The sequence below is a fragment of the Propithecus coquereli genome, unplaced genomic scaffold, assembly GCF_000956105.1.
Source record: "Propithecus coquereli isolate 6110/MARCELLA unplaced genomic scaffold, Pcoq_1.0 Scaffold223, whole genome shotgun sequence".
Taxonomy (NCBI): Eukaryota; Metazoa; Chordata; class Mammalia; order Primates; family Indriidae; genus Propithecus; species Propithecus coquereli.
The window spans coordinates 2,268,895-2,324,935 of record NW_012147523.1 but is presented as its reverse complement, the minus strand read 5'-3'; the positions used below and the strand labels follow the sequence as shown (position 1 = coordinate 2,324,935).

General features: G+C 45.9%; 2 protein-coding genes across 5 annotated transcripts in view; one reads left to right on the top strand and one right to left on the bottom strand.

The window, feature by feature from the left end:
- Window positions 1–2,415: 2,415 nt before the first annotated feature.
- SLC5A11 (solute carrier family 5 (sodium/inositol cotransporter), member 11) lies at window positions 2,416–48,755 on the top strand. Of its 4 annotated transcripts, none has more exons than XM_012644948.1 (16): window positions 2,416–2,554; window positions 2,752–2,949; window positions 12,658–12,816; window positions 15,614–15,685; window positions 19,217–19,321; window positions 21,263–21,322; window positions 29,625–29,730; window positions 32,144–32,224; window positions 35,742–35,947; window positions 36,631–36,766; window positions 43,510–43,617; window positions 43,933–44,083; window positions 45,601–45,769; window positions 46,200–46,415; window positions 47,042–47,210; window positions 48,450–48,755. In XM_012644948.1, exons 3-16 carry the CDS (start codon window positions 12,682–12,684, stop codon window positions 48,653–48,655), a joined length of 1,920 nt encoding a protein of 639 aa, XP_012500402.1. In that variant the 5' UTR covers window positions 2,416–2,554; window positions 2,752–2,949; window positions 12,658–12,681; the 3' UTR covers window positions 48,656–48,755. The 4 variants fall into 4 exon arrangements, with proteins under 4 accessions (XP_012500402.1, XP_012500403.1, XP_012500404.1 ...); XM_012644949.1 differs by lacking the exon at window positions 12,658–12,816 and adding an exon at window positions 28,309–28,413 and having other exon boundaries at window positions 48,450–48,742; XM_012644947.1 differs by lacking the exon at window positions 2,416–2,554 and adding an exon at window positions 28,309–28,413 and having other exon boundaries at window positions 2,751–2,949; window positions 48,450–48,742.
- Window positions 48,756–52,551: 3,796 nt separating this feature from the next.
- Window positions 52,552–56,041, bottom strand: part of ARHGAP17 (Rho GTPase activating protein 17) — a 52,504-nt gene continuing 49,014 nt past the window's right edge. The window contains exon 20 of the mRNA XM_012645001.1: window positions 52,552–53,407. The gene's annotated coding sequence lies outside the window, so the exon portion shown is untranslated. The remainder of the gene's footprint in view (window positions 53,408–56,041) is intronic.

Sequence of the window (56,041 nt, the reverse complement as noted above, 5' to 3'; positions counted from 1 at the left end):
AAAAAAAAAAAAAAAAAAGAGAATGCATAAGCCTTGAAATTGTCTGTGGATACTAAGTGCACGGCAAGCAGTTCATGTTAACCTGGGAATTGCATTTCCCGAGAAGGAGAAAGCCAGCGTTTACCAAGCACCTACCACAGGAAAGGTGCTTCACCTGCGGCGTCTCCTTTAATCCTCATTTAATCTCCTGCAACGTGGACATTAGGAGCAGTTTGCAAGATGGGCATTGTGAGCACCTGGAATGCTCACAGAGGTGGCGTGACTTGCCCAGGGTCTCACAGTTACTAATCAAAACACGCAAGTTGTCTTACTCCAAAGCTGGGACTCTCTCCCACACTTGCCTGTTGGCTGGGAAGTTTATCTATTTCAGCATGGAGGGTTTACCGCTTTCAGTTGTTACAACAAATAGCAACATTAGGATTGAGGGGGGGCACGTGGGTGAATGGGTAAAGGTGTGTAGAAATTTTTGTAAAGGCTGTAGAAAATTCAAGAAGGAATCACATCCTCATGCAGAGCTCAGCCTGGACTTGCAGACTAGGAAAATGTGCGACTCAGGGACACAGGGCTACAAACCAAGAGCCAGGTGCATCCCTTGACGCACACAGCATTTGAACTATTTTTTGTTAATTTCGAATTACTTGCCAAACCGTAAATATCAGCAGAGTCCCTTTAAACACCTAGACTTCGGGATTTCTCTTGAAAAATCAGGCACTTTGGAGACATGAGATCTGCATTCTTCTGTGGTGACAAGAAGCTGGAACTAAATCCTGGGAGATGGAGGAGCAATAACTGCATTTGCTGAACTCATTGTCTGTACATTTGCTCCATTTCTTAAGGTGTAATTTACATAGAATAAAATGCATAAATCCTAACTGTTCAGTTCCATGGGTTTTAACAATTGCAGACACCCATGTAATTGCCACCCAATCCAGGATGATAGAAATTTCCATCACCTTCCTGTCTTCATCCTCTGACTTTGATAACCACAAATTCTTCTTTCCTGTTCTTGAACCGCATATAAATGGAATCATAGGGTTTGTACGCTTTTAGCATTGGCTTCTTTTGCTCAGCATCCTGTTTCTTAGATGCACCCATGCTGTGGCACGTGTCACTAGTCTTGTTCCTTTCCGGTGGCAGTTTTCCCTGGTGTGTGAATGCACTGTGGTTTGTTTACCCATTCAGCTGTTGCTAGACACTTGGGTTGTTTCACTTTAGGACAGTTATGAGTAACGTTTCAACGAACATGTGTGCACAAATCTTTCAGGAACGTATGTTTTCATTTCTCTTGGTAAGTACCTAAAAGTAGAATTTCTGGGTCATGGGGGAGGTATATGTTAACTTTATAAGAAACCTCCAGATAGTTCTCCAAAGGGCTTATAACATCATTCTCTCCTATTCTTTATAGCACCAAGAGTGAAAACTGGAAAGTTTAGCAGTCAGAGAAATTGTGATGGGCCAGTAGCCAAGTGGGCCACATCTGGCCCTCACAGATTAATAATCGTAAGACTCTGAAGAACTTTTCTTGAACAATCAGAAGTTCTGACCTCGTCGGGCCTGTCTTGCCCCAGTTGGAGCTGGGTCGTGGCTGTCCCCGTCTGCTGAAACGCATGCTCTCTGGTCGGCCACAGCCCCGCCTGCCCAGCCTCGTTCACTGATGTGCCTCCTCTTGTAGGCACCTGGAACATGCCCATGGTCCCCCAGATGCGCCCCAGGAAGTCAGGACTGGACCCCAGCCTGGTGAATGCACCTTCCATGACACCCCACTGCCTTTCCCCGTGCTGTGGCTTCTGGCTGCAGATCACAGGTCCCCGGCCTGTCTATCCCCTCCTCCAATGCCAGATGTTCTTTTTGTAAATCTGTCCCCCAGGACAGGTCCCTACCCTGCAGGCCCCATTTATGCTGGTGTCATTCCAATCACCAGGTCGCCCTCTGTCCAGCCGGACGCATCTCTAAGCCACCCCTGCTGCTCCTGCGGCGCTCCGGAACCAAACGACTGCATCAAGTCCTGGCTCTGCCACTTATTTGGGCCAGTTACGCACTTTCTCCACCTCTGTTTCCACATCAGTACGCTGGAGGTAATATTGGGACCTGTCTTAGAGGGTTATGGGGAGGCTATGGGGCCTCAGATTGTTCTAGAAAGGAAGGTAATCCAGAATTGTGTTTCAAGCCCTTCAGTTTGCAAACACTAGTCATTATTTCTAAAAGTTTTTGGATGCTCTGAGCATCTAGTGAAAGCCTGCACTGTGTCCCCTGGCTTTCCTGGTGTCCTGGGCCCATGCCCTGGCCATGGTGTGGCCACTCCTGAGAGTTTTTCAGGGCTCCAGATGCCTCAGCGTTGCCCTGCCCTGGTCCGCAGAGTGCGTGGAGCGGGGGTTGCCAAGCAGTGGTCACTGTTACTGCCACCGCCGTCTCCGTGGTGAGGGCTGTGACTGCAAGTTCCTCCTGGCACTTCGCCTTTATCCCGCATCCCTCGCCAACATCTCTCCTCCCCCTGCCTCCAGCTCGTCCCAAGCCCGCCTGTCCCCAGCGTGGAGGCGGGACCGGGTAAGAGTGGGTGAGTGAAGCAGGATGGTGCCCTGGGCTCAAGCGTCTCCCCCACCCCTCCCCTCCATGGGCTCCCCCCAGGTGAGGTCAGAGCGCAGGGCACGACACCTTCCCCTCAGGGGCCTGCTCAGGGTTCAAGGGGCCGGGGCTGGGCCTCTCCTCTGCCCCTGGGGAGATCATTCACGCTTCCTTTCCTCCCTGCTGCAGCAGAGGCTGGAGTTTGGAGTTTGACCTGCTCGGAGGCCCTCTCAGCAGTGGGCATATAGGACGGAGAGTCACCGCTGTCCTCTGAAGCGCGTGGCTGCAGAGGGAGAGGAGTCCCCTTCTCACGGCCATCTCTGCCTCCTCCTGCCTCAGAAGCCACCAGCAGCCCCCGGGGCAGGTGAGCCCTGTGTCTAGAATAAGGTAAGACACTCCCCTTTGCCGCAACAGATATCCCCTCTCCAAACTGGGAAGCCGGTCTGGGGACAGGGAGCCAGGGCTGGCAGAAGGACTCCACCTGGGGACCACTGGCCAGGTGAGGGGCTTTGAGTCCCTCTCTGCAGGGAAGGTTGTCACGTCTCAGGCAGACGGAGTATGTTTTGGGGGGAGGGACGGCAGCATGAAGCCGGCAGCCAGCAGCACTGGGCACAGGTCCAGCTCTTCCACTTAACCAAGTTCAAGGGCACTGAGCCAATCGTTTTGTCTCAGGGAGCCTCGGGTTCCTTCTCTGTCAAATGGAAATACAGACCTCAGCCTGGCCCAGCCCACAGGTGAGTGTAAGGACCCGAAGAGATAAGGAAGGTAAATATATCTACATAAACAACAAAAAGCTAGAGGGCTGTATTGCAGCAACTACAACTGCTATTACCTACAAGGCAAATGCAAGTTTTCACTGGTACTTGTTGGGCACTTGCAGAAAGCTTTACATCCGGACCTCATGTCAGGGACACAGTAACCCTGTCAGGTGGGGGCAGCCACCTCTAATTCACAGACAGAGCCAGTGAGCAACTTGCCCAAGGCCACACACGCAGTGAGTGACAGAGCTGAGATTCAGCCTCTGTGGCCATGAGCTCATCCACAGTATCAGTGGTTTTCAAATGGTGTCTGCTGAATGGTTCCAGGAATGGTTGATAGTGGGGTCTCCCCCAGGGACAGCCTGTGGATCTCACTTTGAAAAATGCTGCCCCTTTTCAGGAGGTCACAGTGTTCAAGACTCTAAAAACCCCACATTTGCTTATTCTACCAACGTGTATTGAGTTCCCGCTTGGGGGGGTGCAGTGTGAGTGAGACGGACAGGGTCTCTGCCTTTGTGGGGCTTACAGCGCAGTGGAGACACGTGGCAATGAGGAAACCATGCGAATCAAATGTCGTGCTTGATTAAACTCAGGTGACAAGTCATGTTTGCTATGAGAGCAAATAACTCCTGGACCCAGTTTTTAAGAAATTATGATGGGTACATAATAGTTGTGTATCTTTGCAGGGTACATGTGATGTTTGATACAGGCATGCAATGTGAATTCATCAAATGAGGGTGATTGGGGTGTCCAGCACCTCAGGCTTTTATCATTTCTTTGTGTTAGGAGCATTCCAATTCCACTCTTCTAGTTATTTTACAGTAAACCCTAACTTATTGTTGATTATAGTCACTTTGTTGTGCTAGCAAATATTGTTCATTCTATCTAACTAGCTAACTATGTTTTTGCACCATTAACCATCCTCACTTTATTCCTGCCCCCCTCCCTGCTACCCTTCCCAGCCTCTGGTAACCATCATTCTACTCTCTGTCTCCATGAGATCAATTGTTTCTAATATTTAGCTCTCAAGGACCCAAGTTAGATGGAGGCCAAGAGAGGGCTGCTGGGGGAGTGTACCATAGGCTGCCCCCCGAAGGACGAATAGGAGTTTGTTAAGCCTCGGGCAGAGCATCCCAGGCAGAGGGAACTGAATGGCAGAGAGGCTGGGGCCAGAAATAGTGTCCAAGGAATAACAAGAAGGCCAGTGTGCCGTGGGTCTGAGGGGCAGACAGAGCATCTCAGGGGGTGCTGAGATCTCCTGCACAGGAAAATGATCTGATCTGATTCCTGCTCCAAGATCTCTCTGGCTTCTGGGAGGGATGCATCAAAAGGAAGCAAGCATGGCCTCGGGGCAGCAAGACGGAGGTCTTGCTCTAACCTAGACAGCAGTGACGGTGGCTGAGACGAGGGGAATAGAAGTAAAGGTGAGGGAAAATGGGCAGATTCAAGTTATTTTTGAAGTAGAAGAGAACAGAATGAGGGTGAATAGATTTGGGGAGTTGAGAAAGAGATGCTATACATTCTTTGCTGGTACGTTTGCACGCCAGACATCCGTGGTGCTTAGACGCGGTGCCTGGCACGTAGAGATGTTCACAGACCACTTGCTGAATGAATGACGAATGAATGAATGAATGAATGAATGACTTAAGGATGAGTCTCGGGTTCTTGGCATGAGCAGCAGGGTGGAGAAAGTTGCCATTTAGTGAGATGGAGAAGACTGGAAGGAGCGTGCGTGCTGCTGAAGCGCTTGGTCTCTAACTTGCAGTGTTAACTCTGAGGTGTCTACTGGGCACACGAGAGATGCCACTTTGGCATCTGGATGGAGAAGTCTGGACTCAGTGGTGCTCTTGGTGACTTGTGTTCTCTCTAGCAATCTGAGACAAGGTCTCCCTGAAGGGGCGAGGTAGGTGGAGGAGAATGTCACCCGGGTCCCCTGCACTCTCTGGGCATATCTGTTCCCCTGCAGTGGACCACACAGGGAGAGATGCCCTGCCCCGTCACGCCTAGAATTTCTTTCCAAATCGCCGGAGCTCTTCCTAACTGACTAGGGATGATCCCGGCCTCTGCTTCAGCCCGAAGTCCTATAATCTGTCCCTTGGCTTTTTTCTAGAGACCTGTTTCTAATGAACCCCGTGGCATCAGCTGGTCGGGGAGGCCAGAGATGGTTGTTCAGCTCCTTCCTTCTGCAGTTCTAAGCAGAAGTTCTAGCTCGTGGCAGTTGGATGGGCAGTGACCTCCACTGCAGGTGGCCACAAAGGCGTGGTAGCAAAAGGTTTGCTATCAAACATTGTTCGTTCTATCTAACTAGCTAACTGGCTGCCGGCCTGGGAGGTATAGCCCATGCTGGTCTTTATTATCACATCTGGAATTTTCCCCACCAAGGTCCACATGTCTCCAAGTGGTTAGAAGCTTGAGATTAAACCTGAGCAGGAGCCCTGGTTCAGTCATTTACCAGGGGTGTGGCCTTGGACCTGGCCTCAGCCTTGTTTTTCCTCACCTTCTCAATGGGGTTAATCAGAGACCTGACCTCTTAGGGGTACTGCGTGTTCAAACTGCGATTCCTGCACGTAAGTGGCCAAGGTCTGCCTGATCACAAAGTTCATGCTCTTTTTTGAAAAAATGGTTTTAAAAGAAGGATGGGGACAGAACAAGTATTCTGTATATAATCACGTTACGTATAGGATGAACTTGCTTATTGCTTTTAACAAACCCATGACATACATCTGAGTATCATGCCCATTTTGTAGAAGGGAAACTGAACCTCAGGGAGGTGATTTGCCAAGATCATGAAGCTATAGGAGGCAGAGCTGGGATCTGAGCCTGGGTGGGGCAGTGCTAAAGACTTTATCATGACACAGTGATTTCCTGGAGCGTCTGCTGCTCATAGCTAATAGCTGTAATTAGATGGTCATTGTCATCTTTGGTCAGTGCAGGGAACTTCCCTTGTTTCTCTCTCTCTCTCCTCTCTCTCTCTCATTCTCTCCTCCCATTCCCTCCACCCCTTCTAACATGTTTGATATTTGTTGGCAAATACGCCTGCATCCTGGCAAAATACTTAATACTATTTTGTGTCTTTGAGTGTTTCTAATATACAGAGATAGCTTTATGCTGTAAATCTTGTTCTGTTTATTTCTCCCTTTTTGCTTTCATTGTGAAACGTCTTAGATGCACAAAACTTATAAAGAATAATGTTCCCCTCGGCAATGGGTGCACACCTAGCAGCCAGCCCAAGGCATGAATGCAGCAAATACGATCAAGCCCCCCCTTACTTGTGGCCTGTGTCCTGAGAACCTGTTTCCTGATCTTTTCCTTGCACGGCGGTGTGGAAAATTTTCACATCTGCTGGGGCGTGGAAAATTTTCCCATCTACCATAGCAAATTATGTCAGCGGCCAAAAGGAAGGGGTGAGAGAAGTCCCTGCTTAACTGAGCTTCCTTTTGTGCTTTGGCCAATGAGCAACCTCAAGGGTAGCTGTTCTACTTGCCAACAAAGGCTTTGTTATAACACAGGCTGCTGTGAACCCTCCCTTTGCACACAGGGAGGGTCTCTCACAAGAGGTGAAGCAGGAGCCCACCCCCAGCTCGTCCCTCCTAAGCAGGCTGGGCACAAAGATTCACGGTGCAAGGGGCAAAGCGTGCTTGGGGTCATGTCACCGAGTGGTCCTGGGTGCGCCCAGTGCTGCAAGGGGCTGGGATGAAAACCTGTGAGGATGGGGCCAGGTCTGCCTTTCTCATGCCTTTAGTCTTTGTACTGAGCACAGAACTTGGCACACAGCTGGTGCCTAGTAAATGTTTGTTCCACTGAGTCCCCAGGACCTAGCACAGGGCCTGGTACACAGTTGGTGCCTAATAAATGTCTTTGGAAAAGAAACAGAGACACAGGGAGGGAAGGAGAAAACGAAGAAGAGAAGGGCAGGAGGAAAGGAGGGCAGATCAGCCAATATGGGATAACACCATGAGCTCGGGCTCAGGCCCTGCGTTCGAATCCCACCTCTAGCACTGACTGTGCCCTAGATGTGAGTGGCACAGCTGGGGCCTGAGCTGGGCTGGCTTTCAGCTCTTCTTGCCTCCTTTTGCCACCTGTGAAGTGGAGGTGTAATAGTGATTGCCTCACAGGATGAAATAAGAGGACCCGTGTTAAGTGAGCTCCACGCCCGGCACTTAAATCGAAAGCGTGGTCCCCACACGTTAGGAAGACCGCTGTTACACCTGAAGCATGGATTTGTCGCAGAAGGGGCGCATCGAGGGCTCAGCCTGGGAGCCTGTGGCCCAGGCGGCAGCGCCCGGGGTCTGCAGGGCCCCACCACCCTGAGACTCAGGAAGAGCTTGGAATCGGTGCCAGCCTCCGGGCGGGCCCCACGGCGGTGATGAATAACTTGTTTATCTGCTCGAGCTGCTCCCACCGCTCGCGGTGCCTGGCAGGCAGCGGGCTGGAAGGGGCGGGCTGGGGGCGGGGAGGGCTCCCCAGGCGGCCGCCGCCCCTCCTCCCTCCGCCTCCGCCCCGCCCCCAATTCCTTGTCAATCTCCACCTTCACCTGCCTCCGGTGCGCCTGGTCCTCGTCTTCCCCAGTGTCCCCTGTTTTGGAAGCAGCAGGTTGGACTGTTTGCAAACGCAGGCTCTGAAACCAGACATGCTGGATGCGAGTCCTGGCTTTGTCACTCATCAGCCGTGTGGCTTTGCACACGACGCTAAGCCTCTCCCAGCCACGGCTTTCTCACCTGTAAAGTGCAATGAGAACATTTCCTGCCTAATGGGGGCTCACCCTTGAGCCAGCCGGTCATGGCTCCTGGCCACCTCCTCCCCCAGCCTCCAAAGTCTGCCTTTCCTGGTTGGAACTCAAAGGGGTCTCCACTCCAGGGCTCCTTCCCACTTTCACACGCGGAGACCTGAGGTCTCCAGTTCAGCTAGATTTGTCCTGAGCAGCTAATAGCCTTATCATCCCATCCTACAGATGACAGTGATCATAAAACCAAGACCTGACCGAGGCTCAAAGATGTAAGAGGTGACCTGGGTTGGAATTTTGGCTCCTGCTACTCACTCTTGCTTTAGAGTAGATAAGAGATCATAGAACTTGGGGTTGCCCGGGACCGGTGAGGCTGTCTGTCATCCCTTCTTCCTTCTTTCTTTGTCTCTTCCTTCCATCTTTCCTCTCATGGAGGTGTGGTTCAGTGGATCACAGATTTCGTGGATCTTCTCTTCCTTGGAGAGGGCCATCATGTCCCAGGTCTAAGAAGCTGTGAGCATCCTCTCAACAGACACAAGAGCAAGGTCCAGCCCTAGACGGAGAAATTCGAAGCTATACTTGGCATGAAAAGGGAACTTACAGATCACTGAGGCACCCTGCGACATCTTCTCCAAGTGAACATCCAGTCTCCTCTTTTATGCCTCTAAGGCAGTGGTTCTCAAGGGAGGTGGTTTTTGGCTGTCGTAACTGGGAGGAGGGTACTCCAGGCATCTAGTGGGTAACTAGTAGGGGTGCTGCTAGACACCCTACCATGCACAGAATGGCCCCCCTGTCCAAAATGTCAATAGCATTGAAGATGAGAAACCCTACTCCAAGGACAAGGAACATCCTGCCCAGACCACAAAGCCATTCTGTCTTTGGGCAGCTCTGATCAGAAGCAGGAAATTATTCCCCAATTCTCCCTCTTCCTCACTTACCCTGTCAACTAATCACCAAGTCCTATCGATTCTAACTCCAAATTATTTCTCAAATCTACTCCCTCCACTATGGTCTGAATGTATTTTCTCTCCACCCCACCCCCAATTCTAATGTTGAAATCTAAATCCCCAATGTAATAGTATTCAGAGGTAGGGCTTTTGGGAGGTGATTAGATCATGGGGGTTCTGCCCCATGTATGGGATTATTGCCCTTATAAAAGAGGTTTGAAGGCACCTGCTTGCCCCTTCTACTATGTAAGGACACAGCAAGAAGGTGTCATCTATGAGGAAGGGTCCCTGACCAAACACCAAATCTTCTGGCACCATGATCTTGGACTTCCCAGCCCCTAGAACTGTAGGCAATAAATTTATATTGTTCACAAATTACCCAGTCTGAGATATTTTGTTTTAGCAGCAGGAATGAATTAAGACATCCTCTTAGCCCTCCTTATATATCATCTTAAGTCTGACTCATTACCTCCAGAATAACCTTCCTTCCCATCTTCTTACTTCTAGCCAAGCCTCCCTCATCTGATCATACCTCTTTCTTTCTTTTTTTTTTTTTTGGAAAGAGAGTCTTGCTCTGTTGCCCAGGCGAGAGTGCCATGGCGTCAGCCTAGCTCACAGCAACCTCAAACTCCTGGGCTCAAGCGATCCTTTTGCCTCAGCCTCCCGGGTAGCTGGGACTACAGGCATGCGCCACTATGCCCGGCTAATTTTTTCTGTATATTTTTAGTTGTCCAGATAATTTATTTCTATTTTTTAGTAGAGACAGGATCTTGCTCTTGCTCAGACTGGTCTCGAACTCCTGACATCAAGCGATCCTCCTGCCTCAGCCTCCCAGAGTGCTAGGATTACAGGCATGAGCCACCGCACGCGACCCATACCACTTTCTTATTAAAAATTCTTCAGTGGCATCCTTTAACCTAGAGCAGAGGTGTGTGATGGAAGTGTTGCTGCATTTCAAGAGATGTTTTAAAATTTATGAGAGCATTTTTGGTTGTCACAATAATTTGGAGTGCTACTGGCATTCAGTGGGTGGAGGCCAGAGATACTAGACATCCTGAAATGTACTGAACTACCCCATACAATAAAGACTTTCAGACGTTCTACCAGACATTTATTTGGGCACAAAACACATTTATCACTACCCAAGTCTAGAACCTACCTCCAGTTTACATAAAACACAAAGTGTTAGGGTTTTATTACTTTAAGAATGTACCTGCTTTTTATGCTCACAGCATTATCTCAGACATTTTTTAGAGGACTCTCTCTTAAATTAAAAACATGGTTTATCATGGCACTTGCTTGGGTTTCTTCATAATGTTTAAAATCACAAAGCAGTTTTGCAAATTTAAAGATTTGGTGTGTATACTAGTTTCTATTCTGGTGTTTCCCTGTAGATTCACTCTTTAATTATCCTGTGCTTGTGGAATGGAATGGCTCGGATTTTCTTATTTCTCTTAAATGGAAAACTTATTCCGTATAACAGGTGAAAGCATAAGATTACCCCTTGGGTCTTCTAGTGGAATCATATAAAAGCATTTACGTGTTGAAGCATTCATTGTTTTATCATAAGTTGATTTCCTTTTATTTCACTTTTATACTATAGTTAGAACACTATACATTTTTTAAAAAATTATGTGTGAGGGTAGGTAACATTAATTATGAATTTCACTTTAGTGTTCAGTAAAAGGGGTGTTACAAAATATGTGTTATAAAAACAGGGGAGGATATCTGACAGGTTGAGGACTACCGACCTTCTAAAATCCTTCAAATGACATCAAAGGGCTGGTAGAATCTGTCTCCTTCCTATCTGACTAGCCTCAGCTCCTGTCCCCTGCCCCCAACCTCACTTAATGCTCATGCAAGAGTCTGGTGGTCCCTTAACCATGACATGTTCCTTCATACCTCAGTGTCTGCATTTGCCTGAAGTCCTTCCCATCCCCCTGTTTATCCACATAGGATCTGTACTCATTCTTCAAAACCTGGCTTGTATGCTACTTTCTGGATTCTTCCATATAAAATTAGGTGGTCCTTCCCTCACTACACCTTGTAGAAAATAGTAGTAATGGTGACAGTAGTAGCAATAGTGGCTACAATGTACTGAGCACCGTCTTTGTGCAAGGCACCATGCTCAACTCTTCATATGTACTAGCTCACAGCAATCCATGAAGCCTGAGCTTTCGTTGTCCCATTTCGTAGAGATGAAGGAACTTGTCCACATTCTCAGTGTTGGCAAATGGCAGATCCAGCTCTATGGCTCCCGAGCTGGAATTCCAAACAGATCTGTCTCTATGCACCTCCCCTCTGTGAAACATCGCATCATGGTGTTATTGACCACTGGCGCATTTGTCCCACCCCTGGGCTGTGCCTCACAGAGGGCAGGGATTGAATCTTTTCATTCCTGAACCCCTAGAGGCTGACACAGGAATAAGTGAGTGCCCTAATCACTTACGGTCAAAAATCGCCCTTGGGAATTTCGTTAGTTTCTGACTGTAACAAGTTACCACAACTTAGTGGCTAAGATGACATAATTTTATCATCTTACAATTCTAGAAGTCAAAAGTTCGAAATGGGTCTTACTGGACTAAAATCAAGGTGTCAGCAGGGCTAAATTCCCTCTGGATGCCCTATGGGAGAATCTGTTAATTTGCCTTTTCCAGCTTCTAGAAGCTGCCCCCATTCCTGGGCTCATGGCCCCATTACCTCATCTTCAAAGCCAGCAACAATTGAGCCAAATCCTTCTCATGCTGTCCTCTCTCTGTTTATCTCTTCTGATTCTGTCTTCCCTTGTGTTTAACATTCCCTAATGTGTGACATTAGGCTGCCCAGTTGATCCAGGCATCTCCCTGTTTTAAGGTCAGCTGACTAGCAACCTTAATTCTATCTGCAAACTTAATTGTCCTTTGCCATGTAACAGCCTATTCATAGGGTCTGGGGATTAGATATAAACATCTTTGAAGGGCCATTACTCTGCCTACCACAGGAATCCCTTAAATTACCCAGGGAAGTGCAGAATATTGAGGATAGTAGTTCAAAGCATGGATTCTTGAGCAAGATTATTTACGTTCAAATCCCAGCTTCACCACTTGAGCTGTATTACCTTGGGCAAGTTACCTAACTTCTCTGTGCCTCAATGTCACCATCTGTAAAATAGGGATGATAACAATGGTACCCATTTTGCAGCTTTGTAAACCCTCAGAATGATGCCTGGCATATAGCAGATGCTATATAGGTGTTTATTAAATACATACAGTTTTATAGGCATATCAAGTATTGAAACAGGATTGTAGTATCTGGCTAAGCCTCAGACAAAATTGTTGGCTTCACCCTCACCAGGCTGTGAGGTGCCTTGGAAATGGGGTTCAGGTGTCCCACTTTCCTCTCACTCGGAAACATGTGCTTACTAGTGGAAGAGGATTCCGAAACCATCTGTCTATTTAAATTGTTTATTATTCTTTATATTTTGCCAAGCAAATGGTTGAATTGGTAAGAATCAACTATGGATTTGATGTGACTTCATTGTTTGTTGAACGAGTGAGTGGATGGATGGATCTGTCTCCACCACACATCTCTCCACATGGGTCCTCTTTCTCAGGTGCCCCAGGGAAGAAGCTACAGAAAGGGGGAGAGGAGTGAAGCTGGCATCTCACACGCATTTTCACTTCCCCAGGATCGAGAGGGCTCGTTCAGGACCATGGAGAGCAGTCCCAGCAGCCCTCGGCCTCCCCAGTCGGATCCCCTGGAGGCGTTTCCCCAGAAGAGCCTGGAGCCAGGTGACATTGCAGTGCTGGTTCTGTACTTCATCTTTGTCCTGGCTGTGGGACTATGGGTAAGCCAGGCCGGGGTGGGGGCGGGGTGTGTGTGTGTCAGGGGATGGGGAGAGAAGGAAATGTCTGGCCAGAGACCCAGGTTAACCCCATCCTTTTGGAGATATGATACTGACTGAAAGAGGAAGATATTGTTAATAGCTCAAGGTCACAGAGTAATCAGAACTTTACAATTTAAAAAGTGCACTGGGCATTGACTATGTGTCAGACACTGTGTTAAGCATTTTCACTTATGTTATCGCATGTCATTTGCACAGGCCCCTGTGAGGAAGATACTATTACTATACTCATTTTACAGATAAGGAAATTAAGGCTCAAAGAATTAAAGGTCCTTATTCTGTTAGTAAGTTGGGGAGCTGGGGTTATAGGCCCTATGTCCCTTATTTTAGAGCTCATGCTCTTTTTTGTTATTTATTTAAAGAAAATTTTTTGAAGGTGATACAGTCACATGTTTCAAAGATAAAAACAACTTATGACATACACTGAAAAGTCCAACTATTACCCTTCCCTTCACAGGTAACCACTATTATTAGCTTGTTAGTACATTAGTGTATTCTCCCAGTTTTTTTATGCAAATCCAAGCAAATATTAATATGTCTATTTTCCTCTTTCTTAAACAGAAGGTACCTTATTATAATACTATTTTTAACTTGTTGATTTTCACTTATGAGTATCTTTCAGATATCTTTTCATATCAGTACATAGAATATTCCTTATCTTCTTAAAAGTCACACAGTATCTTATTAGATGATTGCACTGTAATTTATTTAACCAGTATTCTATTGAGGGTCATTTGAATTGTTTCCCATCTCTTACCAAAACAAAGTATGCCGTAATAAACAAACCTTGTACGCTCATTACTTTGGACTGTAGATGTAACAGCGGATAAATTCCCTGTAGTAGAATTATCAGATAATTATGCCAGTTTGTGTCAAATTTCCCTCCTGAGGTGTACACATCAGTAATGTATGAGAAAATCTGTTTTATCACATCCTCTCCAACAGTGTATTGTGAAACGTTTTCATTTTTGTCAAACTGAAAGGTAAAAATAATATCTCAATGTATTGTTAATACACATTTAGCTTATCCTGAATGAGGCTGGGTACCCTTACATATGTTTAAAGACCACTTATATTTCCTTTATGTGAACTGTGGTTTCATATCTCTTGCCTATTTTTATTAGATTCTTGCTCTTTTTCTTATCAATTTCTAGGAGCTCTTTATATATCAAGGATATTAGTAACTTTGAGATAAGATGGTACAGAGGTGTTGCTGTGTGATTTTCGGGTCACTTGGTACGAGGGGTACTGTACCCACTGAGGTGTACCCACTTTGGTCTGATTATTTATAGATCATTACTCTCACCCCCTAGCTTTCTCTTCTCTGGGCCAAGAAGGGAAGAAAAGGGCTCGACATCCCAAAGACCATGGATCTGACTTTTCTCTGCTTCCCCTACTTTGGTAGGACAGACAGAGATGGATGAGATGTTAAGAATAAGGGCTTTGAGCCAGACAGACTTAGGATCAGGGTTGGGGGTAGAGTTCGAGTTAGGGTGAGGGTTAGAGGCCCTGGGGATCTGAGTTTTCACAAGAGAACCAGGCAACTCTGATGTATCTCTGGTCCAGGAAGCCCTGGATTTAGAAGATCCTCTTCATATTCCTTTCAGCACAAGGAAATTTTTATTCTTAGAAAACAGTCTTCTGTCAGGGTTTAGCAGGAAGGAGCCCCAGAGGCTGTTTTCTATAATTAGATTATTTGCAGGTCTGAAAAGGTACCATTTTGTGCCATCTTCCATCCAGAGTAAGAATTCCCTCAACAAAAGAGAAGTTAACAACTTATCCAAGATCACACAAGCTACTTAGTGGTGAAAATGTCTCTATTAAAACACTTTCAATAACAGAAAGCCCACTCCTTCTAAAGATGGTTTTGTCAACCAGCTAAGAACATGGGCTCCAAAAATCAAGCTGTCCTGGGTTTGAATTCCTAGCCCCTCCACTATTTAGGAATGTGACACTAGGCAAGTGACTTAACTTCTGAGCTGCTATGGCCTGAATGTGTCCCCCAAAATTCATATGTGGAAACTTAATCACCAATGTGATAGTATTAAGAAGTTGGGCTTTTAGGAGGTGATTACGTTATGAGGCCAGAGCCCTTGAAAATGGAATCAAGCCCTTATAATAGAAGCATGAGGGAACTACATAACTCCTTTTTGCCATTTCATTGTTCCGCCATGTGAGGACGTGGAAGAGGTATATTAAATAATACTTTCTATGAGGAACAGTCCCTCACCAACTGGCTGGTAACTTGCTCTTGGACTTCCCAGCCTCCATAACTGTGAGAAATAAATTTCTATTGTTTATAAATCGCCCAGTCTCTGCTATTTTGTTATAGCAGCACCACTGTACTAAGACATGAGCGTCAGTTTCTTCATCTATCAGATTGGCTTAATGAGATCGACTTCATAGGGGTTAGTAAGGATTAAATTAGAGAGTGCTTGTAAAATGCTTGGCATAGTGTCTGGCACATAGCTAACCTCACAGACAAGCCGTGAGTCTAAAACTCAAATGTCTAGGGGGACGAAGTAGGTTATCATGTGTATAGCAGGAGGCTGTGTTAAGAGTTTGTTTCCTCTAAAGACATTCAAATTCAAATTTTCTTAAAAACTATGGATAAAACAAAATATATTTGATATCTGAGTCTAGCCTACTGGACCCCCACTTCGCACCCCCCGGCTTAGGCCATTTTGGGGTGCTCTGATTGCTAACATTTTCCCTCCCCCTCCCCTCTTCTTTGTTTCAGTCCACATTGAAGACCAAAAGAGACACAGTAAAAGGCTATTTCCTGGCTGGAGGGGACATGTTGTGGTGGCCAGTAAGTGGTTTTGGTTCAATTAAAGTCACTTCTTAAAGAATCTTCATTCAAGTGCTGGTATTCTGTCCAGCTTTGCTCTCTCGGGACTCTTTGGTTCCATGTTGTCTGGGAGTGATAGCTTCAACTAGAGAAGACTTCTCTCCAACTCAGATTTGTTTTAAAAAGAGAGAGAGAGAATTCATGAGCTCATCTAAGAGAAAAATCTGGGGTTGGGCTGGTTTCAGGTGTGGCTGAATGTAGAGGCTCAAGTGATATCACTGGGACCCGGTTTCTCCATCTATTTATTCTCTTTCTCCGTCCCCCACCCCGCCCCCACCTATCTATCTATCTACCACCTACTATCACTATCAGCTTCTGTTTTCTGAATGGGCTCTATTCACAAACAGGCTCAACTTGATGGCCACAAGATGGCAGACACTGCTCCAGACCTTTCATCCTCTCAGGTTCCATGGAAAGAGCACCTGCCTCCATGGCACTATTCCTAGAAAACATTTCATCTCTGATTACATTCCATGCCCATCGTGGGCCAATCACTGTGGTCAGGATGCTTTGATATGCTAATTGGCTCAACCTGGCTCATATGCTCAGCACCTGAGCAGGGGAGGCTCCCGAGCATGGAGGCCTATGTGATGAGAAGTGAGAGGGGCTGGAGTCTGAAGGAAAATTGCAGGCAATTACTGGGACAAGGTGGAATTGATGTTGAGGACACAGGTAACAAATACAACAGCCTAAAGAGTATTTTCTTTTCAGGTGGATCTAAGGACATTGCCAAATACACACACATGCACGCGCACACACACACACACATAAACATACACATGGGCCTCTACTTCATGGGTCCTGGGTAGGAGATCAGGGATAATTAATTTTACTTACGAGCTCCTAAAGTCAAAAGTTTGTTCTTAAAAAGATCAACAAAATTGACCAACTTCCAACTAGACTGACCAAGAAAAAAGAAGAAAAGATGCAAATTATTATTAGCTGGGCGTTTTGGCATGTACTCATAGTCCCAGCTACTCTGGAGGCTGAAGCAGGAGGATCACTTGAGCCCAAGAGTTTGAAGTTGCAGTGAGCTATGATCAAAGTGAGAACCTGTCTAAAAAAAAAAAAAAGATGCAAATTATTAAAATTAGGAATGCAAAAGGAGACATTACAACCAATCATTACAGAAATAAAAAGTAATTATGAGGAAATACTATGAACGATTGTATGCCAAAAATAGATAAGCTAGATGAAATGAACTAATTCCTAGAAAGACACAAAGTACCAAAACTAGGTACCAAAGCTATTTTAAAGTAGAAATAGAAAACCCAAATTATACCTGTAAAAAGTAAAGACATTGAATCAGTAACCATAAAACTTCCCACAAAGAAAAGCCAAGAACTAGATGGCTTCACTGGTGAATTCTTCCAAATGTTTATAGAATTAACACCAATATTTTACAAATTTTTCTAAAAAAAAAAATAAACGAAAAAATGAAAACATGCCCTACCTCATTCAATAAGGCCAGTATTACCCTGATACCAAAACCAAAGAGATATCACCAGAAAAAAAACTATGGATAAATAATATTTCTTATGAATATAGACTCAAAAGCTCTCAGCAAACCAAATCTAACAACATACAAAAATGAATTTACACCATGACCAAGTGAGATTTATTCTAAGAATGAAAGTTTGGTTCAATACACAAAAAGGTCAATCAATGTTAATACACCATGCTATAGAATAAAGGGTAAAAACACATAGCATTTCAATGGACGCAGAAAAGGCCTAAAGATCTAAAACTCTTTCATGGTAAAACATTCAGTGAACTAGGAATAGAAAAAAACTTTAATTTGGCAAAGGGCATCTGTGAAAACACCACAGCTGACATACTTAGGGGTGAAAAGTGGAAGACTGAAAGCTTTCCCCTTAGAATCAAGAACAAGACAAGGACGTTCTCTCTCACCACTTGTGTTCAACATTTTGCTAGAGGTTCTAGCCAAGAAAATTAACAAGAAAAGGAAGTAAAACATATCCAGATTGAAAAGGAAGAAACAAAACTATCTCAATTTACATATGATATAATCTTATACACAGAAACTTCTAAATAACCCACAAAATATTGCTAGAAGTTATAAATGAGTTTAGTAAGGTAGCAGGATATAAAATCAATATAAAAATAATTATATTTTCATCTACTAGAAATGAACAATCTGAAAATGAAATTAAGAGAATAATTCCACTCACAATAGCATCAAAAAATAAAATACTTAGGAATAAATTTGACCAAAGTAGTACAAAACTTACACACCAAAAACATTGGAAAAACATAAAGAAGAACTAACTAATTAGAAAGACATCCTGAGTTCTTGGATTCAAAGATTTAATACTGCTAGAGTGGCAAGACTCTCCAAATCAACCTACAGATTCAATGCAATCCCTATCAAAATCTCAGATCTTTTTTTCTTTTTTGCAGAAATTGACACACTGATCTTAAAATTCACATGCAAATAAATGTGAGGGACCCAGAATAGCCAAAACAATCTTTGAAAAAGAAGAGCAAAGTTGAGGGACTCACACTTCCCAATTTCAAAACTTACTACAAAGCTACAGTAATCAAGAGAGTGTGATAAAGGCAGAAAGATAGACATATAGATCAATGGAACAGAATTCAATGAGAACCAGAGACTAGAAAGTCAATAGGAGGCACAACAGCCCTCTAACAGTTCTCTCCTCTTCCTCCTCCCTTCTTCCTCATCCCCATCTCTCCCTCCCCTCCTCCTCGTCCTCTTCTTTTTCTCCTCTCTCTCATTCCCCACCCTCTCTCCTCACTTGATCTGCCTCTCTGTGCCTGTCTCCATTCTCCTGGCTCTCAGCAGAACGGCAGTGATGAGCTCATGGCCAAACACACCTCTGCGCCACTCCTCTGCCCACCCCATCCCACTCCACACACCCTCGTTTACATATATCCCCAGTTCAAGGGACCAGCAGAGACTGTACCCGCTTCCAAATTCCCAGGAAAGAGAATAAAATCACCCAGCTTGGGCCAGGTGCCAGGCCTGTCCAGTCCAATCAACTGAGACCAGGGATTGCAGTCATCGTGTACAGTCTTGGCCACTTAGCGTCCTACCTGAAGGAAGGCTGTCCACTTCGCTAAGTTAGAGGCAGAGCAGGGGAGTAACAGGCTCCCTGATTCTCATCATGAATCACTTTCTGTAATACCTGTCTTCCTTCCCTCCAGGAATGCTGTATACAGTTATTTGAGCTATGCATTGCATAACTCTAGGGGGCGTGATCCGCATTTTAGGCACTGTAGGTATGAATATTTATTATACCAATTTCTGACAGGTGGACTGACCCAGTAAGAGTCTTGGGGAAGGAGAATACTTTTCTAATTTAAACAAAAATGCCAGATAGGCTAGGGATGGCCCCGCCTCCTCACTTCTCCTTCTCTCTTGGTCTATTTGGAACTTGGCAAGAATTAGGGGGTGGGGAGCAGGCACCCCAGACCTTGATCCCCAAATCTGACCTGTCCCTCTCCCTGCAGGTGGGTGCATCCTTGTTTGCCAGCAATGTTGGAAGTGGACACTTTGTTGGCCTGGCAGGGTCAGGTGCTGCCACGGGCATTTCTGTAGCTGCTTATGAGCTTCATGTAAGTATTTTACTCAGAACGTAGATATCTCACCTCCATCTAATAGGTAGATCTTGGGGGAAAATTGTGTGAATGTCCTGCACTTTAAAAATAGGATAGTACTTTTTGAAAAAAACAAAACAAAACAAAACAAACAGGAGGCTTCAAGGGTGCCTCTGGTCAACAAAAATCAGTTTGGTCTGTAAGTCTCAAACCTCCCTGTGTTTTCCTGATGGGGCCCCATAAGGCCACGACCACAATACATAGGGGCATGGAGAAGAGAGGGCTCAGAATCCCTCCTTTGTAGATGCAGAAGAAGGAAGGTATCATGGAACTGGAGGGTATTTCTGTGTATTTTAGACATCAATTGGCCATCACAAAAATCATATGGCTCAGTGATTTTTGACATTTTTGCTACCCCAGAGATACCCAAGAGATAGTGTTAGTGTCCTCTGAGTGGAGGTTTTCCCAGGTTCTTAGTGATCGTTGGGAGAAAAGAATTTCAGGATGCACCACATAAGCCAAGCAAGCAGCTTTTTATTGAAAGACTGAAAGCGAAAGTACACTCTCAAGAGAGAGAGGAGCAGGCTCCAAAAGAGCAGCTGCACCCGGACGATGTGGTTTTGGGTCTTTTGAAGTCTTACTAATTGAGGGGAGGAATATTCAAGACTAAGGGTTTGGCTTTTACTAAGAATTTGGGTAGTAATTTCTAGAATTGGGTTTCCTCCCATTTTCATACTTTATATGGTTGTCTTGGAACTGTCACTGTGATTTCAAGGGTGGAGAAATTTTAAAACCACAATGTAAATGATACTGTAATTAGCTGAAGTTTGTGTAAGGTGGCAGCAATAGCTGACAAGCCTGGTGAAGCTGGTTCTTGCTTGTGGTTATCAGTCCCTCTAGGGACCTTCTGCTGGAGGGTTGTTTACTTTAACACCTGCACCCACTCTGCAAGCCCCAGCTTCCCATCTCAGCCCTGTTTCCTAGTCTCCTACTCTAACAATAGGGCACACTCTCCTTCATAGCAGGGATATGAACTTGAACTCCTGACCTCAAGCAATCCTCCTGCCTTGGCCTCCCAAAGTATTAGGATTACAGGCATAAGCCATGATGCCTGGTCAGCAGGGCCATGAATAATGAGGATATGATTTTTACTGGGGAAGAATGAGGGGGTTGCAATTATTAATAATGACATCCATCTTCATAATGACTAACGTTTTTTAGGTGCTCACTCTAGGCCAGGAAGAGACTTAAGGCTGTTGCATACACTATCATATTATGGGGTTCAATTACAGATTAGAACCAGACTGTCTGGGTTCACAGCCTGGCTGCAACACTTACAAGCTGTGTGACTTTGGGCAAGTTACTTAACCTTTCTGAGCCTCATGTATAGAATAGGGGTATTAATGGCACGTGCCATGTAAAGTTATTGTGAGGATTAAGTGAATTAATGCTTGTAAAGGATGCAGAGGAGTGCCTGGCGTATATTAAGTCCTCAAGAAATATCATGTCACTACTTTCCTTGCAACAACATAGGAAGGCATTGGTATGCCCATTTTACAGGCAAGAAAAATGAGTCTCACAGACCTGTGTTAACTCTCCCAACATCACCAGCTACTCATGAGTGTGGCCAGTCTTTGAGCCCAGGCCTGCCTAACCTCACAGCCTTGTTTTCACCACTTCCAAAGAGGGGAGGAAGCACAACTGGATGAAGGGATGACATGAAGTTTAGGAGACACATAACAAGGAGGCATTGCAAAAAGCTTCTCTTCCCTGCCTAATTCCTTTCTTTGCATTTTAAACACGGAAATATGAAGCCCAGGGAAGGTGAGGCACTCAGTAAGTAGGAGAATAAACCAGAGGTGGAGTTCAGGCCAGGTTTCCTCAGGGTGCAGAAGGAAATCCAAATTGGCACCTTATTGTGAACTGGGAGCCGAGTCCTGATTGTGTTTTCTTGGACAGGGCTTGTTCTCTGTGCTGATGTTGGCCTGGATCTTCCTCCCCATCTACGTCGCTGGTCAGGTGAGTCTGTGGGGAGTCAGGTGCTATGCAACTGGGAGACCCTTTGGGAAGGTCAACCCTGCATTCCCTCCTTTACTCCACCACCCATTCCCCCACCCATGGGCATCCACCAGGCAGGCACTATGGGGTCCCAGCACTGGGAAGGGTTGATGCCTGGATGAGATCACTAAGAAGTCCATCCTTAGCTGTTCCCACTAAGTGACCAACGTCCAAGGTACACAGAGGACATTCAGAGGCCAGAAAAAACATGAACTCAAAAAAAATTTGTAATACCAAAACACAAATGTAAAACTCACAATCTCTTACAAATGTTAATTCCATAACATGTTACTGCTTTTAACTAAAAAAAATTTTATCTATTAATATCTCTGTATATGGTTCAGTGATTTTATTTCTTCCTTTGCACACAAAACTATAATAATTGTGCTATTTCTGACTGGTGTGAAATGTCAACATTTTTGTTACAAAATAATGCTGCTTTAGACTCTTCGAGAAGCAGTTTTAAAAATCATTCACGATCTCATTGACAGCTTTGTGTCACTCACACTCTCTAGATTTAATTCCACTTTAGATGTTCTGCATGGCAAGATCATGTGATATTACAGTGCTGTTGATAAACAAATAACCAATTTTAACTTTTTATTATGGAAATTTAAACATATATACAAACTGGAAAGAGTTTAAGGATCAGAAATCATGTTAGAAATCACTTCGTATCAGCAGTGCAGTCCTGTGTAAAGGGCAGTGATGCAGGCAGACATGACTCCCTTTGGAAATAAGACCCCGAGTCTAAAAGCGAGGCTTTTGGGGGCCTGGGTCTGCTCATGCCCACCTGAGACTCGCTCCTGCATAGACTAAATATTTGGGGTGTAATGACACTGGATTGGGAGAGCAGACCTCTTGGCCAAAGCATCAATAAGTTTTTACCGAATGCCTGCTATGGGGAGGAGTAAGGGAGGGTGGGGATGCAGGTTAGCTCGTAGGTGGGGCTGCCAGATGCTCTCAGCTGATGGTTTCCATCTTCTCTGGCAAGTAGAAGATAATGTCATCTGCTGAGATGAGGAAGAAACTTGTGGGGCTGAAGGTTGAGAAGTGACACAAGGATTTCAGGGGCTGCTGTAGTTGTTTGTAATGACCACAATGCCCATCGGTAGGGGACGGGACAGCCGCACTGAGGAATGTCATGCCATGAAAAGGGATGAAGTCGATAGAAGTGTTCTGATCTCCAGGCTATGTTATTAAATAAAAAAAAAATAACATTCCCCGGATCTAATCATCCTTTGAGCAACATTTTGCAAGTATTCAAAGGACAGATGAAGCCCATACTAAATAAGAAATGCCAGAGCGCTGAGAGACTTTAAAAAGCTACCCAATTCACATTTTTATTGGGAAATAAAATAAACACAGAGAAAAGTGATAAAACACAAAAGCACAGCTTAACAAACTATTGTGAAACGAACACCCACATCAAGACATAAAACGTAATGTCCCCTGCAAGCCTCAGAAGATCACAATGCCTTCCTTTCTCCTTGACTTTCATAGCGAGTGCTCACGTCCTTGCTTTTCTTTATAGTTTTAATTCTGCATCCCTGAACAAAATAGTTGAATTTTACTTTTTGGGGGTGGGGTTGTATATAAATGGAATCAGGGGTAACGTATTCTTTTGTTGCATGTAGCCGGTGTGTTAATATTCATTGCTATGTGGTGTTCTGTAGTATGACTGAGCTGCCGTATTTATCCATTCTGTTGTTCATGGGCATTTAGGTCGTTCCCAGTGTGTGGCTATGATAGATGGTGCCACTATGAGCATTTTTATACATGTGTCCTGATGCATATAAACACGAGCATTGATGGAGAAAATCTACCTACGTGTGGAATTGCCAGGTCATTGGATACATTTATCTTTGGCTTTACGAGATACTGCCAAACTTTCTCCCAGAGTGGGTCTATCAATTTTTGTTCCCACCAGCAGTATATGAAAATTCCCTCTGCTGTAATGTTTCACATCCTTGATGACACTTGCAATTCTCTGACTTTAAAATTCTTGCCTATCTGGTGCACGTGATAGTGATATCTCACTGTGCTTTTTTTTTTGTAAGAGACAGGGTCTTGCTCTGTTGCCCAGGCTGGAGAACTGGAGTACAGTGGCATGATTATGGCTCACTGCAGCCTTGAACTCCTGGACTCAAGTGATCCTCCTTCTTTAGCCTCCCAAGTAGCTGGGACTACAGGCATGTGCCACTACAACTGATTTAAAATATTTTTGTAGAGACAGGATCTCGCTATGTTGCCCAGGCTGATCTTGAACTCCTGGCCTCAAGTGATCCTCCTGCCTTGGCCATCCAAAGTGCTGGGATTATAGGCATTGAGCCACCACACCTAGCCCTCACTGTGCTTTTGATCAGCAATTCTGTTTATATGTTTTCTGGCCATTTGGATTTCCTCTTAGAGGAAGTAACTTGTCTCGGACTTGTGCCCATTTTTCTATTAGGTTATATGTCTTGTTCTTATTGGTTTGTAGTTCTTCATATATTTTAGAAACAATGGGCTCACGTGTGTTGCAAATATCTTCTTTTTTCCTCCTGTATGGCTTGCATTTTTGCTCTCTTTATAGTGTTTTTTTTTTTATTTCAGCATATTATGGGGGTACAGATGTTTAGGTTACATATGTTGCCCTTGCCCCCCCTCCCCCTTTATGGTGTTTTTGATAAACAGATCTGAATTTTACATTTACCACCTTTTCCTTAATGGCTACTGCCTTTTGTGTCATGTTTAAAAAAGTTTTTCTGGCCAGGCGCGGTGGCTCACGCCTGTAATCCTAGCACTCTGGGAGGCCGAGGCGGGCAGATTGTTTGAGCTCAGGAGTTCGAGACCAGCCTGAGCAAGAGCGAGATCCCGTCTCTACTAAAAATAGAAAGAAATTAATCAGACAACTAAAACTATATAGAAAAAATTAGCCGGGCATGGTGGCACATGCCTGTAGTCCCAGCTACTGGGGAGGCTGAGGCAGTAGGATTGCTTGAGCTCAGGAGTTTGAGGTTGCTGTGAGCTAGGCTGACGCCATGGCACTCACTCTAGCCCGGGCAACAGAGTGAGACTCTGTCTCAAAAAAAAAAAAAAGTTTTTCCTATTCCAAGGTAATAAAGGTATTAGATGTTCTCCAATATTATCTTCTAGAACTTTTCACATTTAAATCTATCATCCACCTAGAATTTATTTTTGCCTACCATATTTTGAAGATAGGATCATGTGACTACTACCCATCCAGACAATTAAAGACTAATTTTACTCATGAACATGGAAAATAAGCTCTGGGGCCCACCCTATCTCCATCCACTGTGTTCGTCCATCAGTGCACTCATGTATTCATTCACTGAAGGTCACTGACCGAGTAGTTTGCCCACCGCACACCAGGCTCGTTCTAACAAAAATTCCTCGTTCTCCGGGGCCTCTCTCCTTCCCTGGACCATTGCAATGCTCTCTCTTCTTTCTGGAAAGTTTCCCTTTTCTTTCTTGGTTTGGTTAACTCCTATTCATCCTTCAGATTTTAGTTCAAGCAACAACAACTCTAAGAAGGCCTTTCTGGCCTCTCCGATGAAGTCAAATTTCCTTCGTTGTATTTGTCACAGATGCCATTTTGCGTTTGCTTGTGTGATTATTAGATTAATATGTCTCTCCCATTAGACTGTGTCCCTCCCACAAGCCAGGGTTCCTCAACCTCAGTGACCTTTAGGACCAGATAGTTCATTGTGTGTGTGTGTCGGGCGGTGGTGGCGTTCTGTGCCTTGTAGAGTATGGAGCAGCATCCCTGGTTTCTTCTACCCACCAGCCGCCAGTAGCACCCCTCAAATTGTGACAGCCAAAATGTCTCCAGACATCGCCCTGGGTTGTGCAAAATCTTCCCAGTTGAGAACCATTGCATTAGACTGTGTGTCTGTCCCATTAAGACTGAAATATCCAGGAGGGCAGTGACCATCTGTTTTCTCCCAGTGTCTAGAATATTGCATGGCAGATAGGCAAATGCTCAGTAAACATCTGTTGGAATGAGTCAATACCAGGGTGTTACCTGAATTTAGAAGGAAGTGAAATGAAGAATGAGCCAACACCGAAAGAAGAGGCACTAATCAGGGACTAGAAGTCTTGGTAGAGTCTTAAGGCAGCGGCCATCAGAGTCAGCCAGTAGGAGAGCTGCACTGATAGAAAATTTGGGGTCTCAGAGGTGAACGAGGTCTTGGAGATGACAGGGTTCAGGTTTCAGTCAGAGAGATGGGTTGCTGGAGTGGCGACGCCAGACTGTTGTTGGAGCTCAGCAAACCAAGGTACCGTACGTGGTGTCTGTGTGTGTGTTCTCCACACTGCTACTGATGCTGCTTCCGGATTAGGGGCAAAGTCTAGAAAGACAGAGAGAGCTCAAAGGAGTTGGGACCCTCACTGAACACTGGGGGCCATTGAGGAGGGAAGGAAGTTGCCACAGCAGAGGGCATGGGTTGCAGGGGAAGAGGGAGGGCTCTTCCTTGAGCGTGGGTGGGTGACCCTGTGGACGTGGTCCGGGGAGAGCACACCGATGCTGAAGCGCCCTCACCGCCCCTCCACCGGGAGACAGGGAGTGTGAGGGAGCGAGGAGCAGCCGTGAGCGGGGGCCGGGGGGCTGGGGTCCTCTCTCCAAGGCAGCTGGCGTTGGCTAAATTTATTTCTCCTGAATGTGCACCCTGCTGCAGCCAGAGGGTGGTTCCTATGTTGATAGTGAGTCCTTCCTCACCAGGGCAGGGAGCCAGGAGTGGTCCAGGAGAGCAGTTTGGGGAGTGTCGTGGGCTTGGCTCAGAAGATCTTCTCTTTTACCTTCATCACGGATCTGGGTCATTTCCTAGATAGCCTGGACTTGAGGATCAGGGACGTATTTGAGACAGGAAGGCCTTTTGTGCGGTGTGCTAATGAGAGTCTCTCTCTCTCTCTCTCTCTCTTCCTTGCTGGCAAATTGCCTTTTTAGCTACTTTACAGGCTGCAGCCGAGGCTCTGCCTCCCATCTGTCAGCTAGCTTCCCATTCCTCCCCAGAGCCTGGTTTCCAGATGCCACTGCTGCTTGCTTTCTGGTAACTTCCACCCCTCCTTCCTTTCTTAACTCATTAGAAACGTCCTGCACGTGGAGGCTGTGCCTCTCTCTCTAGATTGCAGTGAAGGTCAATGGGTAATCGAGGCTGTCAGGATGCCAGGACTCTGACTCCTAACGAAGGCCAGGTGGCAGTTATCTCCACAGATTAGATAGCGAGCCCGCTCAAGGAGTGTCTCCCTTGCTGCATGCACCTGAATGGGCTGGAGCCCTCACGCCATCTCTGATTAGCCCTCGTGCCAGCACCAGGAATACATCCTACGTTCGATAGGGTTCGATTGACTCTCTCCTTGTATTATTCCCTGATCAAGTGTCACAGTTCAGCACAAGGCACTTGCGCTACTTGTGGTTTGCTGTGTCTGCCTTGCAGCGAATCAGAAGGTTGAGGCAAGACGTTGATTAAGATCGGATCCCGAGTTGGCCTTTTGAGGGGAGGAAAAGGAAAGAGAGCTTTTTATTTTTTTTCCTATATAAACATGTCCATTTATTCCTGGAGTTCACTTTTTTCCAACATCTTATTATGAAAAAAATTTGAAACACGTAATAAAATTTAATTTTACACTGAACACTGCTATAGGCGTGAACGCCTGTATTCCACAGCTAACATTTACTATTCTTTAAGCAAGCGTCTCCCAATCTCCCCTCCAGCGTCCTCTGCCTTCCCAGTCTGACCTTACAACGGGCAGCTTGCTGTTTATCAGCTTCCAGCTGGGGACCCATTCGTCTTTTTCCTGGGTTAGACTTGGGGACGCCCAAGCCACAGCAGCCTGGGGGAGGGGCTGCAAACATTTCTGCAAATCATTACTCCCTTCCCCATCCAAGATCTAGTACCTTGTGGAAGAGCTCTTGTCGGGCTCAGGTCCCAGAGTCAAGCTATGGTGTTGTTTCACCCCAAGTCTGGAGGGGTGCAGTGGAGGCAAGAAGATTGGGAAGGAAAATGCCAAACCTCAAGAAAATTACAACCCAAACAATAGCTCTCAGTGGCATGGCTCAGCCTCCAGGGTACCCAGGGTACCTCCTGCCCTCAGACCACACCCCCAAGGGCAGGAGGGAGCCACGGGAATTCAGGACGTCTCTGGAGCCTGCGTGTTCTGCTACTAGAATTCTCTGCTTCTCCTGGTGACCAGGCTCAGGGTTTACAGTGGAGCAATTTTCCCAAAGTTTGGAACATGGACAGAGGGAAATTCTTGAGATGATTTTAGGGGTTGGACATGGGGCCAATGACACTGAATCACAGGGTGAAGTTATTCCCTTTTCCACTTTTCCTCTTTCAGTTTTTTGATGAACTCAAAGGGGGAGTCTCGTGTCGCAGCCAGTGTGCCTTTTTTTTTAACACCTCTCTCCGACAACTCTCTCCCTCCCTCTCTCTCTCTCAAGAAGGAATAAGTACCTTCTGGGTCCAGAGTCTTTGGTGTGCAACAGTAAGTTGCCAGAAGAGAATAGAAAGTGAATGAATTGTTTTATTATCCCTACATTTATTTTTGCTGGTCCCCTTACATTTGATTTTCCATTTAAAGTGGTGATTTAAACTTCCCCTTTTTAGATACATTTATTTTAAATAAAAAGGTGAGTTGGTTTAAAGAAAAACATTGAGTAAATAACAATGTAGGATATGGCAACATTGGGATGGGGTGCACAGATGTCTCCGGTTTGGGAATATGATCATGGGCTTCGCACCCCTGGCTGGAACCCCAATTCCTCTGTGCCACACCCCTTTGCCCCCATTTGCTTCTCCCTCAAGTCTCCCGGTGGGAGTCCCAAGACTAAGGACCGTTTGTCCTTCTGAGTTTGGGGAGAAGGGAAGGGGCAGGAAGGGCTGGTGCCAAGAGGCCAAGTGCCCAGAACCCGCCGGTGGTGAACGCTCAGCTCTGACCTCCAGGTCACTACGATGCCAGAATACCTAAGGAGGCGCTTCGGTGGCAGCAGGATCCCCATCACCCTGGCTGTGATCTACCTGTTTATCTACATCTTCACCAAGATCTCGGTAAGGCGGGAACACAGCCTGGCCACGCCCCTGCGGCATGGGGAGAGGATGTCCCAGTCCTTTGCTGCGGATGTCCCCTGCCCACTCCCGTTTCCGTTCTCTTGGGCAGGCTTGGGGAGGTTAGAGGGAGATGGGAGGGGTGGGCAGAGGAGGTTGGGAGAAAAGGCCAAGGGAAGGACTCCCTCTCCTCCTCCACCGAAGCTTCTTAGGCGACATCTCAGGATGGTGTGTGTCCCGGAATGGGACTCCAAGAGCCCGACCAGCCCTTAGGAAGGGCTATTCTCTCCCTCCTGGGATCAGGCAGTTACGAGCTGTTACTCAGATATGCCAATGGTGCCAATTGGGCCTGCCCCACCCTGACCTTTGGATGGGCAGATCTCCCAGAAAGTGGCACAGAGCAGGTGCTTTGGCACCTTCGGGCATGTGCTGCCTGCCTGGCCCGGCTGCGCTGAAGCTGTCTTCCCTTCCAGGCAGGGGTGGGGAGCAGCTTGTCCTAAGGGAGGGGGTTGCGGGGACAGAAGGAATTTCATTCAATCCAAACAATGATGGACATATGCCAGCTCCAGCCAAAGGACTCACAGATGGGGGCTCCTTTCTAGAATGTTAGCTGGCAGTCTGGTGGGAAGCAGATGTGGGGAAGCTGCCTCAGAGAAGTTCCATCTCAGGAGGAGTTTAACAGTTAAAGGGGTATTGGCCTTCCAGAGGGGTGGACCAGCACGAGCAAAAGCTGGGAAGCACGGGTCGGCGTGACTTGTTGGAGAAACGGGGAGTATTACAAGCACCTGGATACAAAGTGAGCAAAGGACATGAGGGCCTGGCACGCAGCTCTAACTTATTTATTCAGCCTTTGTCTTGGGGCAGTGGGGAGCCACTCAAGGGTTTTAAATGGGGTGAGAAGGATGACGACATCTCAATGGTTTGATGAAGGTGGCAGTGTGGAGGACGGACAGAAGCAGAAGCCAGACCATTGAGGAGCTTGTTCATCAGCCCAGGGCAGGGGTCTCAAACTTAAAAGGTCACAGGGCTCCCATGTGAGATCCCTGATCTGGGACAAGACGGATGAAGAAGGGACAATGCATGACTCTTTTGTGTTTGTCAGAATCTAGGCGAGGCCCTCATGGCCGAGAACCTGTGCTGCCCATGTCCATTCATTCATTTATTCGTTTGTTCATCCATTCGTTTATTCATCCATTGACTTCCTGTCTCCACAGGTGGACATGTACGCAGGCGCCATCTTTATTCAGCAGTCTTTGCACCTGGATCTGTACCTGGCCATCGTTGGGCTGTTGGCCATCACGGCTGTCTACACTGTAGCAGGTATGAATGGGGGTGATGCTGGGAGAGGTCGTGGGCAGGAGCTGTGTCTCCCTCATCTTTTCCTGACCCATCTTCTGATGTTCCAGTGTGTTAAGACCATTCATTCATTAAACCTCACTCCATTGCCCTTGCTAATAGGATGTCTCTTGGCCATTATCCAAAGGAAGAGGATTGCCTGATAAGAGAAAGAATTTAAAAAATGCACAACTGCCTAACATGTTTTCCCATCCATGTGTCCCAGAACTATTTGTTGAGAACCCGCTAAGTGCTGAGCACATACATACACATGCATGATATGAGGCAGGATAATAAATAACCTTGATTCCGGAACCCGAGGTCAGGCAGCCGCATCTTCCTCCCTCAGACTTGCCTGGCATGTAATGGGGCCTTGACAAGTGTCTGTTGTAGTATTCACCCCTTCATTGTCTGCTCCATTTCCACGTTTCTCTGCCTCCTCTTGCATGCACGTGTGTGTGTGTGTGTGTGTGTGTGTGTGTAGATAATGGTACCTACTATGTGCTGGGTGTCATGTGTGTAAGCAAGACAGACAAAAGTCTCTACCACAGAGGAACTTACATTCTAGTGGAGATGGGAGACAAATAGTGAGCAAGGAAATCAGTGAAGAATGTCTGGAGATACCATTATGACCTGATAAGTACTATGAAGGAAAATTAAGCAGGGTGAAAAGATGGGGAATAATGGAGGAAGGTTTTTTTGTTTATTTTTTTTTTACATAGAATGTTCAGGTAAGGCCTCTCTAAGTGCCATGGAACACTGTTGGATGCTCTAAACAGAAAAATGGCAAAATTTTATGCAAGGTCCTCTGATACAGAAAGATGTTGGCTGAGTTGTCAGAGGCAACAGAAGCCATGTGCCTGGGGCCTGGGGAGGGGAGGGCAGCCGGTTCATCTTCGTATTCCTTGTTTGGGGTTCTGTCTCCTCCGGTAGACTGCAGCTCTATGAGGGCAGGGGACGTGCCATTTTGTTGGCCTCTGTACTCCTACCACGTAGAACTTAGCAGGTGCTCACCAGGTATTTAGTGAATGACTGAATGAAAGACTCCCACGGTGCCTGGCATGGGATAGATGCTCAGTAAACATTAGTGTAGACAGGAGGATGGGGTTAAGTGGTGCCAAATGTCAGGATCTCACTCTATTCGGGCTGTCTCATTGCACAAGCACACAGCGGAGAATTAAGGCCAGGATCTAAGCCAGGCCTCCTCCCACTTGTGAGAGGCCCATTCCTGCTGGCAAGGAAGGAGGAGTCAAGGACACCACACCCACAGGCACAGCTTTTTTTTTTATTGCACAGTGACTGTGCCCTCTGGTAAACAGATTCATATCAGGTAAGTGTCCTTTCTCCTTAGAGAAAGAGGAAAGAGGGAGATATAGGGAAAAGTAAGTAAACATGAGACAAACCCAAAGATTGCTCTGGCCATATGCTGATGGGTTTGCTACTAATATTGTCATTCCAGAGATTTTTCTACGTGGCAAAGCCAGCAAGAATCCCCTGAGGCAGACCACCACGCCCCTGTTCAGGAAGTCTAAGGGGCTCTGAATACCTAGTATTCGCATCCTCTTTCCAATGTTAAAAATAAAAACATTTCAGCTGGGTATGGTGGTGTCTGCCTATAGTCCCAGCTACTTGGGAGGCTGAGGAAGGAGGATCGCTTGAGACCAGGAGTTGAAAGTTGCAGTGAGCTATGATGACACCACTGCCCTCATGCTGAGGCAACAGAGTGAGACCCTGTCTCAATCAATCAATGTCGGAGCTTGGAGACTATGGCACAAGCATTACTTCCTATATCAGTTAGAAATTGGTGTGTAACAAACCACCCACAAATTTAAGGACTTGAAACAACAATGGTCTATTATTCCCCACAATTCCATGGGTTGCCTGGTCTCACCTGGCTCCACTGAATTGCAATTAGGTAGCACCTGGAACAGCTGGCTGGGACAAGGTGGCCTCACCCACATGGCTGGCAGTTAGCTTGGGCTGTCGGCTGGGCTTCTCCTCCATGTGGGCCAGCATCTTCCATTAGCTTACACTGGGCTTCCTAAAGCATGGTGGTCTCAGGGCAACATGAGGGTAAGTGCAGAAGCTGCAGGGCCCCCTGAGGCCCAGGCTGGGAGATACACAATATCACTTTTGCCATATTCTATTGGCCAAAGCAAGTCACATGGCCAAGCCCATATTTAAGAGGTAGAGATGTCAACTTCATCTCAACATGAAAGGAGCAGTGGAGTCATCTTGCAAAATGGGCATGCACACAGAGAGCAGTGATCATGGCCACCTTTGCAATCAATCAACGCTGAGAAATCTCCCGTCAGGTCTTCACCTTGCAGGTTTCCTTTGTGACCCAGAGTAACTCCTCTTCGTCAGATTACCTGGCCCTTACCGCTCATCCCCACAGGTGGCCTGGCTGCTGTGATCTACACAGACGCTCTGCAGACTCTGATCATGCTGATAGGAGCGGTCACCTTGATGGGCTACAGTAAGTGGGGTCCCAGGGTCACTTGGGTGGATGACAGCACCTCTCTCAAACAGGGACATCTGTTCTCATCACTGTGATCAGCAAACCCAGCTATCAAAAAGCACACTACTTGGGGATTCCTGTCGCAGGTGTTTTGCTTGAGGCCCGGTTATTTTAGCTAGAAGGGAACCGTGCTTAATATGGAAACTTATGATTTTTCAAAGTAAAAATTAATATTCCTTCTTATACTGATAGGGAAAAATATTGAATAAGTAAATAAAAGAGGGCAAAGGGATAGCTCTTCCTTACAGAAGATTCTAATTAATCCATGCAGATGAAGTGAGAGAAATAGAAGAATCACCATTAATGCACCATAGTAATAATCGCCACAGGCGAGATCCAGTGATCAATGCTAAAGTTAATGGGTGAAAGTTTATGAAGAAACAGGATATTTGCACAGTCTCAAAGTATCATGGCCCAAATATTTATTAATTACAACGTAAAAAATAGTCACTTTTCAAGTGGAGAAACCTGGCACCCACTACCATACCTAAGTAATGAAGGTTAATGTCACCAGTAATAAGACGTCCCGATGCCACGTGTCTCCTGGTCTGGTGCATGGAGGACGCAAAATCTCCTCTGTGACATTCTTGCCAAAAACACACAGCCTCAATTTAATCGCAAGTAAACATGAGACAAACCCAAGTTGAGGGACATTTCACAAAATACCTAATCAGTATTCTTCAAAAGTGTCATGGGTGTGAGAAACAAGGAAAGACTGAGGAGCTACCATGGAGTGGTGGAAACTAAGGAGACATACATCACAAATGCCATGTGGGATCCTAGACTGTGCATCAGGAGAGAAAGGAACATGAGTGGTGACATCTGAAGACTTCAGATCTGTAGTATCGTTAATAGTATTGTACCAATTTTGTCTTAGTCTGTTTGAGTTGCTATATACAATAAAATATCAACAAACATGTATTTCTCACAGTTCTGGAAGCTGATAAGTCCAAGATCAAATCGCCAGCAGATGTGGTGTCTGATCAGGCCTGTTCTTCATAGATGGTGCCTTCTTGCCACATCCTGGAAGGGGCTTGTTAGCTACCCAGGGTGTTTTATAAGGGCATGAATGCCATCCATGAGGACACAGCCCACGCGACCTAATCGCATCCTAAGTTCTCATTACCTTGGGGGTTAGGATTTCAACATATGAATTTTAGAGGGGCACATTTAGACCATAGACAATGTTAATTTTTTAGCCTTGATTACTGTGATTATGTAAGATGATAACATTGGATGTAGGGTATATGGGGACTCTGTATTACTTTTACAACTCTTCTGTAAGTCTCAAATTATCTTAAACAAAATGTTGAAAAAGTAATAACTATTAAAACACCTGTGATCCAGATGCTTTATCCCATTTAAGGTTCATAACAACCTAATAATGTTGGTATTGTTGTCACTCTTTTTTAAATGAAAAAACTAAGGCAGTAACTGTTAAACGACAGTTTATGCCTACAGTCACATAGCTAATAAAGCTAGGGTTCAAAGCCAGGATTCAAACCCAGGCAGACTGACTTCAGACCTCATATCATTAAAACCATCATACTGCCTGATAACAGTGGGAAGGTAACCTGGTAACAAATTTTATGGGAAGAGTCTAGGAGCAGAAGTCAAGAGAGGACAGGCAAGACTCGTACTTTAACATTGTACCTTTCTGCACAGTTTGAATTTTGTGTATATGTCACTTTTATCTTTGAAGCAAAAATTCAAAGAAATAATCATGGAATAATACATTAGTTTCCCAATACAAACAGCAACAAAAAATTGCTTATGATTAACTTGAACAAAAAACATTAGGAACCCTTATAAAAAAAAACTTTACTGTTATGTATAAAGAGGAAATACAAATGAGTAATGAATATATGAAGGACAAATGTCTAGCCTCACTAGCTAAATGCTTGGGGTGGTCACTATCATAAATAATATCACAAACCTTTGAACTTCTCAATACTGCGCCAGCAGCTCATAATACGTGGTTTCAGAGGCATGAGAGAGCCAAAAGTTAGCTCTTCACATGGTCTGTTATTCTTAGCCAAACCTCTAGATATTTCCCCATAAAAGTGTGGGGTCTCCATGGGGGACTTTCATTATTTAAGTCATTACAACCATTAGTCAGGAGAGGGATTACAGATCGACCCTCAACGATCTTCATCAATCTACTGTATCTAGTAGACATCCCCCCGCAAGGCATCTATCCGTGGGTTTTCACATGTACTCTTGAACAACTCACATCAGTGCTGTTGCAGGGATAACTGCATTTGTATGTTTCATTGATCGTTTCTATGAACTTGGGAAGGACAGGATAAAACTTCCAGGGAGTTCTGGGCTTCTCTTGTATTGTACCATCTTTTCATGGTCCCCTTGACAGTTTTCTGCTTCCTTGTTCTTGCAGAGGGAAGAGCCTCCCTGTTATCTTATAGTTCACAGAAGGATAAGCTGGGTTCTCTCACAGTTGGGTGTGGGTCTTAGCCCAGTGTTCAGAAAACATCCTCCAGTATAGATATGAGAAATATGGGGCCAGGTGTGGTGGCACGCACCTGTAGTTCCAGCTACTCGGGAGGCTGAGGCAGGAGGATCACTTGAGCCCAGGAGTTGGAGGTTGCAGTGAGCTATGATGATGCCACTGCACGCTAGCCTGGGCAACAGAGCAAGACAAAGAAAGAAAAAAGAAAAGAAAAGAAAAGAGAGGAAGGGAGTAAGAAAGAAATATTATTCTGAGAAGCAATTGTGGGGCAAGGGAAAACTTACGTTTCACTGAAAAGTCAACTGAAAAATGCAGATTAAGAAGAGAAGAGGCATACACATTTATAAGCATGTCGGGGGAGAATCACACAGTGATTGCCCAATATCCTAATGGGGTACCGATGCTTATATACCCTACTCCTTAGGGGAAAGGAAGATGGGGAAGTGTGGATGATTTTAGGTGGGTAGTAAATGATTTTTCCAGGAATTCAATGGGCTTGAAGAACATACGGTGGCCTGGGACACAATCTGCTGGGCCCACAGAGCAGACAATGGTTTGTGACAAAAGTCTGTCCAGGTGTGTTAGAGACTTCAGTGTTTCTTCCCGCGATATGAGTTCAGTTAGTGAGAACTCAGGGAAGGGACTGGAGGTAACTGTTTTCTTCTTTGGAGGGTCCAGACTTTAGACAGATGAGGGAACTTCAGAGAACATCTGAGGACTGAGAGACAGGAGCTGGGAAGGTCAGAGAGACCTCGAGGCTGCTTCAGTTCAGCATGTCAAAGCGCCATATTGTGGGGTAGCAGTTTCTGAGCCCCAACACAATCCATATCCATAAAATACTACCAAAGGCATTTTAAAAACAGGGCGGGAGTTAAGAACCCTTAAGGGGACCAACATTTTTTGGTAGCTCTGCTCCTAGGAGGAGCTCACTGATGTCTAACCACCCCCTCATCGCTTGCTATGGGGGACTTGCTAAGTTCTTGGCAAACAGGCTCCTCTGAATTCCAGGTTTTGCTGCAGTTGGTGGGATGGAAGGCCTGAAGGAGAAGTATTTCTTGGCCCTGGCTAGCAACCGGAGTGAGAACAGTAGCTGTGGGCTGCCCCGAGAAGACTCCTTCCATATTTTCCGAGATCCACTGACGTCTGATCTCCCGTGGCCGGGGGTCCTGTTTGGAATGTCCATTCCATCCCTCTGGTACTGGTGCACGGATCAGGTACAGGACAGCAGGTGGGGCAGCTTGTTTTCCTTCTTTTTGCTTCTTTCCTTAGAGTGGCTGAAAATCTATGCCTTTTTCTCGCTCTGTCTATTCTCTCATTTGTGTTTTCCCTGCGTCCTTTCTTGACTGCTCTTTCCTCTCCACTGTGCTACGGGATATTTTACTTCTTGCTTTTGCAAATGCTGGTGGCAAGTCCAAAGCTGCTGATATCTGCAAAGGGGAAAACTCAATACATACTGCCTAATGCCTGGGAAGATCCAGTCAGCAAAGGAGATAATACATTTTAAGTGGAGGTTGAAATGTCACCATTTGGACATCATTTGTTCAACAAATACCTACTGGGTGCCCTTTTTTAGGAAGAAGTCCCATGGAGAGTTGTAATTGGATTGCCTTGGGTGCATGCTTTTCCATAATTTTCATGGTAGCCAGAGAGGTAGAGTAATTCTGTGCAGAGCTCTAATTGGCCAGGTCTAACCCCTTGCATAAAGGAGTAGAGAGGAAACAGGATGGAAGTCATAGCTACCCCAGTTGGACCACAGGGACTGAGAATAGGAAAGAGATGCTTCCTCAAAGAGAAGACAAGATCCTAAGTCTACTACATCTACCAAGAAGCTATGCACACCTAGTTTGCCTTAAGAGAAAGCCATCTCAGCTTCCAACCACCCTCACTGTTTTTCCAGGTGATCGTTCAGCGGAGTCTGGCTGCCAAGAACCTGTCCCATGCTAAAGGTGGCTCTCTGATGGCCGCATACCTGAAGGTGCTGCCCCTTTTCATAATGGTGCTCCCTGGTATGGTCAGCCGCATCCTCTTCCCAGGTGAGAAGGTTGGGAGAAGAGGTCATCTGCCTGTGAGTCTCAGCCCCTGTGAAGTGCTCTAAACATATTGCTGGCTGCCCCGAGAGAATGTGACTAGAGTCCTTTCCTAGTGATTGGACTGAGGTGTCTCCATCTGGCATCTACTGACTCTAAGCTGTTCAGTGGACAACACTGGTTCAATGGGCAGGTCCTGTTGGTGTCCCAAGCCAAATGGAGTGCAGACTCAACCGGGACCTTGCCTCAACTGTATTCTTTTGAAACCAACTAAGCTAAAGTCTTGTGGCTTCAGATGTCAGTTCCCTAAGTCTCATGTGGAAGTTCCTCTCATGCTTTAATGTTTGAGCTGAGTGGTTTAGTGACTTTGGCCCAATGGAACTCTTTTTTGGATACTTTTCTTAACAAATGTCAGGGGATATCAAGGCCTGTAGAGTATTTGCCTTAGTGTTTTTGTTTTTGTTTTGTTTTATTTTTAATGTGGTAAAGGGATAGGTTTGAACTATGGGGATAAACAATACTGAGGAAGGGGCCATGCTATTTGGAGTCACTGCAGTGTCAGGAACTGGTGGTCTGTATGGAAAGAAGCTCTCCTCGTCTCCCTTCAAACAGCAAGCTTTCCTCCATATCTGGCAAGGCTGTTACTAACTAAAGGGGAGTGAAAATCCCCTAAGCTTTATCCCACACGAAGTTAAACAGAAGTAAAGAAAGGGCAGGATGACAATGGTCTATAGTTGGCCAAGCAGTTCAGTCAAAATAATTTAAGGCCCTTAAGAATTAGGAGAAGGCTGGATGCAGTGGCTCATGCTGGTAATCCTAGCACTCTGGGAGGCTGAGGCAGGAGGATTGCTTGAGCTCAGGAGTTCAAGACCAGCCTGAGCAAGAGTGAGACACCGTCTCTACTGAAAACAGAAAAATTAGCCAGGCATCATGGTGCGCACCTGTAGTCCCAGCTTCTTGGGAGGCTGAAGCAAGAGGATCACTTGAGTCCATGAGTTTGAGGTTGCAGTGAGCTATGATGATGCCACTGCACTCTACCCAGGGCAACAGAACTAGATTCTGTCTCAAAAGAACAACAAAAAAAAAGAATCAGGAGGAAAGAGTTGGGGAAGGCAAATGGGGGGCGTGGTCCACAGTGCTAGCCTCGGGGATTGTGTTCCTCCAGCCTAGGTGGGATGAAGAACCCAATAGTCACTGATCTTGCTTCCAGGAAAGGGGCAAAAGGCTTGGAAAAGTCCAGAGGGGATAAAAACTGGGATCTGAGTTTTGTGATGACTTGGAAAAGATACAGCCGTTGAGCAAGGCTCGACATATGAACAAAGACAGTGGCTTCAAACCACCAGTATTCACTGTGCGCTTGCTAAGGGCCAGCCCCTGTGAAAAGAGTTTTCCAGTACAGTATGGTGGTCATGAATTTGGACTCCGAGCGGAACTGCCCAGGCCTGCATCTTGGCTCTGCCACTTACAAGCTATGTGACTTCGTGTATTAACAAATCATTTCATCTCTCTTTGCCTCCGTTTCCTCACTTGCAAAGTGGAAATAATAATATTTCATAAGACTTAAAGCAGGTCCTGGCATGTGGCAAGCACGATAGGTGTTCACTATTATTATTTTATATATGTATTGCCTCATTTCGTCCTCAAAATGACCTTATGAGGTAGATACTAGTATTGTTATTTTCATCTTACAGATGAGGAAATTGGAGTTTGAAGAAATTAATTCATTCACTCATTTATTTATCCCTCCACATATTCAACATGTATTTCGAAAGCCAGTTACCTGCCAGGCCTTATTCTAGCAGACCCTGGGGCTCTGTAAGTGAACAAGACATATGGTATCTTTGCTGTAGTGGGACTTACATTCCAGTGGTGGAGGACACAGACAGAAATAAGGAAAGAAATGAATGAGATAATTATTGATCGTGCTAAGTGCTGTGAGAAAGATAAACAGGAAGACAGGTTAGGGAATGCAGGACAGAGGCTATTTCAGACAGGGTTTCCAGGGAAGTCCTCTCTGAAGGGACAATGGTCAATGCATGTGGATGGTTTGAAAGCATATTTTAGAGTGGAGCCAACCAGGTAAATGATGGATTGGATGTGGAGGTTAAGGAAAAAAAGAGGAATCTAGAGTCACTCCTGGGTTAAGTGACTCGCCAGACGTTACTGAGCTAATGCCTGGTAAGCTGGGATTTGGGTCCAGACGTACCTGACTCCAACACCGGACTCTGGGTCATGTAAGCCACATCTGCAGACTTGGATGGACATCTGGAGGATCAATAACAAGACCCTGACTCTCTCCCTTAATAGTCAACCAGCCACTCAACAATAATTATCAAATGAGACATAAGACCACGTTTCTTGAACCCAAGGACTTTGTAATGTAACTGATGAGTCTGGTACTCATGAAAAAATAAGATAAACTATTAAAACTATATTAAAACAGTCTATCATATGGTACAAGCAATAAGAGCAAAAGGAAATTGAGAGAGGGTGAGGTGAGCACTGTATATCTGAAATCTCTCTCCTGTCTTTGGGGGCCTGAACCAGTGTTTCTCAAAGTGTGCTCCCCACCCAGCAGTGTCTTCTTGGAACTTGTTAGAAACGCAAACATTTGGGTCCTGTCTAAGAGCAGCTATATCAGAACCCCTGGGGAGAGGGCCCAGCCATCTGCTTTGTTTTGTTTTTCTTTTTTTACTTTTATTATTATTTCTAATTGTAAATATTTATGGGGTACAGTGTGATATTTTGATACAAGTATACAATGTGTAATGATCAAATCAGGGTAATTAACATATCTATTACCTCAAACATTTATCATTTCTTTGTGTAGGGAACAATCAAAATCTGCTTCTCTAGCTGTCAGAAAATATACCAGAAATTGTTAATTATAGTCACTCTGTAGTGCTATAGAACACTAGAACTTATTCTTCCTATCTAGCTGTACTTTTGTATTCATTAACCAACCTTTGGCTACCCACCTCCCCCTACCCTTCCCAGCCTCAAATAACTATTATTCTACTCTCTACTTCTATAACATCAACTTTTTAAGCTCCCACATATGAGGGAGAACATGTGGTATCTATCTTTCTCTGCCCAGCTTATTTCACGTAACACGGTGTCCTCCAAGCTCATCTATGTTGTCATGAATGAGAGAATTTTGTTCTCTTCCATGGCTATATAATAATCCATTGTGGATATGTACCACATATCCATTCATCCTTTATTCACTCATCTGTTGGTGGACACTTAGATTGATTCCGTGTCTTGGCTATTGTGAATAGTGCTGCAACAGACGGGGAGTGCAGATATCTCTTCAACATGCTGATTTCATTTCCATTGGATATATACCCTGTAGTGGGATTGCTGGATTGTATGGTAGTTCTAATTTTAGTTTTTTGAGGAACCTCCATACTGTTTTCCATAATGGCTATACTAATTTACATCCCTGCCCACAGTGTATATATGAGTTCCTCGTTCTCCGCATCCTCACCAGCATTTGTTATTTTTTGTCTTATTCATGAGACTCATTCTAACTGGGGTGAGATGATACCTCATTGTGGTTTTGATTTGTGTTTCCCGGATGATTAGTGACGTTGAGCATTTTTTCCATATACCTGTGCCAGCCATCTATTTCTAATGTGCCCACTAGAAGCCTGAGAACCCTAGGTCTAAAGTTCCAGGCTCAGGGCCAAGCCACTATGCCCTCCTATTTCCACTTCTCTCTCTGCTCCATTTCCACCTGCTCCTTCCTAAATCTTCAACTGGATGCTCTGGTCCTGAGCTCTTGTGATCCTGGACAAAAACCTTCTTCCACTAAGTCCACTTGAGAATTAGCAAATATTTTTAAAGAAACTTTACATGGAAATTAAAAGAGAAGAAAACAACTCTCAGAACAATATAACACAAGAATCCAGAGATGCACCTAATTACAAAGCTAGTCTTCCCTACCTGAGCTATGGAATAAACTAAGGGTTTGATTCCTGGCCATAATATTTTCTAGCTATATTATTTGGAGAAACTTTTTAACCTCTGGGCTTCAGTTTATTTGTCTTCAAAGTGGGGATAATAATGTCTTCCTCATACAGTTGTGAAAATTAAATGAGGTGTATGTGTAGTGCTTATTGCAGCATTTGAAGCATAGAGAACCTTCAGTGAATGTTGGAATTGTGGAAGAAGGAGGTTTTGAGCTACATTTACATTGCTAGAGGCATCCTTTATTTCAAGCATCAGAGGGTCTGAAGCTTTCTGATAAGAGAACCCTCTCCATATAGGAATTAGTTGATTAACCCAAGACAGGTGAGCAGATGTTATTGAAGGGTGAGTTAATGACCACAAAGCTACCAATTTCATTTATAACTTAGCTGAACCAACTAACTTCCCCACGATGAACATAATTTTTAGACTGAATAAACAAACACAATTTTCTGCAACAAACATGCTTCACAAACTTTGTGTCTGTCACATGTCTCATGGTTGAAGGTTGCATTCCTAGAAGGTAAAACAAAAACTTTGTAGTTAACAATTATATATCTCAGGGAGGTTCTTGCTCCTTCTTGGTATAACTTGAAAATGGGGAATTTTTCGACAACAAGAGGCAGAGCCTATGTAGAGTTAAACTTAAACAAGACCTTTGGCCTACCTGGGAGTTTCCTTGCAGTGTCTGGCAACGGGAATGTAAATATTTTCTAATCTTTTCCTAAGTATCCTCAGAAGAGTAATAAAAAGCCAAGAACTTTGACCTTCTCAAAAGCATTTTTCTCAGTAAGATCGTCTCTTCTCAATACTGCTCATCAAATATCATTTTGATCTGCCATCTTAATTTTGTCCCAAACTGAACCATCATTTTGGGGGGCATCTGCTTTTATTCCATAGTAATTGCTATTTGTATTATTAATGATGGTCACAGCACCTATTTTCTCCACCACTGGTGGATGTTAGTGGAGGGAAGGGTCCCAGCCGTGAGAAGACATCACCGTCGGGGAGGAGTTTTATAAAGACTAGTTAGCCCTCGGGCCTCCCAGTGGATAAAAGGGCCTGGGGCTGTTTCTATTTCTTAGGCCTCCTGCTACACCAAAAGAGAAAGTGAAGATACAGCAATACTAGATTTCAAAATCATGGTGTACTTTACATGTTTATGTTTATTACATTAACATTTTTAATGGAAATAAAAATACAGGGGCTAAATACATCACCTCGCTTGGCGATATTGTCAAATGTCTGCATTTGAGGCCATTGTGAATTTGAGGCCTCAACTAACGGTCATCACGACACTGACATTGGATTGGAACAAGGATGAAACCAGCATAAGCAGTGAAGGGCTCCAATTCCGCCCCCAAACTGAGCTTCAGGGCAGGTCCCACTCACCAAGGAAGATGGGCTGACAGGCCCTGTCACCTCCAAATGAGGAGGAAGGATGAAGCCCCCGTGGATTGAGCAGAGAGAGGGTCTGGGAAGCACTCATGGGAGCCACACCTAGACCCACCTGTTAAAAGAGACTTGAGAAGTAACATGGGACCCACCAGCCTGGGCGACATAGGGTGGGTGGTGCTGGATAGACTCTGGGACGGTGGTGAGAAACACAGTTAGCCCAGGCATGAGAAGCTGGGGGCGACAAAAAGTGACAAGAAAGGTATCACTCAGACACAGGTGCTAAACCACTGAGATGGCATGGAGTGTTCTGCAGGCCCCGGTGACCAGGATTAGTCCCTGGAGGGGGTCACTGCGCCAGATTCACTAAAGATGGAAAAGATACGCTCTCCTGGCCTTCCTTCTTGAAAAAGAGAAAAGTTGGGAGACTCAGGTTTAAGTTTGGCTGTGACATGATCTTGCTGGTGATCATAATCAGATCCCTTCCCCTCTCTGAAACCTTCTCCTCATGTGCAAAATGTAAAAGCAACCTCTGCCTTTCCCACGGGGTTATGAAAAAGACAATAATGTGATAGCTAGCCTCTCCCCACCGAAATTCACTCATCCCCTACTCTGTGCCACACGCTAGTATAGCTTTTTTTTTTATCTCCTCTTCTGTCTTGCAAGCAGGAGGCCTATGCTGTGTGCTTGGGGTGTGTTCATCATAACAGGCGGAGAAGCAGAATAGAGTTGCCAGGAGGGGCGGATGGATTTACAGTAGAGAAATCGGAGCTGCTCCGGCGAGAACAGAATTGATACAGAGACGCAGAAAGAGGAGGGAGAAATTCAGAGCCAGCATGGTGGAGTCTTTGGGTCTAGAATGAGGGACAGCTGTTGAACCACATGAGCCAGGGAAAGAGGAATTTTAAAAGCGTTTGCCATGTGTCAAGCCACGAGGAACTTCAGTAAAGACGTGAGATGCTTTTGTCCCCTTTTTTGGCGGTCGGGGGATGGAGCCCGCTTAGGACACCTCTGTAAGACTGGCACTAGTGGCTCAGCTTCCTCTGGGTCACAGTAACAGTAGCTGAAGTGCTTCCAGCACTTCCTGCGTAGCAGACTGTGTGTGACATGCTTTACATGTGTCACCTCAGTCAATTCTCACTATAATGTCTGAAGCAGAATGACGTTATTATCTTGACTTTTACGGTATGGCAACTAAAGTTCAGAATGGTTAAGTGACAAGGTCACAGCTGATAAAGCCTGGGCTCTTTTTCATTTCACTGAGCTATAAACTTACACACAATCAACCCGCCTCCTAGTGCTGGCCTGTGTGGGGCCATTTTCTGGCTAGGCCCGCGGCTCCGAGGCCTGGGCTCAACTCTGGGCCTGTGTTTCTTCCGTAGATGAAGTGGCATGCGCAGATCCAGAAATCTGCAAGAAGGTCTGTAGCAACCCCTCTGGCTGTTCTGACATCGCGTATCCCAAACTCGTGCTGGAACTCCTGCCCACAGGTAATGTCCCTGCACCCCTAAACCGGGCTCCCTAGACCACCCAGAAAGGAGAACACGGGCTGGGCTCTGGTCTGAGATAGGGATAAGTTGGGAGGGCTATGGGCAGGAACAGGCTCTGGGCTCAGGGATTGGGCCCCAGAGCTAGGGCCCCCCCCCAGCCAAACCCAGGTCTTGGCTCTCCTGGGGGTGCTGCCCAGCCATCCCCTCTGAGGTTCTGCCTCCTCAGAGTTGAGCCCACTGGGCTTGGGGTAACAGAGAGAAGGCAGCAGGTGTGACAGGAAAAGACCCAGGCCATGACCTCCCTTCTGCCCCCAGGGCTCCGTGGGCTCATGATGGCTGTGATGATGGCGGCTCTCATGTCCTCCCTCACCTCCATCTTTAACAGTGCCAGCACCATCTTCACCATGGACCTCTGGAATCACCTCCGGCCTCGGGCATCTGAGAAGGAGCTCATGATTGTGGGCAGGTAAGGCTTTCCTGGGTGGGGCTGGCGGGGAGTGAAAAGTCCAGATACCTGGGGAGGAGAGAGCTGAGCCTACCCAGAGGCAAAAAGTCCAACCAGCAGCTTTTCCAGGTTGCCTCAGCCTCCTCCAACAGCAGAGAGGTGGAATGTCAGGACCCGACGTATAAGAACATTCTTTCGCTCACGAGCTGTTCAATGAGCACCTACTATGTCCTAGGTACAAGGGCATATAGCCATGAAAAGAAAAGACTCAGTTCTTGCCTTCATGGAGCTAAAGGAGAAGAAGGAATATAAGTAAACTGATGACTATAACCCAAATGATTTCCAATGGGGCAGTCAGGAGATCTGGAGATGCAGGGTTGTGACCTGAGGGATGAGTAGGAGTCAGCCAGGTAAAAGGGGGAGAGTGTTCTTGGGACTGGAGGAAAGGTTTCTATATGAAGGCGTCTGTAGAGTAATGAAGCCTAATGGGAGGAACTGAAATATAAGTGGCATGTAAATTTTATGTAAATTACATGCAAATAACCACCTTGGGGCTCCCTCACTCAAGATGATGCACGGTGAGGGCTGTCTAGTCCTGGGTGAGGAAAAGTGTTCTTAGATGTGATGCCAAAAGCACAATCCATAAAAGAAAAAAATGATACAATGGACTTGACAAAAATTAAAACATTTCCACTTCAAAAAGACACCATTAAGAAAATGAAAAGACACGCCACAGACTGGAAGAAAATATTTGCAAGCCGTGTATCTGATAAAGAACTTGTAGTCTAGAATATGTGAAGAACTCTTGTAACACAGTAAGACCAATAACCAAAAGATTGGAACAGACACGTCACTGAGGAAGATGCATAAATGGCTAGCATGTGCATGAGAAGATGCTCAACATCATTAGTCTTCAGGGCAATGCAAATTAAAACCACATGAGATACCACTAACACACCCACTAGAATGGCTACAATCAAAAAGACAGACAAGGAGGCAGAGAAACTGGAACTCTCGTACATTGCAGGTGGGAATATAAAACGGTTCAACTGTTCAAAAACGGTTTGGCAGTTTCTTAAAATGTTAAATATAAATTTATCACGCAACCTAGCAATTGCATTCCTAGAAATGAAAACATAATGTCTACACAAAGATGTGTATACAAAGGTTCACAGAAGCACTATTCACAAGAACTGAAAAGTAGAAACAATCCCAATGTCGACCAACTGGCGAAGCATAAATAATGGCACTTAATGGAATAGAGGGACAGGAAGCAGGTAAGTGGTTGTTTAGGGTGAGAGCAGCAGTGAGCTGTAAATGGGCATGAGAACTTTCTGGAATGATGGATGTAATTGATCCTGATTGAGGCGATGGTTGCACAACTAGATACATTTACTAAAAACTATTGGATTGTACATTTACAATGGGTGAATTTTATGGTATATAAATGATACATCAATAAATATTTTTTTAAAAAGATAGCAGTAAATGTTCAGGGAAGATGGCACTAACCTGGGGCCTCTCTCTGTCGGCGCCAGGGTGTTTGTGGTTCTGCTGGTGCTGGTTTCCATCCTCTGGATCCCTGTGGTCCAGGCCAGCCAGGGCGGCCAGCTCTTCGTTTACATCCAGTCCGTCAGCTCCTACCTGCAGCCGCCCGTGGCGGTGGTGTTCATCATGGGATGCTTCTGGAAGCGGGCGAACGAAAAGGTAGCTCTAGGTCAGCCCCTGCCCTGCAAGAGCCAAGCACTGCCCCTGAGGACTGGGAAAGGAGGGGTGGGGAGCGTTATGAGAAGACACGAGGCTGAACTCGGGTGTCATGAGGGAGGGTGAGTTCTGTGGTGGAAGACACACGGAGGGTGCTACCTGGCCTTTAACAAAATGCCTTGGGGCTTCTCAGAAGTATCTCGATACATTTTGGTCATTGAACAGGGAAGCTACGTTAACAGGGAATGAGTAAATGATATGTAATCGATTTGTTACACGTAAAAGGTAAACAGATAAGCACCTCCGAACTTCTCCAAATCACTGACCCGCGCAGCGACTGTCACAAGAAAGACAAGCTCTTGAGACAGCTTCTTGAGGTTTCTGGAGGCCCAAGTTCTTGCCGTCTTTAAGAAGGTCTTGCTCTGATTTGCAGGGTGCCTTCTCGGGCCTGATCTTGGGCCTGTTACTAGGCTTGATTAGGCTGGTCCTGGACTTTATTTACGTGCAGCCTCTGTGTAACCAGCCAGATGAGCGCCCTGCTGTGGTGAAGAGTGTCCATTACCTCTACTTCTCCATGATTCTGTCCACAGCCACCCTGATCACTGTGTCCACTGTGAGCTGGTTCACAGAGCCCCCTTCCAAGGAGATGGTACGTTTGGGTGGACGGCTGTATCTGTGGAGTCTCTTTGTTGCAAGTGATAGAAAACTGACCCAAACTGGCTTAAGCAAAGAGGATTCGTGTTCAAAAAACTCAAAAGCCCAGGGTTGGGCTTCAGGGACAGGATGATTCCAGACTCTGAAAAGGTCATTAGAATCCATCTCTCGCTTCTGCTTCAATTCTTGGGCCCTGTGTGGGGCCAAGTATCTTCTAGGGATATAGTCTCTTTTCTTGTCATTAAGGAAACATAAGCATTTCTGACCCAGGATTTCTAGCAAAATTCTTGATTCCCATTGATGGAGTCAGCTCAAGACACGTGCTCACCCGTGAACCAATTCAATCCCTGTGGCCAGAGAAAGGGATGAGCTGAAATGGCCGATCCCTCAGTACTCTGGGGCTAGGGTTAAGGTCTGTGAACTACAAATGCGGGAAGGTTAGATCCCAATACGAGAATGAGGATTACTGAGACAGATGGGGGATGAGATGGGGAAATGTCCACTGATTCTGGAAAGTGCGGGGAGGTGAGGCTTATTGGAGGGAGGGGCCGGGCAGGGGATGTGAGAAAAGATGACAGCCTCTCCCCCACCCATATTGCACAAGTCACCTCTGTTCCATAGGTCAGCCGCCTGACCTGGTTCACTCGTCACAACCCCATGGTCCAGAAGGAACAGGTGCCACCAGCAATTCCCCTGCCTCTCACCCTCTCTCAGAACGGGACGCCAGAGGCCAGTAACACCACCATCCAGTTTGACATCGTTCAAGAAAACATGTCCAAAACCCACAGCTGTGAGTTGCCTCTCTCCTAAGTTATAATAGGAGCTTTGAGAAGCACTATGTGTTTAAGGGGAATTTTTCTATAAAATCACAAGCCAGAAAAGGGGATAGGCTTGGCATTTTAGCATCCCCTGGCTCCAGTGTCTGGTCCTTCCCATGTTCCAGCCACCAGGAAGGGGTTCTTTAGTAACTTTCAACAGAAACCTCAGATGGGCGGTAACAGCAAACACTTGCTGAGTGCCTGCTAAAGCATGGTTCGTTTCCTCCTCGCGCACCCCCACCCTGCAGGCTGGAATGCTACAAGGATTCTGTAAATCAGTGGTTTCAGAACGGGAGCTTGCAGACATATTTTGGTTTAGCCCACCTACTGTTTTAATGTGAGTGAATGTTGAGAATGTTAAAAAATTGAATGTTAAAAATTGAGAGATTTAACATAAAATTCCAGATTTCCATCTTCTCTTGGAAAATGGGAAGATCCAGCAACACCGGCCCCACGTGTCTACATGGTGAAAGTCACCTGGAGCTGTGAAGCAGCCGCCCCTTAGATCTGGGACATGCCCTTCAGTTAGCCAAGGTCCCCACCAGTCCCTATTGTCTCTATGACACTGAGGCTGTGGTTTTTCATGGCTGTTTTTTTGTTTTGTTTTGTTTTGTTTTTATATATTGTGGAGATGAAACCACATTAACCCAATATGGGAAACTCAAAGATAGATCCAGGAGGCCATGCGTTTCAAGAAAGAGAGAGAGAGAGACTATTTCTTGGTAGAGTTGAAGACTATTTCAACATCTTTAATATGCAGATCTGCTCTGACTCAGATATACTCCCTGCCTGGCCTCGCAGGCAGTCGACTTTGCAGCCTCAGCTCTGAATAAAGACATAGAGCTTTCCACAGAGCACTCATTTCCCCTCAGTCTCCTGGAAGGCAGTGTGACACAGGAGAGAATCAGACAGAGCGGGCGTCTAACCCCATCTCTGCTGCTGCTTGCCAGTGGGGTAGCTTCACTCAAGTTAGTCAGTCTGAGCTTTGATTTCTTCATCCGAAATTCTTCATGTGGAAGTGGTGCCAATTCTGAAAGTACCAGTCTTCTAGAATTAAACAATCTTCCAGAATGAAGGTATTAATGAATACATTCCAGAAAAGGTATCTGAAGTACTTATCCCCGTGAACGGAACACACCTGGTTAGTGTTCCCTTCTCGCTCCTCTAGGAAGACACAGCCCTATGACGTTTCTTTGCTGAGTTCTTTTTAGGTGATGTGACCCCAAAGCGGTCCAAAGTGCTGAAGGCCATCTTGTGGCTCTGCGGAATGGAGAGCAATGCCAAGGAGGAGTCCCCGAGCAAAGTGGAAGCCGCCATAGTGTCCTTGGAAGAAAAGCCCTTGGTGAAGACCCTCCTGGACATCAACCTCATCGTCTGTGTCAGCTGCGCCATCTTCCTCTGGGGCTACTTTGCTTAATGTGGGGTGAACCCAGCGGTCCAAGCTCTCCGTTTATCTTCAGTGCCCCATTTTTTTATGAAAGGAAAAATAATAAAGCTTTTGTTTGTTTACCACGAGGCTTCCAAGGTGTTTATGGGCCATTTTCAACATGATATTAAGCTCTTTTCTTCCTGAAAGGGAATGAAGGTTAAAGGATGGGGAAAGAAGAGATGTGTAAAAGCTTCCTTTTCTCAAAAGACTAGTTATTGGCTGGGCGCAGTAGCTCACCTGTAATCCTAGCACTCTGGGAGGCTGAGGCGGGAGGACTGCTTGAGGTCAGGAATTTGAGACCAGTCTGAGCAAGAGCGAGACCCCATCTCTACAAAAAAAGAAAAATTAGCTTGTGTGGTGGTGCTCACCTGTAGTCCCAGCTGCTTGGGAGGCTGAGGCGGGAGGATCGTTGGAGCCCAGGAGTTTGAGGCTGCAGTGAGCTATGATGATGCCACTGCACTCTATCTTGGACAACAAAGTGACACCCTGTTTCCAGGAAAAAAAAAAAGTAGATGCAGGGTTGATCTATAGTTATTAATAAGAAGCTCTGCCTGTTTCTATAGCTGGTTAATTAGAAATAAAATCTTAAAAATAAAAGACTAGTTATCTATTCTTCCTGTCCATTGTGCCATGCTTTATTATTGATTGCTTAGCTGTCTGCCCAACTGGAGCGAAAGTTCCACGAGGGCAGAGCGTGTCATTCACACTGATGCCTGGCTCAGGGCTTGGTGGATGAAGGAGGGAATGATCTTCAGAACACAAATGCCATCTGGATCCTCATCCACCGGCCACGCTCCTCCCGGCCTGGCTGCCCACCCCTGCCCAGGTACCCAGGACCAAGGAACACCCACTGTTTCTGACCAGTTTAGCCCCTTGAAGTCTGAGTTCATGCAAGTGACCATGAACTGATCCGGTCACCTGTCCTCTGGCCTTTGGGAACTATGTAGCTTCTAAGTCTTCCTTGACCACAGACATCGGTCTGTGGGCCACCCTTGGTGGGTGAGCTCAGCTCTCACATTTGGGAGGGGCCTGCAATCAATCACCAAGTCACGCTGATTCTGCCTCCCTAAGAATGCGTTCACCTGTCCACTTCACTCCCTTCCCACCACCTCAGCCTGAATTTAGGCAGCACCGGATCTTCTCCAAGGGTATCCCTGCTTGTCTTGTCTCTGCTCCAGTATATTTTCCACGCCTAGTCACAGGGATCTAAAATACAAACTGATGGGCACTCCCCTCAGCCCCTGCCCTCGGGACAGCTTCCAACCAACCACAGGTTGCAAGACCCTTCGTGCCCAGCTCCTCCTGGCCTCGCCAGCATCATTCCTTGTCAGTTGTCACCTCCACTTACAGCACGAGAGCGCCCCTTCTGTCTGGACCACCCGCCTGCACCTGCAGCTCTCCCCCTAAAGCGTGGCATCCCCTTGTGCTGGGACACATAGGAAATTATTTATAAAACCCAGGCTTAAATTCTAAAGGTCCTTGTATGAAAACAAAAATGCTGAGTTCCTACCAGGAAGTGACATGCACACGGCTTTTTGGTCATTCAAATATACTTCAGTCAACAGGAGGAGTAAGTTTGGGAGATCTGTTATATAATATGATGACTATAGTTAATAACAATGTATTACATACTTGAAAATTGCTAAGAGTAGATTTTATTATTTCTGTCACTGAGGCTGCAGTGCGGTGGCATGATCATAGCTCACTGTAACCTTGAACTCCTGGGCTCAAGTGATCCTCCTGCCTCAACCCCCTAAGTAACTGGAACTGCAAGTGTGTGCACCACCATGCCTGGCTAATTTTTTTTTTTTTTTGTGGAGATGGGGTCTTGCTATGTTGCTCAGGGTGGTCTTAAACTCCTGTCCTCAAGTAATCCTCCTGCCTTGGCCTCCCCAAAGTGCTGGGATTACAGGTGTGAGCCACTGTGCCAGGCCCTGAGAATAGATTTTAAATATTCTCACCATGAAAAAATGATAAGCAAGGTGATGGATGTTAATTAGCTTGATTTAGCCATTCCACAATGTATACCTATATCAAAACATCATGTTGTATGCCATAAATATATGTAATTTTTGTCAATTAAAAAACCCAAATATAATTTACTCGTGTGCATAAAAATTGAATTCAAATACAAGTAGAAAGAGTGAAAACAGAACCCTGATGTTTTTGTTGTCAATGGTTCTTTTTTGTATCAAATATTCCCCCCATGAGTCATTTGTGATGTTTGGTGTATAAAGAACAGCCCCTAAGGTGGCCCTCAATGGTCCTTACCTCTGGGTGCCATGGCAGCCACCAAATGGTGGCCAGTGAGGAGCCAGGGCCCTCAGACCTTGTCGTCCTGCCACCACAAGGAACTGAATTCTGACAAGCCCTGAGAGAGCCTGGGAGCAGATCCTTCCCCAGTCCAGTCTTCAGATGAGACCCCAGTCCTGGCTGACACCTTGACTACAGTCTTGGGAGACCCTAAGCAGAGGACCCAGCGAGGCTGTGCCTGGACTCCCGACGCACAGGAGCTTTGAGGTAATGAGTGTGTGTTGTTATAAGCTGCTAAGTGTGTGGCCATTTGTCACAGTGCAGTAGACAGCTGACACAATCATACAGTGTGTGAACACGCGCATGATGTGAAGGTGGAGTTGGGTGGGGAGAGTGTGGGAAGAGGAAAGCTGCCTGCACAGCCACATACCTCTGAGTGAGCAGAAGAGCACAGCCTCTTTTGGGGGGTATCAGGTAGGAGTCATCTGGTTGCCAGCAACAGAAACAAACCTGGGCATGTTCGTGCAAAAAAACAATAAAAGCAATTTATTGTGAGGATGCAAGAGCAAGAAATGCAGGATGGCCTCATGGCCGTGAACTGGGAGCTAGAAGAGTGCATGCTCTCCTGCTCATCTCTCCCCTCTGCCTCTCTGCACATCTGCTGACTTCTTCCTCTGCAGGCTGGTTTTCTCTGCAACACAGAATCCACGATGGCAGCAGATGGTCACCCACAGCTCCCAAGCACTGCGCCGCTGGGAAAGACTGGCCCTGACTGCTGGGCAAGGGACCCATGGGCCCACATGAGTGGCACAGGGGACGGGTGAGACTTAAGCAATTGTAAAATTTAAGATATGGGAGAAAATGGGTTTATAGGTGCACGTTTTCAGTGTAATTAGTAAGTGCAGGGAGTACTTTGGGAGCACAGGGAACTTCGAGTCAAGAGGCAAACATGGTTGCCCCTTTCAAGTTAGGCCTATTAAGTCAGTTCGCAGTGGAAGGAGGTCCAATGTCTTCTAAGCAGAGACTGAGACACACCTAGCAGACAGTTTGGTCAATGGGAGGTTCAGGACAGCCAACTCTGGCAGCGCATGTCCCTCTCTGTCCCCAAGAGAAAACCACTTTATCTGGGCCATGAAGAGAGGCTATCAGGAGAGGAGCCATCCAGAGCCCCAGCCTCGCTTTGCTCTGATTCTCCATCCACTCTTCCCAAGTGTTTCAATCCTGGGAAAGAAGTGCCTTGGATAGGGCATGCCAGCACTCAGGCCACTGGAAAAGGGAATTCCCATGACAAGTAACAGCTTCTCACGAATGCTCTAGCCCTGCGGGGCTGAGTTCCTGTGAGTCAGACTCTAGGAGACTAAGTATCTGTAGATGGGAAAGAAAGGAGTGTCTGGACTATAGGACCACAGGTATAGCCCTAACCATGGACACTCGCTGAGGGACAGCAGTCTGGGAGGTCTCTGGGGCACCTGGTGACCTTTTTCACGGCTGTGACCTTGCTCTCTATTCCTTCCAACTCCTACAGTTACAATCAGACCCCCAAGATGTCCCATCCACAATTCCATTTGAGGTGACCACACACACACTCCCACACACACACAACCCACAGTTTGCCTCCAAGAATAATGAAGTTTTCATATAAACCACAGAATATATTTAATTCAAATTAAACATGAAACTAGAATAATGTTCGGTCCTTATCAAGTAGCAATTACATTTTTTTTTTAAAAAAAAGAACAGTACAATTCTTTCTACATTCTGGCAATCCAACAAGGCACGAGTCACATCCAGTTTGATGGGGTGACAGATCCAGCAGTCACCATCGACGCTCATGGCTTTGAGGGGACTGGGGGAGACACAGACCATACTTGGTACAAAATGATTCTGCAGCAAGTCTGGAGGAAAGGAACCTCCCTCCCAGCATCGAAGAATGAAAGTCCAAGTAGCAGGAAGTAGGCGACTTGCATAATTAACGTATTTTATTAAATAGATAGTTAATGCATTGCTTCTTAATCCCAATCGCTGTTGGTGCCGCCTGTATTAACAGCAGTGACAGAAGCTTCCTATACACGTCTCGGCAGCCATACTTTTTCCACTCCAGGTATTTCTTTGTTTTTGATTTCTTGGCAGGATTTCCTTCCCACGTAAAGAAAGCCAACTTCTTTCAGACACAGGTCATTCAGCTTTCGTGTCAGCCTCCACGTTTTCCTTGCGCAGAAGGCCAAGTCCTGCAGAAGGAGGCCTTTCTTTGCCCTCCACTGAAAGCTTTTCACTGTTTGGTCTGCAAAGACGGAGGTTCGCCTGCCCCTGTTCACTCACCAGGTGGACGGGGTGCAGGGCTGGGAGGTGGCTTTCTTCACAGGGCGGTACTTTCCGTATCATTGTCTATATCCAGCAGAATGCGGCCGGGCACGTCTTTGCTCGCAGAGTCTGGGGGCACTTCAGGGAAGATGCTGCGAAGCGGTTCGGAAACCCTAGAATTGGTGTCTGGACAAAAACACGAGGAGACACGGGATCAATGAGCGGTAACGCCTGAGAGGCCACTTGAGGGCGCTCTGAGGAGACAGGCTGGAAAGCTCTGGAGGCAGCCCAGGCACACACACAGTCCCTTGCAAGGGGCCTCGTCAGCTCTTAGAAGTTAAGTGGAGCCTCTGAGATCCCAGAGGGCGGCATGTGGCACAGCCCACCCCCTGGCTCTGAGGCTCCTGTCCGTGAGCCTGGGCAGCCTTCACAGATGTAACCCTGGAAGGATTTGCTTGCTTTGACTGAGGAGAGGAAACCTCATTCTCACCAAGGCTTCTAATGCACTAAATGAAATCTCCTGAGGGCATCTGGGCTGCAGGAATAGACGAGCTGCACTAAGAAGAGCTCTCTCCTCTGAGGCAGATGGGTTTTCCTCCTGTCACTAATGCCATGACTTCAACCTCAGTACTAGCGAAATTTTGGGCGGAATCATTGTTGTGGTGGCTGTCCTGTGTGTTGTAAGATGCTAAATAGCATCCCTAGCCTCCACCCACCACATGCCACCCAGACTTATTCGCCAGTGTGACAACCAGAAATGTCCCCAGACACTGCCAAGTGTCTCATGGGGGGGTCACAATCACTGAGGCAGACCACCTAGTCTCCTACAAATATTAACGTCCCCTTCTCTAATACTTATACCTCTAATTTCCTTTTCATGTCTTACTATGTTGGCTGAAATTCCTTTAGCAAAATGGCAAATACGTGGTCCTCAAGCCATTGTCCCAAACTCCCGTGTTCACAAAAGACACCTTCATCAATCACAGTCTTTGTCCCAGAGACGCCAGTGGGTCTCAGACTTATGCATTCATGAACAAATATTTACTGAGCATCTACAACATGCCAGGCACTGTTCTACCTTCTGAGGGTGAGCAAGACAGGCACAGCTTTAATGAAGCCCATGGTCAAGTAGGAGAGCCAAGCTAATCCACACAGAAGGGTTAGCTTCGCCAGTAGATGTGGGTTCTAGCAAATTAAGAGACCTTGTTAGATATTTTAGGGCTGATGTAAGAGAGAAGAGAGACGATTAGATTTGTTAGGTTAGAGCTAGTCATGGTAGGGAGCAGGGAGGACGGAGGTGGTTATGCTTAATTAAGGCCTGCTTTTCTGTAGTTGTTGTGCAAAGTGACGCCATGTCTGCCCTTGCTGGGAGCTAGTTTTGGTAGTGCTTCGGTGTTACCTGCTCCCCTCTACGCAGGCACAGCTGGCAAATTCTGGTGCACATCTGGGAGGCTCACTGTTTTGAGACTGGCTCCTGCCCCTACGGTTTTGAGCTATGAGATCTATTTGCTCCCTGGGGCATCCCTCTTCTCACACTGACTCCTGGGTTGGCAGATGCATCCCTCAAGGTTTCTTATGCACCACAACTCAGACAAATTTCTAGATTTATGGAGGTGCCCAAGGGGTCAAAGAGTTCAGGTGCTAAATGTTATTTCTCACAATTCAGGTCTCAAGATAACTGTAAAACCACCTGAATTACACCATCCAATGGTGTGGGGACAAAGGTGGCCTATGTGCACAGTATAGAGGACATCTTAAATTTGTCCTTGGCAGAATGAAAGTAAATGAGGGCAGAAGCCACATCTGTCTTGTTCACAGTCTCCAGTGCCTAAAACAGTGACTGGCAAATAGCAGATGCTCAGTAACTTTTGTGGCTGGACACGTGGATGGTTGGATGGATGGATAAATGAAGAGTCATCTAATGAAACCATCTTTCCAATCCTCCCTTCTTACATCCTCAGGCAAAGAAGTAGCCGTGTCTCAAAAGCAACAAGAAAAAAATCGCAAATTCAATCCCTTTCCTATAATCCTAACCCAACAAAACAGACAGTGCTACCAGCAGTGTCTCTTCCCAGCCCAAAGAGTTTACAAGAAATTATGGAACAGACATGACTTGGTGGGGAATGAGGCACAGGCGCTGTACATAGTAAGGAGATTCTACTTATTATTATCTGTATTTACACGCAAGCTAAACCTATTAGCCACCAACCCTTTCCATAGGACAAACTTGCCATCTTTCTCTTCTTCTAGTACATCACATATAAATTATTTCTAGATTTGTACTTTTCTGAATTTCTCTAACTATTTATAGTGAACGCACTAATATACTCAGGGAAAAAATTCGTGGTGGAGCATAAGGGAAATTCCTTCACTTGCCTCCCACCTGCCCCATCTGGTTTCCCCAGCCTCTCTCATCCTCACATGAATCACTGTCTGAAAGAAAACAATGAATCTGTTTACACACAAAAAGGAGTAAGAATTACAGCAATGTGCACTGTGCCAATTTTCAGAAAAAGACTCATCTTCATCACAGTAGCTAACATTATTGAGCATTTACTATGTACCAGAGACTATGCTAAGTGTTCCACGCACATTATCACATCATCTCATTGAGTCACCAGCAAATAATCCCAAGGCAGCATGAGCTCCTCTGTGGAGATAAGAAAGGTAAGAGAGGGAGGCTCTGCTCCTCACCCAAGGGGACACAGCCAGATTGGTGGGACTCTGGTTCTTAACCAGTATAATGTTTTCCCTTTTCCCTAAAGGAGTTTGTATGTCCTTGGGAGAAGGTCCTGAAAGAGAAGACCTTATCTGAAGAGA

Excerpts from the sequence above, each read along its gene's own strand:
- SLC5A11 (XM_012644947.1), top strand. The coding sequence starts at position 12,682 with ATGGAGAGCAGTCCCAGCAGCCCTCGGCCTCCCCAGTCGGATCCCCTG. Across the intron at positions 29,731-32,143 it reads GGCTGTCTACACTGTAGCAG|GTGGCCTGGCTGCTGTGATC; the intron begins GTATGAATGGGG and ends TCATCCCCACAG. Across the intron at positions 45,770-46,199 it reads GGAAGCGGGCGAACGAAAAG|GGTGCCTTCTCGGGCCTGAT; the intron begins GTAGCTCTAGGT and ends TCTGATTTGCAG.